Below are 60,948 nucleotides of genomic sequence, written 5' to 3' on the forward strand. Positions count from 1 at the left end.
AAGTTTGTCGATGACAGGAAGAGGAGGGAGAAGCGGAGGAGGAGGAGGAGGAGGAGGAGGAGCGGGGACACCGTGGGTCCCGCCGCAGCATCACCACGCACCAACTTTCTCCGCGTGTCCTCGTGGATCGCGTGATGCGCACAGACGCGTAAACTTTTTCCTCGCGCTTCGTGGTTTCCACGCGGAGGTCGCGCGCTCGTTCACTCACTCATTCATTCATTCAGTCGTTCGTTCACTCACTCACGCGCTCCCCGTGTGTCTCATTTCGTGGGAATATACCTTTAGAAAAGTATCTGCGCGTGCCGTTTCTCCTCCTCCTGTTTGTGGGATTTTATTTATTTATTTTTCTCTTTTTGTTGGTTTTAAAGTGGATTTTTCCGTGTTTTTTATTTTTTTATTTTTAAATTTTCTTTCCTGAGAGAAGACGAAGAAGAGGAAGAAGAAGAAGAAGAAAAAGTGGAGGTGAAGTGAAGACGAGGCTGAGGAGACAAGTGTGGGTGAGTGAGTGAGTGTTGACCATGTGCTGCTGCTGCTGCACAATAACAACCTTTATCTTCGTCTTTTAATTCTCTCCATCCTCTTTGACTCTTCATTCATCCACTGCACTCGTTTTCCGCGGGTCTTTTATTGTGAAAAGCGGCGAAAACGATGAGAAGAGTTTGTCAGTTTTGATGCTGCTGCTGCAGGAGGAATGTCAGGAATGTGCAACCTGATATTTCAGATGCTCAGTCAGGGAAAAGTTCACTAAAATAATAAAACAACTTTTAAAAGTGTCAATAAATAAATAGTAATTAGATAAATAAAGGTTTTGTGACGTGTGATGATAAAGTAAATAACAGCAGCAGCAGCAGAGATGGTCGCTTGTGTTTGATTAGCATGAGAAAAACTGTTTTTAGTGCGTTTGCCTTTGTGCAGGATGAGGAGTTGCAGCAGTCAGGGAGGGAGCACAGGGGGGGGGGGGGTTAGATGTGAAGAAATAATGGGGCCCCTCACATTATTCACCGTGACGGGGGGGGGTTCCCAAACCTGTGACACACTGATGTCACAGGTTTGATGCCGAGCACAACCAAAAAAAAAACCTCCACAGCGTTTCAACGTTTCCTCCTCGTTAATGATTAAAATCTGTGTTTTTTAAGAAGAAACGATGAACTGAAGAAACAGAGAGAGAGAAAGAAAGAAAGAAAGGAAGGAAGGAAGGAAGGAGTCTGTCATGCAGGGAGCGATAAATGTGAATTGGAAGTGAGTAAAAACGTCCTGCTGTGACGACTCAAAAGTCTCTTATCCCACAAAACAACAAGTCCACACCAATTACAGCGAGCGGCCTCGGGCACTTGTTCCTAACTCCACACAGAAGAAAAGACACACACACACACAGAGTTTATCAGTCACACACTCACACACTCACACTCACACACACATTCAGCTTCACGCTCAAGAAACAACCTGAGAAAAAGTGCAGAAACATAAAGAGGAACAAACGACATCAAACATAACCAGAGAACGTGAGAGAATAAAAAAACAATCAGCAGCTTAAATGTATTATTTACTCCTTTTCCTCACAATTTTACTGCTAAAGATTCTGTGAAATCTCTAGATTTCAAACATTATTGTGTGATTTTTCAGGCTTGAGGATCCCTGAATTCCCTTTTTCAAACGTCTAAATCCCAGTCAGTCACACACACACACACACACACACTTTGTGACTTCTCTTTATTCTAAAGAAACAACCTGAGAAAAAGTGAAACTGCTGAAACATAAAGACATCAAACACCACGTCGCTAAAGTGAGAATGTGAGAGAATAAATGTATTATTTACTTATTTTTCTAACAAATTCACTGCTAAAGATTCTCTGAAATCTCTAGATTTCTAGCACTAGGATCCTTGAATTCATGTTTTCAAACGTCTAAATCCCAGTTTATAGAGTAAGTCGCACTTTTCTCTTTATTCTGAAGAAACAACCTGAAAAACACTAAAGTGAGAATGTGAGAAAATAAAAAAAATCTAGTGCTAAAGTCACGATGTGAGAGAATAAATGTATTATTTACTTCTTTTCCTAACAAATTCACTGCTAAAGTTTCTGTGAAATCTCTCGATTTCAAACCTCAAATTCACTTTTTCAAACGTCTAAATCTCAGCTTTGTTTTTATTCTGGAGAAAAACCCTGAAACGTCGTGATTTACTGAAACATAAAGAGGTAAAATGTCATGAAACATGATTTCAAAGCTTAAATAAATGATTTAGTGTTGAAGATTCTCCAAATTCTTCTTTATTCTAAATAAACAACCTGAGAAAATGTGGATTTTTATGTTGATTTAGTGACAAATTAAGATCATAAACAACCTGAGGAAAGTCTCTTGGTGTAAAAAGCTGATTTGTGAGGATTAGAATTGTTTTAAAATGCATAAATAAATGAACGTTTGTATTTATTTGTCACTTTATTTGTTTTTAAGATGATTTTTACTAATTATGGGATTTTCTTGAACCTTTTAAAGACAGTTTTCTGTCTTAGTTGAAACACAAACCTCTCCATGTGAAAGAGGAGATTATATTGAGTTAGTTTTCCCTGATAAAAGTATTTTATTTCTACAGTAAAGATCTCTAAATTAAAGGAATTAAAAGATTTAAATCACACAATCTTCAAAAAAAAAAACGCATTAAATCCAAACGTTCAGTGTAAAAGTGCAGCTTTGTGATGATTTAAATATGTTTTGTTTATAATGTGAATTATTTATCACACATGGTGTGTTTTACAGGCTGTGAGAAGAACTTTAAAAAAAGATTTAAAACATGTTTACATTTCTGTTCATTTTAAATAAACCAGAGCTCACTTTATATTCTCTGATCTGTGCTTTCAAACAAACGCTGTGTTCAACAAACGTGGGGTTATTATTTTTTTAAATCCTGCGTGTGAACACTTCCCTGTTTAGTGGATTACAGCAGTTATGGATTATACGTGCGAGTGGATTACGGCGTTTGTGTTTGTCGCCGACCTCTGACCTCTGACCTCTGACCATCACCGGCAAACAAGTTCACGAGCGACGACGACTAGCGACTGACGTTAGCGTCGCGATAATTAAAGTTTCTGTGGAACTTTTTTAATGACACGAGGACACACGCACGCACACACACACACACACACACAGATAATCAAAGGTTGAGAAGCTGCTGGGACCTTCAGCTCTTCCTCTTCCTCTTCTGTGTGTGTCAGCTTTGATGCGTCTGTTAATTAACTCCTGAAGGGACCAGGGCAACGCACACGCGCGCGCGCACACACACACACACACACACACACACACACACACACACACACACACACACACACACACACAGGCACACTGTGACGATGACACTTTGACACTGTGTTGTCACTGATTCCAGATCAGTGTGGTGTTCTGACGCACGTTTATCGCAGCGTTCTCGCAGCGATCACCTCACGCAGCAGCAGCAGCGGTGGCGTCTGGATGAAGACGCCACCGCTGCTGCGTCTCCCGTCACGTGACAGGCGGTGAAAGTGAATCCGAGCTGAAGCCAAAACCACAGAAGCATCGAGAGACCAACATGTCGTCCCGTGGAGACATGTGGTTTTCTTTAGTAATCAACGCTCTGCACTTCGACTCCACCCTCTGCTCCATCATCAGAGCTGGAGGTCAGGAGCTCTCTGTGTCTGTCTGTGGTGTCAGGGGCCGGGGGACAGATTTCATCCTGGGGGCCCCCCCGGCCCCCGGCCCCCGGAGCTTCAGTGACACACTGTCAGTGCAGGTTTTCCACAGTGTCAGAGGAGATTATAGCTGTGAGGACACGGATTATTAAACTCACTTAAAGTTAAAAACACTCAGATTTACAATATCAGGTTAAGTTGTTGAAGGAGACGGAAGAAAAAGCTGATTTAAATAAAAAAATAAATCACTGATTGTGAGTTTTGAAAAATAACAAAGGTTAAAACACCAACTATACTCTGACTCGACTGCCTGAGCAAGGCACTAACGCAGTATTATTATAGTGCAGTAATCGAGTATTATAGTACAAGAGTGGGCTCCATCACAGTACTACTAGGTAGTTTTAATATTTACCAAGTACACACACACACACACACACCATAACCAGTTAATGACTAACTTTAACCAGAATTCCAATGTTAGTCCTGAACTTAACCAGTTCATCAGAAAAAAAGTTTAAAAAAAATAGACTAAAGAGGTGACAAATACAAAAACACACACACACACACACACACGTCATGTTGTTATAGTGTGATGTTGTTGTGTAAATAAATTAGAGTCCCTCCCTTATTTTATTGCTACAGAAACATGGACATTGCAGTCTTTAATGCAGTAACACTATAAACTTAGTGTTTGTGTAGTGTGTAGTGTGTGTGTGTGTGTGTGTGTGTGTGTGGACACACACAGGACAGGAAAGGACAGGAGAGGAAGTCCCTGGTGCAAACTGTGGCTGTAAAACAGCGAGAGGCCGCTGCTGTAGCCACACCATTTGGCCAGAGGTCAGAGGTCAAAGCGGTGGGTGAGGCAAGAGGGAGGTTCACACGTTTTTAAGACGGTGAGTTTGACGGGATTTGACAGCGAAGGGAATCAAACTAGCAACCGCCCAGCTTTAACCCCAACACATCAGACGTTGGACTCGAGTTGGGAACAGTCTCTGTATCATAATGCAGTGAGTTAAAGGGATAGTTCAGGTTTTTGAAAGTGTTGTTCATTAAGATACTGACTCATAGTCAGTGATGTGAGCGCCCCCTGCTGCTTAGAACCAGCCTGACATCAGTTTATGTCTATATCTCGCTGTTAGGCAGACTTTGACAACAGGAAACTCAAGTGTGCAAACCACTCACTCTCTCAAACACCAAAGTCCATAGAGAAAATCAGTGATTTTAGCTCACAGGGACACAGGAGCTTCTGGTCTACTGCTGCCTCGTGTGGTCGCTTTGTGTCACTGAGGTTAATCCAAACGTTTGTTTTCAAATGCCGAATTTAACAAAATAATAATAAAATTGTAAACTTAGTGATTGAGGCAGGAGTGGATCAACAACTCCTGTGAACTCCTGTGTGCTGTGATGTTAAAATCGATGATTTTCTCTATGGACTTTGGTGTGGGAGAGTGAGTGGTTTACAAACTTCAGCTTCCTGGAGGATCAGTCAGTCTAAGAGTCAGATAAAGACGTGAACATGACTCATTTAGTGACTCATGACATTCTAGACTTAAAATATATAGCTCACGGGGACACAGGAGCTGCTGGTCTACTGCTGCCTCGTGTGGTCACTTTGTGTCACTGAGGCTAATCCAAAGTAAGGATTTTAAAAGCCGAAGTGACAAAATCAGTCATTTAAAGTTAGTGATGGAGGCAGCAGTGGATCAACAACTCCTGTGAACTCCTGTGTGCTGTGATGTTAAAATCACTGGTTTTCTCAATGGGGTTTTGGTGCAGGGAGAGTGAGTGAGTTTAAAACTCCCTGAACTCTACATTAAAACATGTATAAAGTCAAAATGAGTGTGTGTGTGTGTCACTCACTGTTGTCACATCTGTTCCTTGTTGTCGAGGGTGGGTGGGGGGGGCTCAGCCACAGGATATTGAACATCCTCTCTCTCTCTCTCTCTCTCTCTCTGCTTTGAGTTTCAGTCGTGGGATTTTCTCGTCGTTTCCTCTGTGGTTCAGAGTTTGGGAAGTCAGTATAAATCCAAATGTCACTGTTAGCCCCTATTTGTGCATTCACCGCTCGCACTATAAACAACCCCTCGTTTTTCGGTCGGAGCCGCGTTCTATTTTCGACTCGCCACCGACCTGGGCTTCTTTTATAGGGTGGCCATTATTCAAAGGAGAATAGGTGCGGGGCCCGACCATAAATTCCAGCAAGTGGCCCTTGGAAAAAAGGAGTTTGCGGCGAGGAATTGACTGCACGCTCTGTGATTTTACTCTGCTACGCCGTGACCTTTTGAGCGCAGACAGAGTCGTTTGTTTGCTTGACAAGAGCGGCTCTAATAATTCAGGAGGACAGCGGCTGCCGTAATACGCCGTGATGAGCCAAACGCTGCTCCTGTACACCGGCTACACCTCTGCAGGCACAGGCATTTGTTTTCCTGACGCAGCGGGGTGGGGGGGGGGGGCGATGGGGGGGGCCCCTCTGACTGCCTGCACCACACGTTCACTTTGAGCTCCGTGAGTCGCAGAATAATATATTATATCCTGTGTGAGCGTTTGTGGGCCCTTAGTTAATTTACAGAGGGTCAGAGGTGTTTTCTCCTGGTGACTTACTCTGATGTTTGCGGGTCCGTCCGTCCCAGGAGGAAGTCAGTGTGGAGCCGCGGGAGCTTCACTGCAAACACAAGAAGAAGAAGAAGAAGAAGAAGAACAGTGTCAACTTTACACATAATAACACGTGGAAAAGTGTGTTTCACGTCTGTGGCAGAGTAAAAAGCAGTTCAGAGACAGTTTTCCGCATCAGATGCTTTCATAGCAGCAGTAGAAAGTTCAGAATATCCATTATTCTGAACATAATGTGGATTTGTGACCCAGGGAGAAGTTCTGGATTATTCCAGGAACACAGTCCAGACTTGAACACGTCGCTGAAAGCAGAGTTTGGGAGTTTGAAAATACAATTAATTCTGTTTTTGCTTGAAAACTTTAGTCTGGACAGACTGAAAGTAAGGCGCGCTACACTCAAACTGCTCCATTTTCATTGAGGAATGCATACAGTCTGATTCTGAAGCCTGAAATTTGAAAAATGCAAAAAAAACCTCTCTCACTTTTAGCTTCAGCTTGTCCACACACACACACACACACACACACACTTGTACTTGCTGCATACTGAGGACCAGCATTTCCACTTTATAAATCAACACAATTACAAGTATCTACTTCATGAATGACAACTACAGAGAGCTACTGGGTGCAGTACCATAAAATGTTTACAGGTGGCGCCCCAGAAAGAAAAGTGTGTGAATCCAACCGGGCCTGGAAAATTGAGGATATCTGATATAGTATAGTATATATGATATAGCATGTTTACAATCTAAGGAAGTGATTTCAGTGAAAACAAAGTGAGACCCGGCAAAAATGTCCTCACTTTGTAAAAATGACCTCACTTTGTTGGTTAAAAACCCCTCACTGGTCCTCAGTATGCCACAAATACAAGAACACACACACACACACAAGTCGTCCATGGCAACAGACAAACAAACAAACTCCATCTTTAATTGTTTTTATAGGGATAAAAAAAATAAAAATAAGACCACGTGTGTGTGTGTGTGCGCCTGAACAAACAGCAGAGAGTCCATGCTCTTCTCTGCATGAGTCGACAGAATAAACAGTCATTCATTTCACAACAATGACTCAACAGAAAAGCTGAGGAGGAGGAGGAGGAAGGAGAAGGAGGAGGAGGAGGTGGAGGGGGAGGAGGAGGAGGAGAAGGGGGGGGGGTTCCTCTGAAGTAGCCCCCTTAAATAACCTTATTGTAAGGATCTCTTTGTGGGCCATTATACTGAAATGAATCATTGTGTGGCCTTTGAGAGGAGCCTACTGTCAACAGAGGGAGGGGACGCTTAATTACACCACTAACTGAGCTATTGACTCACTAACCTGGTTATTAACAACCACCGCTGCAAGTCACTTCACTGCAGTTCACTCCTGAGTCAACGTTTCAACAGCACAATAATCCATCCCGCGGCCAGATTAACGGTCGCCGATGCAGAGATAAGATCAATACAGCACTTTAACAACAGCCAATGATCCAGTTACTCTACTTAACTGTGTCATTCAACGCATTTGAAGACGTAAATTAATCAAACACAGGCCGAAATCTACTGATTATTTACCGGAGATCATCTTCATTTTAATGAGACACTGAGGTTTTGACGCTAAAGGTCTTTGCACATCCACGATGACGTTAATAATTGGCAGGAAATTGCAAATAATTTCAAGCTGAATTTAGAAAAAGTGAACATTTGAAAACAAAATATATAACATAATATAACGACATATTATTAGTAATATAACTAGTTTGCATTAAAAAAACATGTCATGATACAGAGAACAGAAACTGAGGCTTTTATTTTGAAATCTGTGGAGGGAGAGGTTAGTGGGGACAAACACAAACTGTGGCTCTTATTTTGTAGGCTTTTAATCTTAAAAAAGTGCAGGGTTGTTTTTTATATGTTTTAATGACTAAGGCTTTTATTTTAGTTACATATACGAATAAAGAGAGTCTTTTATTTTGGTAACTGTTGGGTCGTGTTTAAGTGTGGACGAATAGAAACTGAGACAAAAAATTATGATTTTGACAATAAAGGTCCACATTGTGAACATTATTGTTTGTTTTATTTTGTAGAAAAGATGACCAACATTTAGTTTAAATAAAACTAAATATTAAATGGTGGATGATTACAAATGAAAGTTGACTTTGACGGAGATAATTGTGGACTAATTAAACCACAGTGTTTGCAGCAGACAAATGTGTGAACAGCAAATGTTGAGCCTGACTAATCATGATTTGTGAGGACAGATCAGAGACCTGTGAGCGTGAAAGACCACCATTATGTGCCTCATATATCACCTCAACTACAGGGGCTTCTGTGTGTGTGTGTGTGTGTGTGTGAGGTGAGGGACTTCCCATGAGGCTTCACTCTCCTGGCCTCTCACACCTGTTCCACTGATTCATCTGCAGCCATAAAGACACCAGGCCGAGCTGTCAGTCAGAGTCACAGCTTTGTTAAAGACGCACTAAAGTCATTGACTAACTCACGTGTGTGTGACCTACAACACAAACTTGTTACACACTCGCCGCGGAAAAACACGAGGCTGCAAATCTGACCCCTAAAAACACGACAGTGATCGCTCTAACAGCTGTTTACAAGGTCAGAAGAGTCTGCGCTGCTGCTTTTACACAAGACGGACACTGTCAGACACTCAGGCTTTTATTTTGGAATCTGTGAGGGGTGTTTCAGTGTGGACAAACACAAACGTTGGCTTTTATTTTAGTCTGTACGAACAAACTGAGACTTTTAATTTAGTGTGGACAAATAGAAACTGGGTCTTTTATTTTGTTAACTGCTGCATTGTTTTTCAGTGTGGACAAATAGAATGCAAGACTTTTATTTTGGAAACTGCAGGGTTGTGTTTTAGTGTGGACAAATAGAAACTGAGGCTTTTATTTTGTAAACTGCTTTGTGTTTTAGTGTGGACGAATAGAAACTGATACTTTTATTTTGTAAACTGCTTTGTGTTTTAGTGTGGACAAATAGAAACTGAGGCTTTTATTTTGTAAACTGCAGGGTTGTGTTTTAGTGTGGACGAACAGAAAGTGGGTCTTTTATTTTGTAAACTGCAGGGTTGTATTTTAGTGTGGATAAAAAAACTGATACTTTTATTTTGTAAACTGCTGGGTTGTGTTTTAGTGTGGACAAATAGAATGCAAGCCTTTTATTTTGAAAACTGCAGGGTTGTGTTTTAGTGTGGATGAATAGAAACTGAGTCTTTTATTTTGTAAACGGCAGGGTTGTGTTTCAGTGTGGACAAATAGAAACTGAGTCTTTTATTTTGTAAACTGCAGGGTTGTGTTTCAGTGTGGACAAATAGAATGCAAGCCTTTTATTTTGGAAACTGCAGGGTTGTGTTCTAGTGTGGATGAATAGAAACTGAGGCTTTTATTTTGTAAACTGCTGCATTGTGTTTTAGTGTGGACAAATAGAAACTGAGGCTTTTATTTTGTAAACTGCTGGGTTGTGTTTTAGTGTGGACAAATAGAAACTGAGGCTTTTATTTTGTAAACTGCAGGGTTGTATTTTAGTGTGGATAAAGAAACTGATACTTTTATTTTGTAAACTGCAGGGTTGTATTTTAGTGCGGACAAATAGAAAGTGAGTCTTTTATTTTGTAAACTGCTGTGTTGTGTTTTTGTGTGGACAAATAGAGTGAGTCTTTAATTTGTAAACTGCAGGGTTGTTTTAGTGTGGACGAATAGAAACTGAGTCTTTTATTTTGTAAACAGTGTGGACCTGAATGGTCATGTGACATGTTTTTTTGTGTGTGTGTTAGCATAGATAGATACATGTTAGCTAGCATAGAGGACTGTTTTTTAATTCCGAGTACTGGCGTTGGTTTGATTGATCTTGTGGTGTTTTAGTCTAAATGGCCGACGGTTAACCACAGATCTAACTCTGCTGCTCTTGGACTAAATCCAGTCAAAGCTTGTGGTTTAAAAGTATGGAGAGTGAAAACCAGATGTTCCCAGATGTTGGGCTTTCAGGTCTTTAGAGGAGAATGTGAGGAGCGTCGTGGATCCGGAGTGAAGAGAACTCTCCGCTGCTTTGAAGATAAAGTTGTATTGTTCCAACTGTTCGGCCCACAAAGCCCTCCTGAAAAGCTCTGGCAAAAAGGTCAATAGTCAAATAAACTTTGATGACATGCGAGCAAAGACCCCCGCCTCTTCATCCCCCTCCCCTTTAACCCCCTGAACCCCCCACCGACCCCCACAGCCTCGCTGCCAGAAAGCAAATTGAGTCGTGAAAGGCGGGGGTTCAACCGCCGCATGGAGAAAACCCTCCGACATGTTTGTCCCACGCTTCAGGATCAACTCACGGATAAACAACAGAGTGTGTTTTCTTCTTTAAAGGTGCATTATGTAATAAATCATAAAATCCTCCTAATATGTCACAGAGACTCAGGAATAATGTTCATATAACAAACTGAACTCACCAACAACAACTGTACAGATAAAATATTTGCATTAAAATAAATATTTTGCAGACTGCAAATCATGTTTATGTTTTGAAATCATGTTTGGGCATGTGGCGCCATCTACCGCCGTCTACCGAGCATTGCAGTCAGTAGAGTCTCAGCTGCCGAGCAACCACGGGTTGCCAGTCACGTCGGAAAACGAAACCCAAAAGACCTCTGTGTTTTGAATTTGAGTGTAGTAACTGTTTTTGGCCACATTCTTACATATGGTGCCTTTAAGTTTCATTTATCTCACTTACTTTAAAGTGAGTCAAATCATAAGATGCTGTTCAGAGCTTAAAGCGGACCTAGACCGTAAGTTCCAATTAAGGCTGTTTTTTTAGTGCGTATCTGAGTCATTACCTTGTTTAAGAAGCCCTGAAGGTTCTAAACAAACAGTTCAGCCACTGCTGAGAACGCTGTGTTTTATTGTAATCTCGGGCTCAGCGAGATCTCTGAAAAAACCCGGTCCGGTTACGTAAACAGCGGTTCTCCTGAACAGCAGATCCTCTTGCTCCGGGCACTAGTCCGGGCACATCCGGTTGCGTACGTTGAACCGCAGAAGAAGAATAACGTCCGTTGTGGAGGTGTTTCACGAGCGACAGTGTCTTCTAACTCTGGGTCTGACTCCGGGTCAAAGGTCGTCAAAGGGACTGCGGCGGGGAGTCGTGAAGAAGCTATTTTTGAACACTGTTAAAACAATGTTTTGATAATGAGGAGCAGTGCATCCACCGTTCCAGAGGGGGGAGCTGCTGTGTTTCTGAGAGCTGGTGTGCTGATATGTCACTTCCGGGTACTGGCCAATCACAACACACTCCGTCTTCTGGGTGAGAGAGTTGAGTCTGAAATATCGCAGCTGGCAAACAGCGTCAGAAAAGAGGATTTCTATGGGCTCGTTTACAGCAACTAGGAGGTTTTTTTAGCATAAAAACAAGTTAATGTATGTAAGAAGACCTCCATAACTAACATATATGTGCAACAGGACCACTCTATGTGACCTTTAAAGTAAAGCTAATAAATGCTAACATTAAACATCACTCTGAGGAGAATCCACGAAGCCTTTTGCTTGATAAATGATCGGATTTGTGTTAAAATAACGCGTTTTCTTTCATTTGTCTTCCAGAGACACGCTGGCCATGGACACGTCGGCGTCCAGGGCCAACGAGAAAAAGGACAAAATGGACGGGAACGCTTTCGGAGAGCTGGCAAAGAAACCCTCACCGTTGGAGACGAGAGGTAAGGCGTTTGGTTCTCTAGATGTAGAAGTCTCTGAGGAGCTGAGCCACGGGGCGGAGAGGTCGGGACCGAGCGCAGCGCTGATGAAATATGCATTTCAAAGACGCAGCGCTGTGGCTGCGGTGGCGTGAGCCGCCGACTCTCGTGGCTCTCCTCAGGCCTGATCAGGTGTGAGCTGCAGTCAGAGGTGACTTACACTGGATTTCTGACAGGAATCCTAAAAGAGCATCATTAATGTGGATGGAGAGCAGGAGGAGGAGGAGGAGGGGGGTGGCAGCAGCGTTTAAACGCTGATGAACAGGTGACATGACACGAGAGCGAGGGGGAGAAGGAGTGTTTGTGTTGTTGAACTAAATGAAGAGTAGCACTGATCCTCGCTCGCTGGGGAGAGAATCCATGTTTTAAAGATGTCAGCCAACGTGTGATGAAAGCTCAGCATAATCAGCCTCAAAGACCTCGTTCTTACCTCCAGAGCATAAAGAAATAAAGAAATAAAAGAAAAAGGGCCAGGACGACACGGTGCAGCTTCAGAGGCTGACAAAGATGCAGAGTGATGGGGCCGCCCTTGAAATGGAAATTAAATGTGTGATTTAGTGACATTTTTACTGGTTAATGAAGGACTTGGTGGCCTGCCATTAGAAAGAAACACTCATTAATCCATAAAGAAGGAACAAACGCAGGCGGCGAGCCAGAAAAACGCGTTCCCGGGAACAAAATGTGGCGTCGCCGCTCTTTTAATGAAGAACTCGGGGGGGGGCTCGACGTGAGGAAGAAATCCAGAACATCAATGTAGGACGTTTCTTTACACAGACGTCTTCAATATTTGAACAAAGCTCAGAGACACATGTACAGTTCCCATGATGCCTCAGTGGTCACAGCAGAATATAAGAAATAGAAAACGTCATTTAAGTGCCAATATTGAAAGGATTCGAGGCCCCGCCTCCTTCAGAAGCACAGAACAATCCGCTGGTTAGAGATCCTCAGGACTTTAGAAACACACACTTTGATCACATGACTCTGGTTCAGTCTTAACACTGTGATGCAGATGATGATGAATGAAGCCACAGTTTTGAGCGAAGCAGCGAGAGATTTCCAGAAACTCAATCCCGGTTTTCCATGAATCTCGTTACTTTGACCCTAAACTCAACCTGGTGGCGTGTTTATTATATTTTGTATATTTAGGCTAACAAACCGCAAAAGTGGTCGTTGCGTTCCCACTTTTTATTCCGTGTTTAGACGAGCGTCTTTGGGTGGAAATCTGCGCGCACACGGTGACGCAAAAGTGTGTGAAATTTGATGTAGTATGCATGCCAGGTGGCTAGGTGGCACTGTGAACACCAGGAGAACAGGAAGGCGTTGAAACTTCCTTCTACTTCTCTCTCTTAGCGCGAAGTAGCAGCTGAGGCGATTTGAATGTCCGACTGATGGATTATAATCCCACATTTTTGCTGTTGTTTGTCTGTACTGCACATGGATCTGACGTCGTACAGGAGGATAGCCAGCGTGAGCAGCTCAGAGCGCACTTTTACGTTTTCAACCCTTTAGACGGGAACGCCTTTTTTTTGCTGTTGTTTTTAAGCCCCAAAACCGCCGTCGCCATCTAAACGAAAGGCACATCTGATCAAATATTTTGTCAGGTTTCACCCGGGATCGTTGTCGTGTAAAGCCAGACTTAAGCCCAATGTATACTCCTGCGTAAAGTGCTCTACGTAGATTACACAGAGCCTGTCGCAGAGCATCTGCGTCGTCTCCGACTGCACATTTTTAAAGTGTCCGTCACTCCGTCAAGGGACAACAGAGACGGCGAGGGCTGCGATTGGTCGTCAGGACAGGCCGAGCTAACGCTGCTCTGAGCATCCACAGAGGCGGAGCTGATCACCGCCGACAACGTCGCTGCCAAACTGTAAATACGTCAAATCTTAACACACACAGCACATGTTTAGACTCTAAATGGCTAATTTCTCGCCTGAAATTATCTTAAAACTGCGTTCCGTGAGACAGAAAAGAAAAAACATCAACAGTCTTTTTCTCTCGGATGCCATTGCTCACTGTAACCAAAAGCACAACGACCTTGCGTAGCGACCCCTACTGATCGGGCGGGGAATTGCAGTGCGTATTGAGGCTCTAGGGGTCTCCGTGGTTACGCAGTCGGATAAGTATAATGTGGCCTTTATACACGCGGCAGCTGTGGAAATCTTCATCTTCTCTTACCTTAAATAACAATAATAATAATAATAATAACTCTTCCTCCCTATCAGCCTCAGTATTTTAATCTTTTTTATTTTAAAAACAATTACCTGCTCCCCGTCTTTTACCAATCAGATATCAGCACGTGCTAAAAAAGAGCCACAGTCGTGGTGCCAGTGAGCGGCGACAGAGCAATTACTTATCACAGTAATATGCATTATTATTCCAGTGTCCGGCTCCTGATAAGTGAATATGCAGCTGTAGAGGAGGAGGAGGAGGAGGAGGAGGAGGAGGAGGAGGAGGAGGAGACGACGAGGTCCTTGAACCTGAGCGGGAGAAGCAGACGATGCTAATATATCGCCGCCGCCACCGCCGCGTTTACTGCGTGTGAATGGTTTACTGTCGGCGTCAGAATCCCTGTCACCTAAGTCATGCCCACCTCTGAGCCGTACCAACAGCCCGCCCTGTTTTATATTCCCGTCCCGCGTTATTTATTTACAACAATTTCCTCTCTATCAAAGGACATGGCTAATGCCGAGTTTTAATATGTTATTTACACATAAAAAAAAAAAAAAACAAGCTATTTACAGCAGGGTGTGTGTGTGTGTGTGTGCGCGCAGAAGGGAGGGAAAATGAATGGGCCCCCGCGCCCCTCTCTCCGATCTGTTATATCACAGTTTAACAATCTGGATTGCTAATAGAACCATTTATCATGGAGCGGTCATTTATTTTGTGCGAGCGGCCCAGGTCCTGTTCCCAGAGGCCTATGGAAATGGGGTGCGAGCGTGTAATGAAGCTCAAGCGAGAGTCACTTTGTTTAAAAAGTGGGATACGACGCCGCTCGCGCTCAATTAGAACGGACGCAGGTGCTGCAGACGCCGCCGACGCCTCAGACGACGCTATCTGACCATCAAACCTCCTTCCTGCTCCGCTTTGGCTCCAGAGGAAGAAAATGAACGTCTGGCGTTTGCGACTCTTGGACTTGTTTAGCGAGACCTGGCTCAGACCTGGTTCAGACCTGGCTCAGGTTTCTCCTCCCTCTGGCCGAGCCCGAGGCTCCGCTGCCCGGCTAATAGATTCAAACGAGCGGCTGTATTTCCTGTGACAGCTCACATCTGTCTGCTCGCACAGGGCCGAGCGCACGGCGCTCAGATTTACACCGGCCCCGGGACCTTTGTCATTCCACATCCACGCCGCCTAATAACCATAAGAAGGCATTTAGAGAGAAAATATTAGCGATGGAGAGATGACGCGGTGAAGAACGCGTTGAGAATCGGCCGTTTGTCATCAGAGACGATCGGTTAAATGCAGAGTTATGGCCTTTGCAGATTCTTTTTATTAAAGGTAAAAGTGGAGAGGCGTGTGTGGAACATAAAGGTGACGGGGGCGGAGCTTAGGTTGTCTCTTTATGCAAATTTGCTGATGGAAGTGAGTAGGGGTGGAGGAAAAAAAAAATCACGATTATAATCAATTCATAAACTTCAAAAATCGATAAAAAAAAAATAATTTCTATTTTGAAAAACCACACAAAACACTGGTTTGTGTTATTTGTGTACAGATTATTTTTATAACTTCTGGGAGAAAAAGACAGCTAAGCTTTTATTTATGCTAAACTTATTGTTTTGTACAGTTAGTTTGTATTTGTTTTGAATAAATAAATGTTAACTTTTGTCTTAAGTTTGCCTTTGTGTGATCACATTATCACATTATCTTATACAAACTGAACACACTATGCATTGTATCAATTTGTGAATCAAGAATCGTATGAATCGAATCGAGAATTGATTTTAAATCGAATCGTGAGCCACCCAAAGATTCACATCCCTATAAGTGAGTTTTGTAGTAAATTAGAAACGCGTCAAGTTTTATCGCAGATTAACTGGATTCACGACCTCACATCGCTCTCTTAATTTAATCTAATTAGGACTCTTTTGTGGATTAAAAACTGGATTAATAGAAGATTTCCAGTCACAGATCCACAGGATCTTCACGAGGCTTCACACACACACACACACACACACACACACACGTGTACGTGAACTTCAAGGACTTGAACGTACATGTTGGCTCAGAGGTCGAGGGTCAAAGGTCGCTCTGTGACCCGAGGAGAAAAAAAAAAAAGCTCATGTCACATGATCTTCTGCGGGTTCCGAGGTCATGGATGAACGCTGAAGCTTAGATTATAGAGCAGAATAAGTCACGTGATCTTCCCTTTGGTTTATAGCAGATTTCAAAATGAATTTGTGATATTCGAACACGCCGAGGTTTATTCTTAGGCCTGATTTGAAAACCAAATGATGGAATGTGAAAAATGTGTGGACTTTACACGTGTCACTGATGCAGATTTTCTTTTAGTGAATATTTTAGTGGGAGCAGCAGCAGCAGCAGTGAGTCTCTCTCTCTCTCTCTCCGTCAGTGTCTGTAAACTAGGCCAGGGGAAACGACCGGGTGCTGCTAATGATTTGATTAACTGGCTTTGGTGGCTCCTGACATACATCTTGCTGAGAGTGAGTTTGTCATGTGCGAGGGAGATTGATGTGCGGAGCTCAGTGCGTATACACCACCACCCCCCACACACCTCCTCACCCAACAACGCCCCCACACTCCCTCCCTCCCTCGCCGGGTTCCTCCCTCCATCCCTCCCAGGTCTTTCTGCTGAGTCTGGCTGGTCCGCAGGGAGGGAGTCTAAGTACTTAGCGCCTCCTAGGTTGCCCCAGGACACAGTGGGTGGAGGGGGTGGGGGCTGAAGGGGCGGCAGACCTAAACAGGCTCAGTATTCCCCAGTTTACCGCTCTCGAGGTGGAAAACAAAACATTTTTCAGGAAAAGTGAAGATTATCGCTCTCTAAAACGCTAGATCTGTTACCGGGTTTGTCGAGTTACGGTTTAGTTTGTTGAGAAAAATCATCGCACTTTTGATTTTAATATGTGTTTTTTTTTTATTCTGATGTTTAACCCATTAACCCTAGAACACCGTTGCCGGGTGGTTTTCACCTGAGCAAATACATTTATGTGATTTTCATGAAAACCAAGTTTCATCTTCATTATAATTTTTTTTTTTTTGAAATTTTTTGTTCCCAAATCCCTTATTTTCCAGCAATTTTGGAGCATTTTTATATTCGTCCCCTCATGATGCTTTTCTTTCATTTTGTTATACATGACACAGTTTAAAATAAGAACACTACTCAGTATTTCAGAGCTTACACCCGTGGCCTTCCAGGGAAATTGAGTTGAGTTTTATTCTCAATTAAAAACACAGTAAGAAAATAAAGTAATATCAACTTGTGTCAGTGCCTTGATTTAGTCCTGATGGACTGTGAAGAACATCGAACAGCATCGAACTGAACCGTCGATTTCTTCAGCGCGTTCAAAGTCAGCGACAGTGTCATCGAAGCCTAGAAACTCCTCAAAATCCCTGGCTTCAGGAATCTCTCCGCTGTCAAAGAAATTTCAAAACAATGTCGAGAGGAATCCTTATACCCTCCCCGAAAATTGACGTATCCACTTTACCATCTATGGTAGAATTACATAGCCGTGCTCCTGGCTTTAATGGTAGAAATTAGGGGTGGGGAAAAAATCGATTCACATAGGAATCGCGATTCTAATCATCCACGATTCTGAATCGATTCATAAACTTCAAAAATCGATTTTTGAGGGAAAAAACATTATTATTATTATTTTTTTAAGTTTCTATTTTGAAAAACCACTCAAAATACCAGTTTGTGTTATTTGTGTACAGTTTATTTTTGTAACTTCTGGGAGAAAAAGGCAGCTCGTCTAAGCTCTTGTTTATGCAAGTTTTGTGTGATCACATTATCACATTATCTTATACAAACTGTATTGTTTTGATGCCATAATTTGCCTTAACACACTACGATTGTATCTATTTTTGAATCGAGAATCGATTTTGAATCGAATCGTGACCCTAAGAATCGGAATCTAATCGAATCTTTAGCCACCCAAAGATTCACATCCCTAATAGAAACGGGCAAAGCGTCAGTGGGTTAATAAAAACACCTTTTTGTGGTTATTGTGTTGCTATGAAGGGACATTTTTGGTCTAAACCCTTTAAGATGAAGCTGCAGTTATTGGTTGTTCAGGCTTCAGGTTCAGTGTGAACACACTGATCATTTCCCGTGTATTTCCCAGGCTTCAGCTGCAGACTGTGGTGGTTCTTGGTGAAACAGTGTGTGTTGGTGCTGTCTTGTCCCTGAGCTGAGCCTCATTTAAACAGCACAGAGGCTGAAGAAGAAGAAGAAAGAATGAGAGAAAAGAGCTGCTGCTGCTGCTGCTGCTGCTGCTGCTGCTGCTGCTGCTGCTGCTGCTGCTCCCCCTCCCTTCATCTTCCTCTTCTCAGGAAGATTAGTGGCCGTCCTCTCGGAGTAGGATGTGGACCCTGAGCCTTTTTTCGGACACATTTTTCTCTGCCAGCGGGCCTGACCCCCTGAGTGCTCCCTGTGCAGCTCGCTGCTGTTTGCGACGGGGAGCCTTCGCACGCAGCCGGCATCAATTACTCACTGTCCACTGCCCCCACTTTAGCCGCCTGATAAAGGAATCTGTTCTTATCACAAAGCCACCTCTTTTAAAATACTATTTACACAGCCGGGCCCGTCTTCATTCATCTAACGGAGGAGGAGGAGGAGGAGGCCTTTGTCACGGCGCTCACATAAATCCCATTGTTTTCTAACGGGGCAGCTCGGCCCACAGCTCCGCTCTGACTCATGAGACCGTCGTATGTTATTATTTTCATCGAAAGAAACTGAGGCTACGTTTACACTTGCTGGATATTAAAAAAAAACCCAGATATTTTCTTCCCTCCGTTTTCCAAAATAAGTTTGTGCACTCGTCATCGTTTTCAAAAAAGCATAAATATGCTGTCCAGAGCCATCATAACTACGCCAAGCCTGTAGGCGGCAGTGTAGGAAGAAGGAGAAAGCCATACGAGCCGATCAGAATCCTCATCGACAACAACAACAACAACAACGACTGACCTCTGAGCCTCGATGTACAGACGTAACTATACAAGTGACAGAGTGACAGCAGTGATGATCGCAACATCCTAAAATTCTCACGCCAATCCTCAGACAATAACAATAACCTCAGATTTCTGATTGTTTCAGCTTCTTAAATGTGAATATTTTCTTGGTTTCTTTGCTCCACATAAAGAAAAATCATTCAAACTGAACCATTTGGTTTATGGACAAAAACAAAAACATTCGAGAACATCATCATTTCCAGGTTTGACAAACACTGATCGAAGTTTTTTAACATTTTCTGACATTTTATGGACCAAACGGTTCATCGATTAATCGAGAAAATAATCGATAGATAAATCGATTACGAAAATAATCGTTAGTTGCAGCTCTAATCATATCCAAATGTAAAAAGGTCGCATTTTTGGAGCGTAGATTGCCTAAAACTCTCCGTTTACATACAAACGCAAAAACTTTTTTTTGGAAAGAATCGTTTTCAGAGGCGAAATCGCCGTTTGTGTGTAAAGGAAAGGCACAAACGCAGGGGAAAGTCTCCGTTTAAAAAAAATACCCGTGCTAATGTAAACGTAGCCTTAAAGATTTAACATTTATAACAACACCTGACTTCAGGAGACTCATACGTGGTTTACAGCAGAATGAGTGGATATCGCTGCTGGTCGTCGCACTGGCTTTTCAACGCGTTAAACGTTGTAAACAAATAAACCACAGCTCATTTCAGTTTGCAGTGTGGTGTAGTAGAGTCCACACACACACACTAACGCTCCTCTTTACAAACAATCAGCTTGATGACTTTCCAAGATGCCCTTGCCTTGACTTTTATCTGAAGTTTGAAGTTTCAGTCAGGAGAGAGGCTGGCGGAAGAAACCTCCAGATTAGATAAAAAAGAAGAAAGAAAAAAGAAGTTGTTGTTTTTTTTCTTTCCTTACAGTATAATTTAATCTACTTAAAAGACGACTGGATAAAATCAGCCTCCTTCTGCACTCAGCACTTGAGGAGCGTGATTACGGGAAGACTTAAAAACATGGCCTACATATCCAACATCAACCAGAGTTCCACTCTCTCTCTCTCTGCTCTCTCCACATAAAGAAGTCACCACAAAGACACACTGAGGCAGCTCGTGTTGAGTTATAACGAATACAAACATTGACGTGAAAGTGACAGGAGAAAGTGATGCTCGCTTCAGTCCGTTGTGGTAAACATGGAGAGAGAGAGGGGGGGGGGCCTTTGGTTCTCTCTCTCTTTAAGTATTGCCGGTTGACTGAAGATATCCCAGCGCTGAAATATGCCACCGCCAGCTCGAGGCGACGTCTCCAGACATCAATCTCTCGCAGCCGTTAAGGTTTGCCTGCGCTGATTCCAAAAACAACAGGCTACATTCCTGCAGATTTACAGCTGTGGGGAGGGAGCGAGCGCTCGGGCCGCGATATATGGATGTTTTAGAGGATTAAGCCAAAACTCCCCCACCTCTTTTGACTCTGGATCCCCTCTGCTTTCCTGGACTGCAAATGAGTTCTCCTCCACCCCCCCACCCCCCCGGAGCTTTGGCCTCTGAGGTTTGAGGGCAGGTCCCCAGTTTGTCTGGTTTTAACACCAGGAACAGACGCCGCAGTGTCACCGTCAAACACACCAGTGTAAGACCTGAGCGTTTGTGGACGCGTGAATCATCTACGCCTGGGTTTCATTCAAAACAGTGTTCTTAAAACAGTGTTTAAGAATGAAAATGCATCCAGATGTTTCAGAAAATACAACTGACAACGAGGCGATGGTGGAGTCGTCACAACTGAGGCTACATCCGCACCACTGCATCGTCTTTTTTCATTCATATTTTACAATCTGCATCCACTCTAACTAACTGCAGTTTTCACAAAGTTAAACTCATGAGAATCCACACTTCTCTATTTTCATTAAAGCTCCCATAGAGTGGTCCTGTTGCACATATATGTTAGTTATGGAGGTCTACTTACATACATTAACTTGTTTTTATCCTCAAAAACCTAGTTTTTGAGCCCAGAGAGAACAGCAGTTTGTTTAGAAACTTCAGGGCTTCATAAACAAGGTAATGACGCAGATACACACTAAAAAACAGCCTTAATAGGAACTTCCGGTCTAGGTCCGCTTTAAAAAAACAGAGAAATCCTGGTGTTTTCAAGAGCTGCTCGCTCGGTTTTGTGCTGCATTTTTGGTATTTTTTAGTTTAGTCGACGACGACTTGGAGCGTTCCAATCTTAGCTGCCGGGCTACTGCGTACGGCAGGTGTAACCGTAGCAACAAGCGATGCATTTTCAAACAAAAACAGTGTGGACGCAGCGGATGACTCTTCAGCAGGAGGGTTAAACGCTGTGAAAATCGCTCTGAACCTTTACTGTGAGTTCAGCGTCTGAACGCACCCTTAAATATAATAAACACAGAGAGGCGGGGGGGGGGGGGGCGGGGGGGACAACGGTCTGCAGCGCTTTATATAAACAGCTGGTTACGACTGACGTGGTTTTGGTGTTAGCCCAGACGACTGTGCACGAGTCAGAATGAAAACACCGCACATGTGGAGATGCTGTGTGTGTGTGTGTGTGTGTTAGTTTAACTTGTGACCCGCTAAACAAACACAGGGATCAGTGTGTGTGTGTGTGTGTGTGTGTCACCGTGGAGGCCGTGTTGTAATGAGCTCATAGATCAGTGTGTTAAATAAACTCACACAAACACTGCAGCTTTGCACTTGAATAATTACGTAAACGTGGGATCAAACGGCGCTGAGCTTTAAGTCGTTTGTTTTAGAGCTGACCGACGCGTGTCGAAAAGTTGACGTTTCGATCCGGATTATTTTGGTTTGAATATAAAAACAGTGCAGGGTCACTAAATACTGGTTAAATACAAATGATGGCATTTAAACTGTAAGAATATGTTCAAAGATGTATCACACCAAAGCCCATAGAGAAAATCAGTTTAGCTCACAGGGACACAGGAGCTGCTGGTCTACTGCTGCCTCGTGTGGTCACTTTGTGTCACTTAAGTTAAGTCTAAATGAAATATTTCAAATGCCGAATTCCAAAAAATAAGACATTTGAACTTAATGATGGAGGCAGCAGTGGATCAACAACTCTTGTGTGCTGTGATGTTAAAATCTTTCAGTTTCTCTATGGACTTTGGTGTGTGAGAGTGAGTGGTTTACAAACTTCAGTTTCCTGTTGTAAAAATCTGTCTAACAGTGAAATAAAGACGTGAACATGCTCTTAAGAGTTGAGATGATGAAGAAGTCTTTTGCAGTTTTTCAGTCTAAAAGGAAAATGTGACTTCGTCTAAATTAGGATCAACGATCATTAGCTGTTGACGGTACAGTGATGTAGTTTGTTGAAGGTCAGTTAGTGGGTGTTTAGTCGGTTGTACTCGTGTGGCGTTGTCACAGTGTGAGGCTGTGACAGGCCCGCGGCCTCAGAGCTGCAGCGCTTCAGAGACGTTCCAGTGAAATGAGAAGAGGCGGACTAATTGCCTTGTAAGTACTGCAGAAAGCAGCTGGAGATTAGCAATAACAGGCTAATTAGCCGGGGCTACAGTGGAAATCAAAGCTCACACGTGAGGATAAACACACGGTGCGTGTGTTTGTCTGCCTGTTGTAAATCTTTTTACGAAGCGGCGGGCTCGTCACGTTCGGGGGATTTTAAAGGCTCCGGTCTGAGAGGCGGCGCGGAGTGTTGCGTTTCCCACTAAACGCCAAAAAGAACAGCGTCTGCACCGCCACTGGCCCATAGCAACCGTTAAAACACCGCAACATATGACTTAGCTCGTTTTACTAATTCAACTCCGAGGAATATTTTCCCTCATAAATGGAGCTGGGGTAAGTGGTTTCCCCTGTTAGCGAGGCCTCGTGTTCAACACTCACTCACTGCAATGAAAGTGATTAGAGGGTCAATAAAAGACGTGGAAACCAGCTCTGACACGCTGGAAACATGAGGAGGAGGAGGAGGAGGAGGAAGAGGAGGAGGAGGAAGGTTTCATGTGAACACGCAGAGGTAACTCATCACCTGTTCACCGTGTCGTGAAAATGAAGCTCAACTGTGTTCTTAAAGCAAAAATCACAAGTTATAAGTTCACTGACAGTGAAGTGAAGCTGAGACAACTGAGTTTTTTTAAAGAAGAAGTTGAATTTTCTTGGATTTTAAAGGTGCATTATGTAATAAATCATAAAATCCTCCTAATATGTCATAGAGACTCAGGAATAATTTTCATATAACAAACTGAACTCACCAACAACAACAGCACAGACAAAATATTTACATTAAAAATAATTTTGCAGACTGCAAATCGTGTTTATGCATGTGGCGCCACCTACCGCCGTCTACCAATCATTGCAGTCGGTAGAGTCTCAGCTGCCGAGCAACCACGGGTTGCCAGTTACGTCAGAAAACGAAACCTAAAAGACCTCGGTGTTTTGAATTTGAGTGTAGTAACCGTTTTTGGCCACATTCTTACATATGGCGCCTTTACATTTTGAATGTTTCGGGTGGTGTTTAAATCCCGACTGTAGTCACGTTTTCTGCAGGGCGTCAAAACCGCGATTACGTCCGTATCCAGAGGACCAGTCGTGACGTCACTGAACGTCCTGCTCGCTGCCCGGTGCATGCTGGGAAAGACTGTGACATCGTTAACGCGCCCACGCCGAGTCATGACTACTTTTCCCTTATTTTTATTTCCTGTCGTGAAACTCGTCCTGCTCTTTAGACGCCTGTGGTTGCCGTGGCGACCGGCCTCCTCCCTCCCCCTCGTCTCCTCCCTCCTTCCCCCTCGTCTCCTCCCTCTCTGTCCGACTGATGGACTCCGTCTTTGTACTTTTTCAAAGGAGGGTGGAGATGAGACATTCCCATCGTCTGAGCTCTGTGCCACACGGGGCAAAGGATTCTGGGAAAAGTGTCAAATCCTAAAGAGCAACGTGAAGGCTTTAATGAACGTTTTAAAAACGTTGGAAACACTGACTTAATTGTTAGAAAATGATTATGAGAGGAAGCAGAGTCAACGACGTGTGACCGGTGATTGTTTTCCAGCTGTTTGGATCACGGCGTTGATTAAACGCAGACGTTTATGAGCGCGGTCAAACACGCTTTTACCATTCGACTGTTTTTAATGAGGATGTCGGTCGATCTGTGACCTTATAAAGTTTGATCTGCACAGAACACTCTCGTTCACAATCAAATCTGCGTCCTCCCACGGTTACCTCACCGCCGCGGCGTGGGCGTAACGACGTGATCGCCGCTGTCGGGGAAACGCGATCGCGGCCGACGCGACGGACCTCAGCGGGTGTCGTCAGACTCCAAACCCCTGAGCTGAGCTCTCGTTTCCTGATCTGGAGGAGGCTTCGCATGCTGAGGGATTACAACCACCAACAGACTAAATTAACTTGATTTGTCGCGTGTTATCGAGTTTGGCCTCTCAATCTAAACGCGTTTGCAGTTGAGTTTTGTTTGTTTCACCACAGGAAAGGAGAAGAAAACACTGTTTTACTGTGATTATTTTTGTAATTGTGATCAATGGTTACGTATTTACAGGAGTTGTGTGTCACATTTACGACTTAACTTTGTGATTTAACAACAGTTTCTTAATGATAAGGATTCTGGTGCAATGAAAAATCTACAATAACGATGCAACTAATCACTATTTTATCATAGTTATTATAGAAAATGTCTATCAGTGTTGCATCACAGGTCAATTCTCTGATGTAGATTTTCTGAATTATCTCTAGTTGAAGACGATTATCTGATTGTGAGTCTTTTTAAACTTTGAATTTAAAAGGCAGATATGTTGAAGGTGCTGATTTGCTAACGGCTAACGGCTCCTTTAGACTAATTGTCGAGGCCGCGTGCTTCGTCTTGTGGCCGTCGTTGGCGTTTGTGCGAGCTAATTAGACAGAAACGAGGTCAGGAAAAAACGTAGCGTTTGTTATCGCCGCTCCCGTTCAACACCGGCTCTTTCTCAATAATTCGAGAAGGAACTCGTTAGACGCTACGTTTAGAATTAATCACCGTAATGATGTTTGGTGTGTTTTTTTTTTTTTTTTTTTTAATGTTCATTATTATGTAGAGTGTAGGTTCATATTTAATGTTTCCTTCTATTTCAGGAGATTAGATTTTTCCTCGGGAAAGCTTTTGTCGCGCTTCGCCGAGACGAGGCTGAGGTGCGAGTCAGCGTTTAATTGTGCGCCGTGCTCTCATTGTGTGAGGCGGCGGCCTCCTCCTCCTCCTCCTCCTCCTCCTCCTCCTCTTTTTTGTGCCTCTACTACTCAACACTTTATCATGACACACTGCCGGTGTTTACCGCATTCTGTGGCCCTCACCGTCCCTATTCAGCCGGTGAACTGTGGGGGTCAGAGGTCACCCGATGGAGGGGAGAGGAACGGGGCCTAAAAGTTAGACTTTTAGTTCAAAAGCAGGGAGCTACGTGTTCTGTGACCAGGAAAACCAGGGGAAAAAAAATATTTTAGCCGTTTAACAAAAGACTTGCCTCATAGAATCTACGTCAAGTTAAGTCTATGATTTCTAAAAAATATGCTCACTCTCCCACACCAAAGCCCATAGAGAAAACCAGTGATTTTAACATCACAGCACACAGGAGTTCACAGGAGTTGTTGATCCACTGCTGCCTCCATCACTAACTTACAATGTCTTATTTTGTAAAATTCTGCTTTAAAAATCCTGCATTTTGATTTACTTCGATGACCACACGAGGCAGCAGTAGACAAGCAGCTCCTAAAATCACTGATTTTCTCTATGGGCTTTGGTGTGGGAGAGTGAGTGGTTTAAAAACGTCAGTTTCCCGTTGTTAAAGTCTGTCTAACAGTGAAGATAAAGACGTATTCTTAACTTTAAGGCAGTTGGAGACGCATGTGTCATAAAACCCTGACTCAGAGCTCGTAGCCTCTCTCTCTCTCAGGGTGTAATCACATCATCATCGTCGTTCCCCCTTTTCCTTCCCTTTGAACGTCAGCGGTGAAGTTTGTGTTTATGAAACACTTCACCGGCCTCCGCTCAATTACAAGCCGGCTAAATCAAACTGGAGCTAAGTGCCTGTTTATGGGACAGTGTTTGAGGACAGAAACGGCAGCGGCAAACAGACGTCCAAACAAACGATCGTCCAGGTCTTCTCATTTTAAAGTTTTTTTTTTTCTATCTAAAGCTGCGAGATAATGTGGATGGATTTAGTTTTTGCTTTTCTTCTCCTTTCATGGAGCAGATTAAAGGGATGATTCACCGTCACTCTCTCAAACACCAAAGCCCATAGAGAAAACCAGTGATTTTAGCTCACAGGGACACAGGAGCTGCTGGTCCTCTGCTGCCTCGTGTGGTCACTTTGTGTCACTGAGTTAAGTCTAAATGAAATATTTTAAAACCGGAATTCAAAAAAATCCGTCATTATAACGTAGTGATGGAGGCAGCAGTGGATCAACAACTCCTGGGAACTCCTGTGTGCCGTGATGTTAAAATCACTGGTTTTCTCTATGGGCTTTGGTGTGGGAGAGTGAGTGGTTTACAAACTTCAGTTTCATGTTGTAAAAGTGTGCTCTGTATGACCAAAAATAGCAGTAGCACGTCGTTGAGACGCACTGACCTACGCTCATGTCTCCTCAGCAGTGGGAAAGTGCTGATCAGGATTAGAAAGTCAATTCTCTTTAGGTTTGTCTCCTTTTCTCTATTGTTTTCCTCTCAAGCCGTCGCCCACAAGCTTCTCTCCTGAGCAGAGAAAGGAAGAAGGAGAGCAGCATTGTTGAGGGGAGGTCATTCTGAAGTGTGTGAGAAGAGGGCTTTTGTGCAGCGTCCACAGCGTGAAGACAAAGGCAGGAGGGAGGGTTAGGGAGTGAGGGAGGGAGGGAGGGGCGGCGTTCTGACCACACCATCGTTCCTCTGTGGACACTGAACGTTTGAGGAGAACTCTAAAGAATGTGACAAAAACATACTTTAAATTAAAGGTTTTCAGATGATTCTCTGTGGGAAATTTTACGTCGGGCATCGAGCAGACAGAATTCCCATCAGTGGAATAGTTGTGAAATAGGGAATAATCATTAGAATTTAACTTGAAAGACTTGAAAATAAAGTTTAAACTCACAAACATACAGTTATTTTACCACATTAATAGTAGTGGGTGGGGGGCGAGTCTAATCATCCACAATTCTGGATCAATTCATAAACTTCAAATATCGTTGTTGTAATTTTTCTCTTTTGAAAAACCACACAAAACACCAGTTTGTGTTATTTGTGTACAGTTTGTTTGTGTAACTTCTGGGAGAAAAAGGCAGCTCGTCTAAGCTTTTATTTATGCTAAGTTATTGTTTTGTACAATAAGTTAGTTTTTATTTGTTTTGAATGAATAAATGTTCACTTTGTGTGATCACATTATCACATTATCTTATACAAACTGGATTGTTTTGATGCCATAATTTGCCTTAACACACTATGCATTGTATACATTTGTGAATCGAGTATCGATTTTGAATCGACCCTAAGAATTGGAATCGAATTGAATCGTGACACCTAAAGATTCACATCCCTAATTAATAATGTAATTATATTGCAATAATAACACATTTTGGACAACTTTAACACGTATGAAAACACATTAATTCACATTCTTAATTCAGAAATTTACGCTTTGAGTGTTTTTTAACTTCAGCATTGATTGATTGAATTTTATTTGAAAGGGACCATGTGCAATTAAAACATAAATGTCGCCATTTGATGTATTGCACCAGTTAGCCTTAGGCTAATTTACATCTGCAGTCCCAACCTTAAAATAAAGCATGGCATAATATTACTATAGTCATCCTGTTTATTTGAGCTATTTTGGATTGTGTGGACAGTTTTGTGGCATTTTTGTCCAGACAAACTTCAGTCAGTCACCTAAATAAATAAATAACGGGGTTATTATTGAGAGAAATAAAACGCTGCACAGCTGTGGCGTCTCCTCCGTGTGTTTTGACTTCCTGCTGCAGCTTCTCTCTGCAGAGAAGTGAAGGAAGCGGTGGAGGGAGAGCGGCGCTCCATCATGTCAAACAAACGTGTCCGACAGCAAAGTGAAGCTGGTTAGCGGAGCAGAGCTCGGGGAGCAGCGAGGGTCAGAAAACAGAGACACTCCTGCTTCAGCAGATCGCAGCCGGGCGAGCAGCCGAGTGTTTATCGACACGGGAGGCGAACGAGTGCTGACGCCACAGCGCCGCGGACCTCCATCTATTTCGGTAGATCCAAGCGGAGGTCCGGGCCCCCGCACGCACAAGCAGGAAGAGACGTCTGCTGCTTCCACCTGCGACGCATTCATCACGCGGAAGGCGCATCACTCAAAAGATTCCCCAGTGTTCGTCGTCTCTGGTTGTTTTCCTCTCTGCGCCAACATCTGTATGTGTGGAGGCCTCCGCCTCATTAAGACTCCACAACAAGCACCTTACGCTGAGCTAATGTGTGCTCAGGTGTTATTCTTAGCTCAGGTTCTCACCCTCCTTCCTCATTTTGGAGAAGAACTAGGTCTTTGTTTAATTTACAGATGGCCCATCGGAGTAATTTCCCACTCAGCTGCTGGAGTAGAGCGGGGCGAGGCATAATCCCAGGCGCCCCCCTGGAAAGGGTGCCAGCGGGGTAATATGGATGTTAGCTGCGGAGCATGGTGACAGCCCCAGAAGCGACAATTTAATTCATTGTATTTTAATTATCGCTCTCATTCACCAGCTACGAGGCCTTTCTTTGGTTCGCCGCGACAGCGAACCTTTATCACCGGCGCGTCGCCGAAAGATAATAAACTTTTGCTTTAAGGTAATTACTTAATCTGGACAAACCTGTGTGTTAAGCAGTGCTATTAAGCGAGGGGGTGATAAATCAGGCGTGCGGTGGAGGTGGCTGATTACTCGACGGTGCAATCAGTCTTTGAACCCTCGCCGTCTTTTAAGTACCTAAATTACACAAACAGCGTGCTAACAACGTGCCGCCGGTGACACGGGCGGCGAGCGGAGGAGGCTCGTCTAGCCCAGCGCTGCCGCCTGCCTCGCTCTGGTTAATGCCAACCGCCGCGCGTTCACCTTCAGCCCAGTGATGCATGGAGGTTATTAAAACGTGGCCCGAGCCCAGCTGTCGACAGCTGATAAGTACAGTGACTCAGAGGCCACACAGCCGTTCACGCTGGACGCATGGATGGATGGATGGATGGGAAACAGGAAAATGAGACAACGTCTGATTTCTCCTCTTAAATTTCCTTACGATAAAAACTTTGAGTCTTTTCAAATAACAGACATCTCTCTGTGATGAATCTGAAGGGTCAAATGTTGGAATTATCACTGAAATTACCACCAAAAAAATCATTTTAAGTCAACTGTACTGAAGTTTGTAAACCACTCACTCTCCCACACCAAAGTCCATAGAGAAAACCAGTTATTGTAGCTCACAGGGACACAGGAGCTGCTGGTCTACTGCTGCCTCGTGTGGTCACTTTGTGTCACTGAGGTTAATCTGAACAAAGGGTTTTAAACACTGAATTGACAAAATAAGACATTTGAACTTAGTGATGGAGGCAGCAGTGGATCAACAACAAACAACTCCTGTGTGCTGTGATGTTAAAATCCCTGATATTCTCTATGGGCTTTGGTGTGGGAGAGTGAGCGGTTTACAAACGAGTTTATCCTGATAGAAAAGTCTGTCTCACAGTGAGATAAAGACATGAACATATTGTATTCCTGAAATATCATAGACTTGAGCTGATTATTTTGCGTCTTTTGTTAAGCGGCTAAAACCAGTTTTTCCTGCGTCACTTTACCTCGCACCAACATTTAAAAAAAAAAAAGTGAAAAGTAGGAAAAGTAAATGCAGAACTTATAAAACATGCACACTTCGTCCTTAGACTTTCCATTCACACTCTTTCTTTGGCCTCGGTGAACTCACTAAACTTAAGATAACGCGCTGCAGTAAACAGGGTTTGTGCTGTCCGCATACAGGAGGGGGGGGAGGGGTCTGTGACTTTGAAAAAGTGTGGTCGGCCGACTGCAGCGCTTCCAGCAGACGCTAAAACAAATGTTATCAAGCAAAGACTAATAGATGGCTGGAGCCTAAGCGGGGGCACGGCGGTGCTGCACTGATGCAGCGTACGCCCAGGGGGGATCGAGGCCCAGTGAATCAGGTAAATGTGCCTCTTGAACTCTCACGAGCGCTCGCCTTTTGTTCCTGCTCTGGCAACAGAACAATGGGCGCTGTCTCGGTGATGGAATAAGCCTGCCTGGTCAATCCCACCGGCCACGACGCAGAGGCCGAGCTGACCCGCAGAGGAAACCTCAGCCTGGAGCCTGGAGCCTGGATCTTTAACCCTGATGCCTGGAGGCTGAAAACTGGAGCCTGAAGCCTGATACCTGGAGCCGCCTGTAACCTGGAGTCTGGAACCTCCAGTAACCTGGAGCCTGAAACCTGGAACCTAAAACCTGAAGCCTGAAACCTGGAGCCTGAAACCTGCAGCCTAAAACCTGAAGCCTGAAACCTGGAGCCTGAAACCTGGAGCCTGAAACCTGGAGCCTGAAAACTTGGAGCCTAAAACCTGAAGCCTGAAACCTGGAGCCTGAAACCTGCAGCCTAAAACCTAAAGCCTGAAACCTGAAGCCTGAAACCTGGAGCCTGAAACCAGCAGCCTAAAACCTGGAGCCTGGAGCATGAAGCCTGAAGCCTGAAGCCTGGAGTCTGAATCCAAAATCTGGAGCCTGGAGTCTGAAGTCTAGAGCCTGGAGCATGAAACCTGGAGTTGCCTGTAACCTGGAGCCTGGAGTCTGAACCCAAAACCTGGAGCCTGTGGTGTCACGACCTTTACTTGAAGGATTTAAAGACATCGTCCTCCCTTCCGTCATGTTGTGGTGACCCACACTTAGCTGCACCCCCCCCCCTTTATAACTGTAATGAATGGTGCATTAACTCAAGCTGCTCATTGAATGGGGCCTTTTAGTTCTCACACACTCACACACACACACTCACACACACAACACACAGACTCTTAACTACACAGAGACCTACACAGTGTACAGAGTCACACACGGGCTAATTACACCAGACTGAGCCAAATTACAATGCAGAAGGTCTGGGGCACAGAGGGCAGTCGTTTAGGCCACAGCAAAGGAAGGAAGGAAGCAAGGGAAGAAAGAAGGAAGGGATTCATTAACAGTGAAATAATCAAAAATAAATAAAGATTGAAAATAGAGCTTGAAGTAATATATTATTCAGCTGTAATTTAATGATAAGCTCGAGTCTGGATCTTTAACCCTGGAGACCGGAGTCTGAAATGTAGGGCCTGGAGCTTAAAACCTGGAGTCGGAAGCCTGAAACCTGGAGGCTAAACCCAAAACCTGGAGCCTGAAACCTGGAGGCTAAAACCTGGAGTCTAAAGCCAAAACCTGAAGCCTGGAGCATGAAACCTGGAGCCTGGACTCTGAAGCCTGGACTCTGAAGCCTGTAACCTGGAGTCTGGACCCTGAAGCCTGTAACCTGGAGCCTGTAAACTGGAGTCTGGACTCTGAAGCCTGTAACCTGGAGTCTGGACTCTGCAGCCCGAACCTGGAGTCTGGACTCTGAAGCCTGTAACCTGGAGTCTGGACTCTGAAGCCTGTAACCTGGAGTCTGGACTTTGAAGCCTGTAACCTGGAGCCTGTAACCTGGAGTCTGAAGCCTGGAGCCTATTTTGTCATTTCTGTAACTGCAGCATTGTGCGAGCTGCAGAAAATCAGTGGGTTCATCTCTGTTTAACACTTTTAAACTGCAGATTCTATAAGATGTCAGTGAATATTTGATTGTTGTCCTCTGCCGTCGCCTTGAAACATCTCTCAGTTTTTAAATCTCAATGGAACTTTTTCTTGGTGAAATTAAAAAGATGTTCATCTTATTCCTTCCTGAATTCACATCATATATATATAGATGTATCCACACAGAGAGCGGTGGTGTGACTGTTCCTCATGTCAGTGGAGCTGAGGAGACACAGGCAGCAGTGGATCCAGTCCGCTCCCTCTGGAGCTAACCCTGAAGCAGAGTGGGTTATTTCTGTGGTGCTGAGGGACCGGCTCTGTCCGTCACGCTGTCAGTGAGCAGAGTGAGAGGAATGGGACCGGAATGCTGACTCACTCTGGTACCGAGGCCCCCGGGAGCCCAGGAGGCCCCGCTAACCTCCGCTACCCCCCCCCCTCTGCTCGCTCAGCCTGGAGCAGATAATGATCCATAGCTGTGACCCCCCCCGCCCCCCCCCCCCTGCTGCAAAACTCCCAGGTCACCGCGCCACCAGATTCCCAGCGTGTGTGTGTGTGTGTGTGTGTGTGTGTGTGTGTGTGTGAGAGACTCAGGAAGAATGTTAATGCAGTCCAGAGATCAGGTGGCTCACCTCTCTTTTTTTATCCGCCTTGTCTTGGTTCATCCGGCCGCTCGCAGACGTGACACACCGGGTTGTAATTACGTGGACGCGAACGCTGCGGCGAGGGCGAGCGAGGCAAAGGTAGAGAGAGAAAGAGAGAGAGAGAGAGAGAGTGAGCCATGCCAAAATAAAAAAAAATAAAAAAACCTTAAGTAGAAACATAACTCTATAAAAACTTGTTTTATACGCTGGTAAAACAAAACAAAAACTACAGGCACGACATCTTCCCTGGATTTGTGTTATCAACGCAACGGCTAATTAGTTTGTTTAGATGCTTTTGGGGGAAAACTTTGCACGTCTGAGAAGAATTAATGAAAGGAAAAGAGAATGTAAAAAGACATTAAACAGAGCTCGTTAAAGTCAGAGCAGAACATGGACTTTGTCGACGCAATCTCACTCTGTCATGAAGCTCCGCAGACGGGAATTTAAAGTCTATTAATGAGTCTATTAATGAAAGCTTTGTTTGTTTGTTTGTTAGTTTGGGAACAGAATGACTTTCATCAAACGTTTTTTGGAGAAAAATGAGTTCAACTGTGATGCAGAGAGTTGGATTAGCTGTAGGTAAAATATCGTGATATCTTATCGTCATTCATGGGTCACATGACTCTGGAAGAGACACAGGTTTTTACTCATACTATGACTTTTTGATGCGGTGAGCTAAAGTCATTAGGTTTGAAAGAGGAACTGATGTGAAAATAGTTATAAAAGAGTACACTGCAAAAATTAGAATAGTAGAATAAGCCTCACTTCTGGGTTTTTCACTAGAAAATGATCCCATTTTAAGAAATATAAGATATTACAGCTTACTTTGAGGTTTAACTACTTGTAAAATGTGTTAAATTCACTGTCGCAAAGCTACAAATGGAAGACTCATTTTAAGTCTTCTTAAACGGCAGAATGTCCTTCCTAACTTTTGGTCAGTTTCAGTCTATTTTTGCCTGTTTTTACTCATTTTAAGACACATTACAGTGTGAAAGAGGCTCCATTCACAAGCTCGTTTAAAGTATGATAGTCAAGCAATTATGCATAAGAGTCTTTTTCTTAAATCAAAACGTAACGGTAACGATGGTTTCGTGTCTTGTCCAGACCCATATAATAACAGTACGAGGTTTTCCTGGTTAAATAAAGCTCATGAGAACAATGTACACATTAAATCTGGTATAAAACAGATGTATAAGGCATTTTTAAGAAAGAAAATGGTGACAAAGTTTGAATGACATTGCAGAAAATGCAGATGCTCTGGTTTTTCAGGATGCTGTCGCTCAGTTTGAACTCAAGATAAGTGAAAATCTTTCTTCTCTCACCTCGTCGGATCAATCAGATGAAGGTCAGCGACTCTGCACGGGTTTCTCCTTCTCTAAAATAAAGAAGACATGACATGAGAAGGAGAGGAGAGTAACTATAAGTGCTGCAGACAGACGTGTTTACAGTGGACACAGGTGTACGACAGTGTGTGGACAGTGTGTGGATCAGCAGCAGCAGCAGCAGGAGTCTGTCTTTTCCCAGCGCTGTCAGCCGCGGTTTGAGCGCAGGCCGCAGCTTTCCATCATCCCGTCTGCTTCAAAGAGCGCGGAGCTGCAGGTCTTTGTCAAAAAGCCCGGTTGGACATCTTTTATGTTGGAGATGTAGGATTTCTCGGGGACGACTTTGATTATTTATTTAGCCCACTTCTCCTTGTGTGATAGTGCCAATATTCTTACACGAAAGTGCTCAGCTCACTGTGAAATTCATGTTGCCTCATTGTAGCCCCCCTGTTTTGCCTTTGAAAGTTGCCTCTCTCTCATCCCCTCACATCTAACCCTCTCTCCTCTCTTCCTGCAGCCCCCCACCACATGTTCCCCACCTTCCACACGCCAATTCCAATTGACATGCGTCATCACGAGGGACGTTACCACTACGAGCCTCACGCTCTGCACACCATGCACGGGTAGGTCTCCTCCTCCTCCTCCTCCTCCTTCTTCTTCTTCTGTGTAAATTACATCTGTCTACATGTGATTCCTCGCTGACTGGAGTCGTCAGATCTTCTTGATGCAAATGTTTATTTCATATTCGGTTACACGGCTTGTTTTTCGGGGAGTGGAGTGTGCGTTCGCGGGGCCCGCTGATGAGAGCTGAACGTTTGCCAAGTTCACTATCAAAAGCAGATGACGACAACACGCCGACTTCCAAAGTGAATAATCAATGCTGGGTCTGGATTTACCCTTCACACGCTGCTCGTTTGTCCGATAGGGTTTGATTATGTGGCCTCACTCTCTTCAGCCGCGACCATCTGGAGATAAAAACAACACAAACTGTTTCAATAAAGACCTCCTCTGTAAAGGCTGAGGAGCCAGTGAGCAAGGCATTTCACTGAAACACCAGACACATGTAGGAGAAGGGTCTATCGTCGTTATTTATGTCATAGTTTGTTATTTTATGAAAGCTAAACGGTCTTTTGTTGCAAGTTTAAAAAATCTGGACTGAATGGATTCAGTTTCGTTTCTCACACCAAAGTCCATAGAGAAAATCAGTGATTTTAACATCACAGCACACAGGAGTTCACAGGAGTTGTTGATCCACTGCTACCTCCATCACTAAGTTAAAATGACTTATTCTGCACAATTCGGCTTTGAAAAATTTAATTTAGACTTAACTCAGTGACACAAAGTGACCACACGAGGCAGCAGTAGACCAGCAGCTCCTGTGTCCCTGTGAGCTAAAATCACTGGTTTTCTCTATGGGGTTTGGTGTGGGAGAGTGAGTGGTTTACAAACTTCAGTTTCCTGTTCTTAAAGTCTGTCTAACAGTCAGATAAAAACGTGAACATGTTCTAAAGACATCATAGACTTATTCTGGCACAGATTTTATGAGTTAAGTGGCTAAAATCAGTTTGAGATTTTAAAAAATGTGCAAAGTCGCTTTCAACTTTTCTGTCTGTGTGTAAATAAGAATAAAAGTGTTGAGGTTGACTGGTACCAATCTGTGGCAGACTCCATTAGCGACGCCGAGCAGGGTCGGATCCATCACCGATGACATCATACAGCCAGCACCTCTTTATTTCCATTAATGGCTTGTTGTGTGGACTTAATCTGTGCGGTGCAGGCCACGCTGCCCCCGAGCCAGCGCTGTAATTAAACCCTCGCTGTATAGAGGTCAGAGTGGCGCTGAGCCCCACTTCCACGCTGCTGCTGCTGCTGCTGCTGCTGCTGTGGGTTCAATAAGACACACAATCCCATTTATTTTCCTGAGGGAAATTCTCTTTGTAAAGAAAATAGAGTGCGTTATAAACAAGAGTCAACCTCACAGGTTTGTCATTCCAGGCATCAACCTTTTTTTTTTTACTCTTATTTAAATTATTTTGCTTGAAATTTACCAGTTTCACTTCACATTTATTAATAATAATAATGTGATTGAAAAAGTATATCTCACAGCTTTTTTTATGAAGCTTTTCTGTATCATAACATGATTTTCCTCAGGTTTTGGACAATGAGTCGTGAAAAACAGAATAAAATCTATGTCAGCTTAAGACTATGATATATTAAGAACATGTTCACGTCTTTATTTCACTGTTAAACAGACTTTAACAACAGGAAACTGGCGTTTGTAAACCACTCACTCTCCCACACCAAAGCCCATGGAGAAAATCAGTGATTTTAGCTCACAGGGACACAGGAGCTGCTGGTCTACTGCTGCCTCGTGTGGTCACTTTGTGCCACTTAAATAAACTTAAATTAAGATTTTCAAATGCCGAATTCACAAAAATAAGACATTGTAAGTTGGTGATGGAGGCAGCAGTGGATCAACAACTGTGAACTCCTGTGTGCTGTGATGTTAAAATCACTGGTTTTCTCTATGGGCTTTGGTGTGGGAGAGTGAGTGGTTTACAAACTTCAGTTTTCTCCAAGTATAATTTTATTTAACATTATAAAAGTTGCATTTTCTTTCGTGGTCCTGCAGCTGGGAGTAATAAAGACTCATTAGGGCAGCGTGTTGTGATGCATTTGAGGACCAGTCAGAGATTTGAGTCTTGTGTTTCACAGAATGTTTGACTCATTCACATTCAGAGAAACTTTTTAAATCAATCAAAAAGAGACTTTCCAGACGTTAGATTCAGACGCGTCTGTGAGCCGTGGAGAGCGTCTGAGTCCGTGGCACACTTTGAAAACCAGAGAACGAGGTTCCTGCAGGAGCTTAAAGTTACTTTATCACTGCAGAAAAAAAAAAGAAAAAGTGGCGTCCGCACACACACACACAAAAAAAAAGTCAATAGAATTCTCCAAATAGTACTCTTACATTTAAATTCACAGATTTGATGGTGATGCATACTTCCCGCCTGGCGGAAGCAGGGCTATTCATCACGGCGGCTGGGAGAGTGCGGGGCGGGGGAGGCTGTCCGCGGACTCGGCCACCTTGATTAATGTGATTTGATCTTGACAGTGGACCCCTAATTCATCAAGACCTTGATCTGGCTGTCGCTCCCCTCTGCCTGTGCCAAATTCACCTAATTACAGGAACATTGCGCAGCAAATTAAGTGCGGTGTCATTTGTCGCCTGGTGCAGCACTTTATTATCGGCTCGTGGCAGCGTGTCAGAGGTCCGCTCCTTGATTGTCTAACATGACATCCCCGCGCCGTCCTCTTTATCATTGTTTGCATATGCCGTAATGAGAGGCCTGGTTATTTTGTCAAGCCTGTCATAAAAAAACCAGCCGAGGGGGAAGCCTCTTTTTTCTTCCTTCTTCCGCCGCCGCCGCCGTTTTTTTTCTTTTCCTCGCCGTCGCCGGCAAGTTGACAGTGAGGCGAGGAAGTTCTCAGGAAGAGGAACAACTTCCTCCCCACTGTGACGCCGCAGAGACGGGATAATACACTCATCATCTGCTGTTTACTCTGTGGCTTTATTACATTCTTCAACGTACACTTTTACTCCTGCTGAAAAAAACAGGAGGGGAAGATTTTTTTTTTTTACTCCAGTTCTTCTTTCTATTAAAGTTCTGGATTAAATGTAAAACTGTGGGGGTTTTGAACCAACAAGGACTCGTCTAAGTACGCCATATACTGTAAATAATCATAATGAGGAATAAAAAAGACATATTCTGGAGTTTAAATTCAACCGTTCTCAGGTGTAGGATGTAGAAACAGGAGGAGAAACATGTAAAACAACTGTATTGGACTGATATGGGTCATGTTAAATCCTTAAGACAGTGATATTGGCATCAGTAGCACTGGGTCGTCCTTATTCAGTTGCATGTACAGATTAAACATCGATGTAGGACTACAAACAGCTTCAGAGTCTCATCTCCCTGCACTGAAGTTGAAAAACACTGGTGAAACACCTCGTCTAACATAAGCGACGTTCTAAACCATTTATTTCCATGTCCGCAGATATCCATATCCAACCACTTACATGACGAAATGAGGGAACAATCAGCAAAACTATTGTCTGTCAGGAAAAACAATTCCTTGGAAAGATTAATGGAGGATAGAGTTAATTTGAAGAGGATTATTGCACTTTTACTTTGACTACGCTGCAAAGAAACCCAAGAAAAGGCCTGAAAAAGAGTTGAATACATGCGTCATTTAATCAAAAGGAGCCCAGAACAAAGAGATCTTACCTTAAAAAGGTCATATTTTAACTTAACTGAATGTAATATATTTAATTACAGATCACTGCCTCAGTAAAAGTTGTGTGTTTGGACGTTTCTTTTACATGTGAAGAGAGTTTCTTTTTGTTTGTGCTGCTGCTCGAGTGTTTGTGTGTGTATGAATATATGTGTGTGTGTGTGTGTGTGTGTGTGTGATGAATTACAGTGTGACAGTGACTCTCGTCTCCGGTGTCGGGGCTCAGGGAGCGCTCTGATTTAGATAAATCACGCCGTCCAGCGAGCGGCTGAATAAACTCCCACTGTAGGTTTATGAGTCTGCCGCGTGAAGCGGACGCGCCTCAAACTTAACAGGCAACCCCCGAACGCCTCGCGTGGAGGAGGAAATGACCTACATACAAACAAACAGATCGCGGCGCTGCAAATCACGGCCTCCTTAAAAAGTCATTTCATCATCCAGTTTCCTGTCCGCCACGACAGATCGAGACTTTCTTATCAAAGCTGTTGTCAAAACTCATTAAAATGAGGCTGTTTTTTGTGTGAGTTCAAATAATCTATATAACAATAAGTCTGTGATATCTTAAGAACATGTTCACGTCTTTATCTTCACTGTTAGACAGATTTTGCCAACAGGAAACTGAAGTTTGTAAACCACTCACTCTCCCGCACCAAAGTCCATAGAGAAAACCAGTGATTTTAACATCACATACACACAGGAGTTCACAGGAGTTGTTGATCCACTGCTGCCTCCATCACTAAGTTCACATGTCTTATTTTGTTAAATTCGGCATTTGAAATTCCTCATTTAGCTTTAAATCAGCGACACAAAGTGACCACACGAGGCAGCAGTAGACCAGCAGCCCCCGTGTCTCTGTGAGCTAAAATCACTGATTTTCACTATGGGCTTTGGTGTGGAAACATGGAAAAATATTTTCCCCATTTCATTAAAGTTTAGAATAAAATCTACATCATTTTAAGTCTATAATGTCATAAGAACGTGTTCACGTCTTTATCTCACTGTTAGAGAGATTTTTCCAACAGGAAACTGAAGTTTGTAAACCGCTCACTCTCCCATACCAAAGCCCATAGAGAAAATCAGTGACTTTAACATCACTAGAAGTTCAAAGGAGTTGTTGATCCACTGCTGCCTCCATCACTAAGTCTTATTTTGTTAAATTCTGCATTTGAAATTCCTCATTAAGCTTGAAATCAGTGACACAAAATGACCACACGAGGCAGCAGTAGACCAGCAGCTCCTGTGTCCCTGTGAGCTAAAATCACTGGTTTTCTCAATGGGCTTTGGTGTGGGAGAGTGAGTGGTTTACAAACTTCAGTTTCCTGTTGTTAAAGACTGTCTCGCAGTGAAGATAAAGAAGCTAGCACTGAGCCTCAGGCTGGTTCTCAGCAGCAGGGGGCGCTCACGGTGCACAAGCACACTTAGCCACGCTTGTGTTGAACCATTTCTACTCCCCTCTATTACACGAGGAGGTGATGTTGGTCATGGTCGTGACCTCCTCACTTGTGTGTGACAGACCTTTAATGAGCCGTGAGGACGGACGCAGTAACGTGAGAAAAACAACTTCCTGACTTCAGACAAAAGGGCGACAGCCGCGCGAGCGCCGACGACAGCTCCCTCCCGTTTCGGCCCGCTGCCCGGCGCCGCACCGCGATACGCTCCATCGGTCAGTTATTGTGTTCGCTCAGCGACCACGCAAACGCCGAGAAACGCTCGCGCAGATCCCAGACGCCTGCCGCCTCCGGTTTTCTGAATATTACACGACCCGTTTCCAGCACGATCACTCCTGGAGAGCGGCGTCTCGAGGTTCTTCACGAGGTTCAGACGCTGGTAAACGCATCAGCTCGACCTGCAGCCTGAACTTTAATTATTATTAAAAGTGACTGTTGTTTCAGGAGGAAAAACAACGTCTTCATCTTCTGCACTGAGAAAGACAAATGAGAACTTTCAATTTCAAGAAGCAGCCAGGGCACAAAGATGTGCAGATTAAAACCGAGTACACTAACTCTAAATGGAAGCCTCGTTGTAACACAATCATACTGAAGTATGACGTCTTTGGACCGTCTCATCTTTAGTCTCCTTTCTAAAGTCGACAAACGACACCGACGATCCCCCGCGGCTACGGGGGCTTCCCTTGCTCTGCGTCTGCTGGTTTTCCGTGACCCGGCGCTCACCTCGTCCTCTGATGAAAAGATCCTCAGACAGACGTGAGCTCACACTCGACGCCGTCCGAGGATCGGGTTTTTTGCAGACGGATTACTCGACGTTTGTGGAGAGCGACGGCGCCTCAGGTGGATCGTGGCGGATCAATCCAGTGTCATCAGCAAACTGTTTTACTGTTTTTTTTTTGACCGCATAACTCATGTTTCACCTTTCTTCTTCTTCCTCTTCTCCTCCTGCAGTCCAGCGGGTTTGACCGGCGGCCCCGTCATCTCCGACATCTCCCTGATCCGCCTCTCGCCTGCCGCCGTACCGACGGGCGACTCACCGTTCAGCCCGCCTCACCCGTACGTCAACCCTCACATGGAGCACTACCTGCGCTCGGTGCACGGCAGCCCCACGCTGTCCATGATCTCTGCAGCCAGAGGACTCAGCCCCGCCGACCGTAAGTCCACCCACCGGCCACTTCTGCAAAACTCAAGTAAAGCTTGAGGAAACGGTGGAAAACCAGTGTGTAATTCCTCAGATTTACACTGGAATCACATTAATCCACTGAAGTAGTGTATTATTTGATAAATGGGCAGAGAAATCAGGTGATGATTAAAAGTGAAAAATCAATAATTTGAGTCTGATTGTTACGTTTAATCTATTCTGACCTGAAATAAGGTTTTTAAAAAGGTGGAAAACAACTTTGTCATCTGTAGAAGCTCAAGACAAAATAGTTCATATTTTATCAGGAAATCAAAGAATCAAGTCCCTTAAATCATTGTGTAACCTCTCAGATTTATATGATTGGAATCAATCAAATGTTGATTAAAAGGGAAAAAACATCTCTTTGATCCACAAACTACAAAGTTGTGGCTCAGTTCTGGTTTTAATTTGAAAATTAGAGCTGGAAAAACGTCCAATTTCACGTTTGATCATTTGTTTCAAATGGTAAAAAGAAAAAAGAAAACTTAAGAACATAGAGCTGTATTCTGGGAAAAAGGTCTCGTAGCAGATGAAGTCTGTAGTTTAAAGACGTCCAGGAGGGAGTTAAATGAAGTGGTTTGCCGTCACACGACTCGACCTCTCCGTGGAAAAACCTTGACCTCCCAGGTGCTTCAATGCCGAGAAGAGATCCTTTAAAAGAATCTGTGGAAATTGATAAAAGAGAGAGGAAAAAAAATCCGAAATGTACCAGGACGCGATGACAACTCTTTCTCCAGCGGTGAATTACAATAACAGATTGGAGCGCCGCAGCGGGACCTGGTATAAATCTTCTTTTACAGTCTGTCAGTGGTAATGTGGCGATGCTTTTAAGCTCAAATCAGCGAGCGCGCTCCAGATCTGGCCGTGATAACGCTGTGTGAAAGCAGAAAGGATGGGGAGGACTGGGAGAGCACAAATGGCTCGTTGAAAGACGAGAACTCCGGTTCAGAGATGGAGGTCGTGGGGTTTTATGTGTTCCAGGTGACCCTGAAGACAGGACGCCATCCCACCATCAGCTGAGGTCGTTTTTTGAAGCAGCACAGAGCTGAAACTTCTGCAGGGCTTTTTTTTTTTTTTTTAAAGGTGGAAATATGATCCTGTAAGCAAGACGTCGGGGCCACGAAGTCAGCGCGAGTGCGGCGTATGTTTTGTTTAACGTCCACAGCCCTAATGTCGTCTGAAACATCGCAGAGAAAAGGGGGGGAGAAGTTTGTTCTGCATCTTGAACAAAGACGTGAAAGTGAACTGGAGGCTCATTAGCGGACATTTTTCAACGGTTTGGTGCCAAATCCTTGATTTTAGAGAATTAAGCCCAATTTATACTGCGTAAAGTGCTCTACGTCGGTTATGGCGACCCCTCTACATCACCGGAGAGCCTCTGCGTCGTCTCCGACTGCATGAAATATTGTGTCCGTCACTCCGTCAAGGGACAACGGAGACGGCGAGGGTTGTGATTGGTCCTCAGGACAGGCCGAGATATCGCTGCTCTGTGCCGGCCACAGTGCGCACCGAGCGCCCACAGAGGCGGAGCTGATCACCACCGACAACGTCGCTGCCAAACTATAAATACGTCAGATCTTAATACACACATCACATGTTTAGACTCTAAATGGCCAATTTCTCACCTCAAATGATCTTAAAACTGCGTTCAGGGACAGAAAAATACTTATTTCAGGTGAGAAACGGCCACTGTTTCAATGTTATTCAGCTGCAGCAACAACAACAACAGTCTTTCTCTCTAAGACACCGTTGCTCACGGTAGCCAGGAGCACAACAACCTTGTTAGCGACCCCTACTGATCGGGCGGGAAATTGCAGTGCGTATCCGGCACCACGATGGAGAACTATGAAGGCTGGAGGGGTCTCCGTGGTTACGCAGTTGGATAACCCATTACGCAGTTGTAGAAGTAAAATGTGGCCCTTATTCACACTCCAGACGTTCTGAGAGGCTCTGTGTGAGAACATAAAAGTTGTGCGTCATACTTTCCACAAGGTTTTCTGCTCGGTATTTAGGGTCGAGCGCCATTCACTTTGAAATCGATTACCATCACCACACAGGCCGTTGCACATCACTGGGCCCCTCCCCCTGCCAGGCCCTCAGTCCATTCAAAGATTTTCCACGGTGTGAGGTGGGACACAGCAGGGATCCAACCCCCCCAGTCCCTTTAATTATTCCCGGCTTCCTTCTTTCCTTCTAAACCTTCCTAAATTCCTTCTCCTTCCTCCCTCGTTCCAGTGGCCCACGAGCATTTGAAAGAACGCGGTCTGTTCGGACTTCCTCCTCCTCCGCCCGGAGCCAGTCCGGCCGAGTATTACCACCTGATGGCGAGTCACCGCAGCCCTTACGGCGAGCTGCTCATGCAAGGGGGCGGAGCCACAGCGGGGGCCCACCTGTCCGACTACATCACCCCCATCGATGGTGAGTATTTGAACGATTTCATTTAAAGCGGACCTAGACCCGAAGTTCTAATTAAGGCTGTGTTTTTTAGTGTGTATCTGCGTCATTACCTTGTTTAAGAAGCCCTGAATGTTCAAAACAAACAGTTCAGCCACTGCTGAGAACGCTGTGTTTTATTGTAATCTCGGGCTCAGCGAGATCTCTGAAAAAACCCGGTCCGGTTACGTAAACAGCGGTTCTCCTGAAAAAGCAGATCGTCCTGCTCCGGGCACTAGTCCAGGCACATCCGGTTGCGTACGTTGAACCACAGAAGAAGAATAACATCCGTTGTGGAGGTGTTTCAAGAGCGACAGTGTCTTCTGACTCTGGGTCAAAGGTCGTCAAAGGGACTGCGGCGGGAAGTCGTGAAGAAGCTATTTTTAAACATTGTTAAAACAATGTTTTGATAATGAGTAGCAGTGCATCCACCGTTCCAGAGGGGGGAGCTGTGCTTCTGAGAGCGGGTGTGCTGATTATGTCACTTCCGGGTACTGGCCAATCACAACACAGTTGGGAAGGCTCTATGCTGGCTGGCCAATCACAACACACTCTGTCTTCTGGGGGTGAGCTTTATGTCTGAAATATCGCGGCTGACGAGAGAAAGAGAAAAAGACAGATTTCTATTGGCTTGTTAACAGCAACTAGGAGGTTTTTGAGCATAAAAACAAGTTAATGTATGTAAGTAGACCTCCATAACTAACATATATGTGCAGCAGGACCACTCTATGGGAGCTTGTCATTTAAAAAAAGGTTTGAGCTCATTTTAGGTTCAAAAAATAATTTAAATGATCGATTAATCTCACAATTAAACATATTTCAGGGTAGTTTACCGTGCAGACGCTGCAGTAAAGGACAGTGAACACGGGGTCATGCCTTTAAACTCCGCGCTGCTTTGACGCTGATTAAGGAGAATGAAATTCCGATCGGGGCGTCGGGTGCAGGTGGATGATGAAACAGAGATCACAGGAGGAGGTGTATAAATAAAAAAAAAGCCTTGTATACATTTTTTATGTCAAACAACTTCAAACAGTGGAGGGCCTTCAGGTGCCGGCCGCTGCACCGCGCTCTGTAATAATTCTCCCCGAGCCTCTGCCAGCACCTTTCCATAAACACGCAGGACTCATTGTGTCACCGTGACATTTCCAGTTCATGCCATCGCCGGGCAGACGAGGTCGCAGCAGGTATATTTAATGTAATGAATGCCTACTTTGATCCGCTGCTTTACCCCGGCGCCCTTAAAAGGGAAGCGAGAGAGCGAGGGAGCGAGAGTGATGTCGGAGGGGAAGTGGTGATGATGAACACCAGAGAGAGTCGCGTCATCAGTCTGAGTGTCCGCAACACGGCAGCTTCTCCCTGTGTTTCCTGTTTGTATAAATCAACACCTCACAGATATTCCTGGATGTTTGGCTGCACAACATTATTCTTCTCTGTGTCATCCAGCAGCAGCAGCAGCAGCAGCAGAGTTATATCGTCTCTGTCCAACTTAATCCACTCGGTTCTGCTCGTCCTCATCAGATTAAATCCATTTCAGCTTCTCAAACTAATTATTTTTGAACATTTTTGCATGGATGACCCTGGAGTTTGTGTTGATTGACCACTGAGTGTCTAGTTTGGTCAGTAAGGGGCCGGTGAAGTCAAAAAAAGGCCAACTTTCTGAGAAAAAGACAATATTTATGATGATATTTCAAATAATTTCACATTAAAAGTGATTATTTTGATATGGAACAAAAAACAGTTGCCAATATAAACATATTTATGACAGAAATAACTAATTTAGAGCGGCAACTAATGATTATTTTCGTAATCGAATAATCTGTTGATTATTTTCTCGATTATTCGATGAATCGCTTGGTTCATAAAATGTCAGAAAATGTAAAAAAAACAAAACGTTGATCAGTGTTTGTCAAACCTGGATATTATGATCCTGAAACCGAAATTATTCAGTTTTAATGATTATGTTTTATTTGGAGCAAAGAAACCAAGAAAATATTCACATTTAAGAAGCTAAAACAATCAGAAATCTTGTTTTAATCATTAAATAGTTCACTATTAATTTAGTAATCGATTAATTATCGATTAATCGATGAATGGTTTCAGCTCTAAACTCGAAATAAGTTGATAAAAAAGTTGATTAATTGGTGGGCCACATGCAATTGATTTGGGGGTCGCATGTTTGAGACCCCTGCTGTTGAGGGTTGATATTTATGATTCTTGGACCTAATACTAGTAACAGTAATTATATCAAACGAGTCAGGACAATGACTTATTGCTGTATCAATATTTGTCCACGGGTAAATCAAAACGAGCCCTGAACGGCGTTGAAGCAGCATTGAGTCGGGGGTCAAATCCTCTCCTGCAGCTTCAGCTCAGCTCTTGTGAATGAACCCGCTGTGTTATGGTGTCAGAGGCCAAACTGGTGCCGCTGAGAGCGGTGGCCGGCTGCCCACGCCGTCGACTAAAACTGTCACTGCCTCCGTTTCCAGCCGCAACCAAAACACTGTGCAGGCGCCCGCACCAAAACAAACACACACGGGGCCACAGTTGGACGGGTTTTTGTCTCTCCCAAAATGCCACTGTCGAGTTATTTACAGAGACTAAATGTTTACACACAGAAAACAGACACTAGAAAACATCAGACATCAGATTTTCCCTGATAGATTTTAGTAGAATTTAAGACATTTTAAGGCCTTAAATTCAAATTATTGGATTTAAGACTTTTTAAGACTTTTTAAGACCCCAGGGATTCCCTGTAAACCTTCAAAAAAGTTGCTTGCCAGTTTTACAGTTTTGTCGTCGTAAATCACTGGTAGTTTGTCAGTTACGTTGAACCTCGTACCTGGGCCTGCGCGCACGTGACGGAGAGAGAACGGCGGCGTGGCCCTTTAAAGGCCTTCAGCTGCAGAGAATCTGTGTTTGTAAAAAAAAAAAAAGCAGCTGTGGCATCGTTTGAACCTGAAACCTTACACACACACACACACACACACACACACTGTCCAGATCACACGCACACTCTCTTCCACCTCCCAGTGGCGTCTGCTGCCATAAATTACAATAGGGAAAGGATGAGGGGGTGTGGGGGTGAACTGAGGCTTTTCCATTGGTCCATTTATCAGGGGAAGTGGCACATTAATAAACACGTCTCCCTCGAGGTGAGAGGAGGTAACGGAGATGAATACGACTGCCAGTCGACGACGGCTTCATCCAATCATCAGATATATAAAAAAAACACACACATCTGATCATTTACATATGCCCCGCCCCCCTCCCCCCTCCCCCACCGCCATCAACCTGAGCTGCGTCTCACCTTCAGCTGGCTAAACGTATAAATTAGCGTCCCATGACAAACATCCCCAGAGCTGAGACGTCGCAGTGATGTTTTTCCTCGTCTGTGTTTTTTTTTTTCTCCATCATCATTCAAATTCCATATGGACTGGGATAAAGACACACACACCCCCCCTACACACACACTTAAAGTCCCACAGCAGCAGTTTGTACAGAGATAACACATGTTAGAGATTTGTACTGTAGACACACTTCCAGAAGAAGAAGAAGAAGAGGGTCGTAACACTAACTGTCGTTAAACACCAGTGAAAGAAGAAGAAGAAGAAGAAGAAGAAGAATGAGACTCTGGGAGCAAACAAAGGCTCGAGAAGATCAACGTCAGAGCAGAGAGGCTGCGTCAGGAAGCGACGGTTTGATCCACGCCAGATGTGCCCGACATGTCTTAAAGATAAAGTTCAGGTTCTTGAAGGGGTGCCGAGTGCGACTGTGCTGTGAGCGCCCCCTGTGTCTACAACAAGATCTCTCACACTGAAACTAACACTTTAATGTCACCTCTTGTTGGTCAATAAGTTCATTTTAATTTTAATTTTAGACTTTTCTTGGGAGGGAAGGGAACATCCATCCATGAATAAAGTATTTTCGAGGAAAGATTTAAAACAAAAATAGCAGCAGGAAAATGTCGGCGTCTAAATTGATACCTGGTGATAAATGCAGATCCTGATCTCAGCTGAAAGTCTCCCGACACTCGGTCCAAACAAATGATTCCTCATATCTAAACGGTCAGTCCTCCTCCTCCCATCAGCATCGCTCTATATCAGTATCAGGGACGTTAAAGCGTCGAGGGCTCCGTCCGGGACCTTCCGTGATTGATGCCGCGGCGGTCTGGCGGCGACGCGCGAACCCCACGGACACAGGACAACCCTATCAATAAGCTCTGGAGACGGATTCTCGGTGAATACAGTAAAGCATTTATCCAGCGTGATGGAAACGGAGGCTGGCAGACGATGTTATTAAACACAGCGAAGAGTCACAGAAGCGTGTTTCAGGCCTAGCAGCAGCTGTCCCACTGACACACATTTACACACCAGGAAGAATGAGGCCTGAAAACCTCCATTTATTTTAATCACCCAAAAGACAAAGTCCTCCGCTGCAGTAAATATAATGAAATCTGCTTCTATTAGTCGACAATTAGTGTCAGAAATATTCCAGAGACGTATTAACGCGAGGATTAATAGCTTAACTTAACACACACACCAGAAACGTTACAGAAAACAGCCTCTTTTTTTAAAAGAAAAAGTCAATATCGCTGCATCCACGAGCTGCTAGTTTGACTTTGTAATATAAAAATAAAATGTACTATGCTCACTCGTCAAAGAAGACCATGTCCTTAACCTTATTTTTATGCCCCACCCTCCATTAAATGTCAAGTTATTTCCCAAATAACTGCACAGATAGATTATCAAACTGGATTAATTTGGATGAAGATGGACAAACAGGGAAACCTGCACTTTTAAAATGTGTAATTTTTTGTTTTTTTGTTAGAATGCATTTTCTTGACCAGACATTAAATCAGGTCCCTGCATTAGAGCAGAGAAAAATAAAACCTGCGAGTTAGAGAATAAACAAGTGGAAAAAACAAATAAGTCCCTTAAATAAGCATCATCCTCGTACATGGTGCCCTTGAGCAAGGCGATGCTCTAACCCCCCTCTGCTGCAGCCGCTCATCAGTAGTTTTTATAAATCCCGGTGTAAAGTATCTGCGTGGAAAACCAGCGGAGCTGCGAGCGGCCGACATCTGCCCACATGTGGCGACCCCATTAAGACTCAGACATAACTAATCAATCTCCCCGCAATAATTCCCCCGTAATTACTTCAGATAAACATCAGCCGCTCCGGGTTGTACTTCACCATGTTAAATGAGGGCAATTTACTGAGAATTGATTTCAGCGGCCGAGGAAATGTATGCAGAGCGATGCGATCGATCCTCGGCTCTGAGATGTAAATTTAAACCCGTCGAGGAGCCGCTGGAATTATACCACGGAAAGCCTCCAAACTCCATGTGTGTTTCAACTCATTTCAATTGTTTTAGTAAACATAGGCACAAGTAAGTTTTTCCAGAGTCCACAAAAGACTACTCTAGGGCCGCAAATATTGATTGTTTAGTGCTGATCTTTTACTTTTGTATTGATTTGACATGATTTGTTTTCATTTAATAGTTGTGGTTACTATGTAATTAAAGGTTTCAGGGAGATATATTGTTCAAAATGACACCGATGACAATGTTTTCATTGATGTAAAATGAACAAAAACTAAGAAGTGTCCTCCTTCACACGGTCCACCAAGTTGCTACGGTAACCCAGAGTGGACAAACCAAACTGAGGCTCTACACACTGTTTTAAATATAGATACATTTAAATCTGAACCAAGGCTTTCAAACATGGAAGACACAAAATAAGACATTGTAAGTTAGTGATGGAGGCAGCAGTGGATCAACAACTCCTGTGAACTCCTGTGTGCTGTGATGTTAAATCATCAATTTTCTCTATGGGCTTTGGTATGGGATAGTGAGTGGTTTACAAACTTCAGTTTCCTGTTGGAAAAGTCTGTCTAACAGCGGGATAAAGACGTATGACGTGTGATGCATTCAGTGACCCACCTGTGTGTCCACAGTGTCCCGGTTCTCCAGTCCCAGACTGACGCCCCGGCTGAGCAGGAAACGAGCTCTGTCCATCTCGCCGCTGTCCGACGCCAGCATCGACCTCCAGACGATGATCCGCACCTCGCCGAACTCGCTGGTGGCTTACATCAACAACTCGCGCTCCAGCTCTGCAGCCAGCAGCTCGTACGGACACCTGTCGGTGGGAGGACTCAGGTAAGTCACCTGGAGACGCAGTCAGAGAACACATACTGTCAAACAAACACCATCCTGTGTCCTTATTTTCTTTCACTACGTCCTCGTTTGCTTTCCTTAGCTGCCTCCTCGTTTTTAAATTATCTTTGCCACCTCTTTCTCCAGCCCGTCCTTCCCCTTCCCTCACCCCATCAACCCCATGGCGTACCAGCAGCTCCTCTCGCAGCAGCGGGGCCTCAGCGCCTTCGGTCACACGCCGCCACTCATCCAGGCTCCGCCAACCGCCTTCTCCAGCCGCCAGCCGGGCCTCGGCCTCTCGTCCCTGACCTCCAACAGCGACCTAACCCCAAAGGTGAAGACAAGGAAGCACAGAAGAGTCTAGTGTTTATTCAGTGTAGTTCACTCCAGCCTGAAACGCTCTTTTCTTCTTCTTCTTCTTCTTCTCCTGTCCTCAGAACCTGAGCAGCGACTCGGCTGTCAGCAGCACAGTTGACCCCATGATCACCAAAAGGTCAAAGGTCAAGAGTGAAGTAGAGGGACTGAGGCCTTTATCCCCGTGTTCACCGGTAAGACAAATAAAAATTTGTGCTATGCAAAAGGTTAACGCGCGCTAACGCACGTCCAGGCACCGTTTACCAGTTAGCTCCGTTAGCTGCATTAGCTCCGTTTAGTGCCGTTAGCGTGCCTACAGTGGAACTGGAGCGATCTGTTTATTAAAGGAAAAGAGCAGCGCTACAAAAAACGTTAGCGTACCTGTGTACTGCGTATGTGTGTCTCTGTTTTTAAAGTTTAGCGTTACTTTAGAGACTCATTTTAACAATCGGGGAGTCACGTAAACATGACGTCACGTGCGTCTGGGTTAGGGTTGACACCGTTAAACGCCGTTGACACGTTAACGTTTGACAGCACTAATAAAAATCTATTTCAAATAAAAAAAATTTGAAAGGTTTCTTCGAAGTTTAACACTGTGTTCTTTTTATTCAGGAAAAATAAACACATTTCTGTAAGAAATATGCAAATAAAAGTATTTGTAGAGACAGAAATCATTTGTTGTTTTGGATAATGAGGCAACTTTTTTTCCAGGAAAAGAGGATGTTTCTTAAAAATGAGGAGCTTTTAAAAGAGTCGGGACATTTCTTCAAACTTTTGGACGCATTATCTGAGATGAAAATAAAAAAATGATAGAGTGAGAAGAGTAACGTGAGGACATTATTTGAATTGCAAATGGGAAACTTTTTGATAATGGAGGCATGTGGTAGAATTTGGAGTGATGAGCGCCGGCGGTGTGTGTGTGTGTGCGTTGTTGAGTGTGTGTGTGTGTGTTGTTGAGTGTGTGTCCTGCTGTACACTGTGGTGTGTGGACTCTCAGCCCCAGGGAGCCTCAGCCCCCTCCTGACCCCCTTGTAAAATATGTCTCAGATAAAGAAAAACTCCACATGATAAGAGGTTTGCATCCATTTATTTGGTCGCTCCTGCTCCTCCCCCTTCCTTTCCTCCCTCCCTCCTTCACCTCCCCTTCCCCCCCTCCTCTTTTTCTCTCTCTCGCTCTCCCTCGCCACTGTAAACTGTGCCAGAGCACTTCATTTTCATGAAATATTGGCCGGGCTTTATTGTCATCTGAGGAGCCTTTTTTTTTTTTTCTTTCTTTTGACAAATTTGCGGCCCGCTCTCCGATAGCGAGGCAGGTTTGGTTTTGATGCATGGGGACGGCGGTGTGCGCAGTCGTCTTGGGGCCACCAGAATTGATGAAGATAGTGTGCGTGGGGCAGAGACAAACATGCTGCAGTCAGCATGTTGTGTGCTCGTGTGCTCGTGTGTGTGTGTGTGTGTGTGTGTGTGTGTGTGTGTGTGTGTGTGTGTGTGCGTGGATGAGTACGGGAAGCCGGGGTGGGACATACCATGTGTCAGTTTCTGTCCTCAAACACGCACAGACACAATCGTCCAATCGTCTTTGTTTCTCTGTCATCGTAAAAAAAAGAGACAATTTTGGACTTTTCAGAAAGTTATAAAATGAGGAACTTTAGAAAAATAAATAATATTCTATACATTTGGAAAACTGTTGCAAACAAGACTTTTTGAAAAGTTGGAATAACCTTTAAAATGTGGAAATGCTCATTTTTAAGGTGAGGAAATGTATACAAGCAAATTTTTAAATGTGCACAGTCATTTTTTTTTAAAGTTAACATAAGTTTTTGGGGAAAGGGATAAAGTTTTGGATGTTTTTTTTTTTTTTTTTAAAGTGAGGACATTCTTGGAAAACCTTGAAAAGCTCGAAACACCTTTTTGGAAACTAAGAGACTTTTTGGGGGAAACATTCTTGTATTTTTAGATGTTAGATGTAAAACTGTTGCCACCTGTTGAGAGGAGAGCTCCCCCTGCAGGCTGACCTCTCTCATCGTCCAAAAACCAAAGTTCACTTTGTGGTCTTTGCGCTTTTGCTCGGTTTAAATTCACGCCGCCTAACGACGAGCACGAGGCCCGAGCCGTAAACTCCAGTCACCTGTGTGTGTGTGTGTGTGTGTGTGTGTGTGTGTGTATTTGCGGTGGAAGTCGTCAAAACAAAACCCGGGCACCGTCCTATAACTGTGGCGAAGGCGTGATGGAGTGTGTGTGCAGCGGAATCTGTAATTTAGTGTCTCTGGTGTTCACAGGAGGTAAAACATACGAACAAACAGCTGACGATGATTCCTAACAGCTGGATGTGAGCCTGTAAACTCTTCCACATGCGCTCGGAGAACAAACGCGTCCTGCGAGGATGAAAACTATATGCAAATCAGAAGCAAAGGAGAATTAATGGGACAAATTAAGGGAACTGTCAGGGTTTTTTTGATCTGTGTAACGTACGCTCTCTCTCTCTCTCTCCACAGAACCACCATGGCAGCTTGTTGGACCTGAAGGACGACGCGGACCGGGACGAGTGCAAACAGGAGCCCGAGGCCGTTTACGAGACCAACTGCCACTGGGAAGGCTGCAGCAAAGAGTACGACACGCAGGACCAGCTGGTGCATGTAAGACGAATCAAAACAGCATTTTCACTAAGGCAAACAAACATATGGTCATCTGGAGGAATTACAGACAATAATCTGTCTCTAACTGGCCACAATGAAACACACTGTACATGCCTGGACGTTTTTAAAACAAGATTATTCTCATGGTATTTAGTAATCAGGTGTCTGATCACATGACACTAGGATAACACTAAGGAGACGACCTCTGAATTCTCTGCTTATATTCAACCCTTGCAGATACAGGTTTTGAGGTTCCACAGTCTGTTTTAAGCTTCACGATCGGACCTCACAGCCATCATTAGTTAGCTTTTTCTTTCCACTCATCACAACAAGCAGAGTCTTGGTTAAAAGGTTCTCAGGAATTCCTGGCTTCCACTGGAGCACAGAGAGAAAAGAAGGAGCAGGGCGAGGGGGGATTAGCCAGGGTCTGGGGGGGGGGATCGGGTTTTGGAGGGGGTTCTGCTGTCCATCATTCATTAGAGTCTGATTCTTCTTTGCATCTGAAGAAAAGTTCACATGGAGCATCTCGCGGCCGCCGCTTCACCTCTGCCCGTGTTTACAGTCTTCTTGAGCAGCTATGTGTGGCATTTGTAAACCACGGCGCTTCATCGCCGACGTACTTCTGATGCTTTGAAGTGATTCCTGTAAACAAACCAGGCTGCGGTCCAGATAATTGTGAGCAGTGTTGTTACAGCGCTATTGTTTTCTACAAATTAAAGCCACGTTTTCCCATAAACTCCATCACTTCCTGGCAGAACACCGCTGCCTTTTTTTTCCCCCTCGTAGATTTAAATAAACATCTACAGGAACAACGCCATCTCGTTTTTCTCTCTGTTCGGCCATTTCTTTAAGTGTTTTCCCTCCATTTCCAGTCTTTATGCCAAAATAAGCTCAAAACAAATCAAGTCCGTTTGCTTCATTTGTATTAAATATAAGATTGTCCAAGCTGGAAAAGAAAGCTGCTCAACATATTTAAATAAAAAAATCTGGACTCGTTTTTATTTAGTGTGGAGAGAAATGTTTGTTCTGGGTGATTATTTTAAGCTACTTTAATTTAATCTAGCATTTTATTTTATTTACATGCATTTGTGAGTGATTTGTTAATCATTAATGCTTTGCACAAAAGGCCCGGCATAAATAAATTCTGATTTTATTTGAAATTGTGATAATCAGCTTCTAAAAACTGTATTTTTATAATAATTATGGCAAGTTAATTGACTGTACATTCCTTTATATGTACGAGCAAAAAAAGAAAAGTGCATGTAGATGATTGTGTTTAGATCTAAAACATATATTCTTATAGTACTGGCAGATTTATCACTTTGAGACAATAAAACTTTCAGAAAAACTAATTAAAAGTGATATTTTTTACTTTGTGGGGGACTTTTTTTGATTTCCCTCTCTTCGTTTGGACTATGTAAAGAAAATCCGGCGTCCTAATTAGTCGGACTGTAACGCTTTCCTCTGCTGCAGCCGCTCCTCGGAGATTTCCTCTGATAAGATGGATTTCTACAGAAAAATCCAGCTGAGAGCAACATGAGAGCCTCTTAGTGGACAACTCTCCCCACAAACACACTCATTTCTCTCTGCACATGTGTGTGTGTGTCCCACAGCACATCAATAATGACCACATCCACGGAGAGAAGAAGGAGTTTGTGTGCCGCTGGGAGGAGTGTTCGCGGGAGCAGAAGCCCTTCAAAGCTCAGTACATGCTGGTGGTTCACATGCGCCGGCACACGGGAGAGAAACCACACAAGTGCACGGTGGGTAACGGATGGCCTCGCCGCCGCCGCCACGGGCCCCGCGGCGGGCTCCTGGGAGGGCGGCGGTTCACACTCTCTAAACACTGCACGCGTTTGTACACAACCGTACACAAAATAGTGTCGGTGAAACACACAAAGACACACCCTGGAGGATTTCGTTCTCCTCTAACGCATGCAATTTGATGTATAGTTCACATTTACAACCTCCAAAGTGTTAAAAGTATATGTATTTAACTAAATTCTGTTATCAAATCAAAATACTTGAAAGAGTATCCATAGATTTACTGTTTTTGTTCATAAAGTTTAGAGTGAAATAAGCACATGACATACTACCATTCAAAAGCTGCAGTAAAAGAAAAGCCCTTTTTTTCAATGAATATAATTAATATTAATTAATAATTAATCAGAAATACACTCTATACTATACATTGTTAATGTGGTAAATGACTATACTAGCTGCAAACTTTTGAATAAAAATCATCATTTCTAATCTTGTCAATGTCTTGACTATATTTTCTATTCATTTTGCAACTCTTTTGATGAATAAAAGTGTAACTTTTAATGGAAAACACACAGATTTATGTTTATATGATTTGCTCAGACAAATGCAGCTTTACTGGACTTGGTTATAAAAAATATGAAAACCATCAGTTTGAATTCACCTGCTGTGAGTTAAGTTTGCGCGTCACAAATAGACCACACATTAGAAACTCTTTGAAAACAAACTGGTTCATCTCAAGGGGTTTACCCTCATAAATAAACCTGTTGTAAACTTGTTGCTTGTGATTCAATGCATCAGCTCTGAATAATAATAACCTGAATAATGACAATAGAGTCAAACTTTCTGTAAAAACGTCCTGTTTTCACATCTCAGACCACCGTTTTCTTTTTTCTCTTCTGATCCTCTGCAGTTCGAGGGCTGCGCCAAGGCCTACTCCCGGCTGGAGAATCTAAAAACCCATCTGCGCTCACACACCGGCGAGAAACCGTACGTCTGCGAACATGAAGGATGCAACAAAGCCTTCTCCAACGCCTCAGACCGAGCCAAACACCAGAACCGGACCCACTCCAACGAGGTATGCAGACGCGGTCCTTCCTGAAAACCTCGCACAGACTCACACAGAGACGTTTTCCCAGATGACAAATGACAGAGCGACAGCAGTTCGCCCTGGTCTGCGGTGAGCGGTGGCCCAAATTTCCTTTACACAGATAATTAGACGTTATGTGGCCCTGCCTCTGCACAGGTGTCGACCATAGCGTTAGCGTGTCGTTTCATTGCTCTCGTGTGTGTCTGCTTAGACGCTCATGAGTAAATAATGAGGTGTAGACATAATGAGCACAGCGGCCCACAATGCAAACCCCCCCCACCTCCCCGGCCCACAGAGGGGGACCACCTGCGGATGGCGAATGGAAAAATGAAACCTGGAAGCGTTTCAGAAACCTCGCCGCTTATCCATCAGTGTGGGAATTCACCGCCGCGGCGAGAACGGATGAAGAACGGCCACGTTCTCATACCACACACCAACATTCACCGTGACTGTGTCTCTTTACGCCCGCAGAAACCCTATGTGTGCAAGATCCCGGGCTGCACCAAGCGCTACACTGATCCCAGCTCGCTCAGGAAGCACGTCAAAACCGTCCACGGTCCCGAAGCGCACGTCACCAAGAAGCAGCGCAGCGACCTGCCGCCCAGGCCGCCGGCGCCCAGGGAGAACGGCGAGAACGAGACGGGGCCCAGAGAGAGAATGCAGCGAGAGGACAAAATGGCAGACAACGGCTCCCCCAGAGGCATGGAAGACTACCTGCACGTCAAATCCATCAAGACGGAAAACTCAATGGTAAGTAAGACGGGAAGCTGGATGAGGTTTACACTAACAGCTGGAACATAGTTCATCTCTGTCTCCTAACCTTGTCTTTTGCTTGACCGTCTTCATTTCTCTCCCTTTTTCTGACTTCTCTCATGGACAGACGTTACTGAGGTGAGCTCACCTGTGGCTTATTATTCCTTCTTCCACCATCTTTCACCATCTTTACTTCATCAAAATAGTCATTTTCACTCCAAATGAGAATTCAAATGAAGGAAAAGGAGAATAAAAAACATGAGAACTCTGAAGTCCTTTTTGTAGTTTCTGCGTCCGCAGAGCGTTACGAATGTGTTATGCATGTACATCAGTCTGACATACCATTCTGGGATGTTGTACCTGTAGAATGAGCAGTGGACATGCACGGTCTATGTCGACGAAGCAATGGTAACGTAATTATCGTAGAAGAAGAACTTTTTAACCTGCGGTACGTGCTCAGGTAAAACCAGCTACAGCAGGACTTTGTTACAGTCCAACCTTTTCATGTTAGTTGTGATATAAACAAGATTTGTTTGGTGGTGATAGTGTGTTACTCTACTGACTGAAGAACCAGGGATCTACTGGCCAACATCTATCACAAAGACCCCAGAGACCATGTACGTCACTTTTCCTGTACGCAGGCAGTTTAAACCTACAGTGGAGACCAATCAAACAGCCGTCAGAGAGCCTGAACATGATAAAAGCCACTCCAGGATTAATATTCAAACACTGGGAATTGGCTCTGCTGCTCTGTGCAAACAGGGCTGGCTATCAAGCTGTGATCAAGACAGCTTTTTAGCGGTGAATATATTATAGAGGGAGAGAGGAAACTGAAGCTGGGCAGAGTGGATTCCAACAGGATTCACACTGTAGCAGCACTATTGTGCTTTAACACAAGAAATGCATGGAGAAATGCCAGAGTAACATACATTTACAAAATGTTGTGCAATCTGTAGAAATAAACACTGTGAAGGCTATGGACGGAAAGTCTTACAAATCCAAATCAAGAGTGCAAAGCAAAGCTTCACACACACACCTCAATGTTGACAAAGCCTCCGCCCTCAGAGTTGAGGTTTTTGGTAGAAGAAACGTGATCACATCTCGTGATGATTGGCCTGGCACTCTGGCTCGGGCTCAAGGAGTCTTTCATCCTGCCCATTTCAAATTCACAGACAGACTAAGGCAGTCTGTAATCTGTGCTGCACCCCCCACCTCTTCACCCCATCCTCAAAAAACACACACTCATTATTTACAATTAAGCTGGGGGAGGATAAAAGACTGAGTGATTCACTGTTCTTCATGCCATGTTAACCACTGCTCCACTTTTGTTCTGTTAAAGAAACAAACTGTTGTTTTATCTTCTTTTCTCACACACGTTCATATTCCTCATATTCCTTTTTTCCTTATATTTCTCCGTTCAGATGTATCAGTCCAGCCCTGGCGGTCAGTCATCATGTAGCAGCGAACCATCACCACTTGGCAGTGCCACCAACAATGACAGTGGAGTAGAAATGGCGGGACTCAGTGGGGGAAGCCTGGGGGACCTCAGCACCCTGGATGAGCTGCCCTTCGTGGAGTCCTTGAGCTTTGAAGATTCCACCGGCGGAGTCGCGGTGGTGGGTCTGCAATTTCGAAAGCAGCTCGGCACCAGCCAGCTCCTGGAGCATCTGAAGAAAGAGAGGCTGAAGACAGTGAGGGACTCGTGCCGGTGGACCAACAACCCAACACCTCTGGTCCTCGGCACCAAGCTCCCACCCATACCAGCAAGCGGTAAGATGTTTATGATGCTAGATTAAAGAGGGTTCTTGTGGGGAACCCACATGTTGAGTTGTTGCAGTTGTTGAGAAATCATTGTCATTATCTGTTCATTCACAGGGTCCCTCCTGGAGAGTCCAAGTCTGGGTGGTGGTCCGGTGTCCTTCCCTGGTTCAGGCTTGGGTAAGCTGAGCTCTGGTAAATCAACTTTGCTAGAAAACCTCTCCGAGCGCCGTGACAGCACCTCCAGCACCCTGAGCTCAGTTTACACCCTCAGCCGCCGCTCCTCGGGCATCTCCCCCTGCTACTCCAGTCGACGCTCAAGCCAGTCCTCGCAGTTTGGTGCCAACCGCCCCAGCAATATCAGCTCCGCCGATTCCTACGACCCAATCTCTGCAGACATCTCGCGGCGCTCCAGTCAGACCAGCTATTGCGGGGGAACCAGTGGAGCAGGAGGGTTCAGATCAGGGGGAATACCTAGTCCCCTCAGCCTGACACCAGCCCAGCACTACCACCTCAAGGTCAAATACGCAGCTGCTACTGGTGGTGCACCACCCACACCTCTTCCATACATGGACCAAATGTGTCAGAATACCCACATAGGCCCACACGGAGACCCTTCTACCATGAGAGTCCTGCCATCCAGGCAGTATAGCAACTACAACACAAGGAGCTTGATGCCCCATGAAGTCCCGTCTTACATCCCCCGCCGAGCCAGTGACCCTGTGAGACGGGTGACAACAGATTCTCTCAGCCACTCACAAATGCAGCGCTACAACAGCATAGGAGCGCTGTACGGAGGGGCGACCATGCAGCCCCGCCCACCTCCTGCATCAGAAAGACAAAATTTATCCCTGCGCCCAGATGGTCTTCACCACCACCCTTTTATTGTGCGACCACCCAGAATTACTGAGAATGTCACTATGGAGGCAATAACAGGCAACATACCTGAGGAGGAAGCAATGATGCCTGAATTCAACACCAATCAACAAGAGTTCCAAGGAAATCCCAATATCCAGCAGCTGCCAGTGAGACGCAGGGCTGCAGTGAATTCCAACATCAACCTGCTGACTCCTAACATGAGTCCAGGACAGCAACAGCAGCATTGTTCATCTTCACCGCGGGACAATAGGACAAACTGCTCCAACTCTTTGGGACTAATGGATGTTGATGGGCAGAGTTCCAGGGTACAGGTCAGAGGGAACCTTACAGTCCTCCAGCAAAACCAGAACTTTGGATCCTTGTACAACTACCTTGGCTCCAACCAGCAGATGATTCAAAACTTGGTCAACACAGCACAGCAGAGCAAACCGCGGAATTCCGAACCAGGACCCAACTGCTTCCAGCAGTCGTCAAATCTCAACGAAGCTACGAGCGCTCCATGTCAGTTCAATGGAGGTGTCAGTTCATATGATAAGAACGGTAACACCTATCCAACTTGTAGCATTAACATTAGCATGCTAAGCCCCACCTGCAAACAGGAACCAGTTGACATGTACTTCGCTGATGCAGGATTTCAGCCCATGCAAGTAAAAATTGAGGACTGTGATAGATCCATCATGATTTCAAATCAGCAGAATTGCAATATGACCTCCCAGAATTCTTTGAAAACTAACAATGAGAGCCACCTGCAGCCAAAGCCCCCAACAAAGCCCAAATCTCTCAACAGGCACCATTCAGGGCCAACGTTGATGGAGCAAAGGAGATGCCAAAATAATGCTAACCCAGGACTTCACTGTGGCGACAACTCCAATGACAATGTTATGTTCTACACAGGACAGATTCAAGTGTTTGAGCCGAACAGTAACTTAAACCATCGTGTTTCTCCTGTTGCAAACGTGCCTCCTTTTGAAAACGACAAAGTGTCGGATGACAACCAAGCATCCAAGACTGTAGACTGTAACGCAGAGCTGGAACAAGCACAGATAGACTTTGATAGCATGCTTGATGACGGGGATCACTCCAGCCTGATGTCAGGAACCTTGAGTCCAGGCCTGCTCATGTCCCGGAGCTCCTCTCGCCTGACAACACCCAGGAACTCGGTTACATTGCCCTCGGTGCCAGCGGGAACAGGAAACATGGCCATAGGGGACATGGGTTCACTGCTGAGTGCTTTGGCAGAGGAGAGCAAGTTCTTCAACTTGATGTCTTAGCCACATGTCGCAGAAACAGCTTTGGATAGGACAGTATTTGCAGATGTCCATATGCACAATAAACATTCAGCCACAGACTAAAAGTGAAGAGACAATGTGCCAAAAAAAAACCTCTGCAGAGTGTGACTCCTGTTTTCTTGTACAGTCTCAATTGTTAATTATTTAAAACGGCAATTTTTCTATCTTTTTCAGAAGCCCTATCTTTGTTTTGTTTCTGCCTTGTATGTAAAGAACACAATTCAGTTGTACAGACCTGCAGTAAGATCAAGTGCCTCGCTCAGCCGAAATGTTGTCGTCATTAAGTCGTCTTCATTACTACATTTAAAGGGATAGTTCAGTTTTGTATTTTTAGTGCGTGACTGGACTGAGAACCAGCCTGAGGTTTGCTCTCCATGAAAACCTGGCTGCTTAATCTATGTGAGTTTAAGTCTATGATATATTAAGAATATGTTCACGTCTTTATCTCACTGTTAGACAGACTGAAGTGTGTAAACCACTCACTCTCCCACACCAAAGTCCATAAAGAAAATCAGTGATTTCACGTCAGGAGTTGTTGATCCACTGCTGCCTCCATCACTATCTTCAAATGTATTATTTTGTGATTTTTTTCGTGTGTGTTTGAAATCCTTTATTTGAATTCACCTCAGTGACACTAAGTGACCACACAAAGCAGCAGCTCCCGTGTCCCCATCAGCTGAAATCACAGAATTTTCTGTTGGAAACTAATAGCAAGATAAACATTGAACATATTCTTCAGACATGACAGACTTTTGCTGACTGTTAAGTGGCTAAAATCCATCACTGTTGGCAGATTTGTTTTCAAGGAGACCAAAAAATTCAATGAAATGAAATATCCCTCTTTAATATGTAATTGCCACAATATAATTGCCTTACACGCACATTATTTGGAATGTATCACCATGGCCCACTTGTTTGAGACGTTCCACACTGTAAATGACTTGAGCTCAGCTTCATTTGGTCACGGCGCTCACTTCTGCTGGAGGAGAAAACGGTTTAATCACAACCTTTTCTCTCTCCATCAGCTCAGCATTTCAAGTTTACAGTCATTATCTGATGGCTGCTGAGATTAACTGTGACATCTCAGTGTCAGGCA

General features: G+C 44.3%; 1 protein-coding gene across 1 annotated transcript; it reads left to right on the forward strand.

Annotated features, from left to right (window-relative positions):
- Positions 1–11,854: 11,854 nt before the first annotated feature.
- LOC310943366 (zinc finger protein GLI2-like) lies at positions 11,855–59,834 on the forward strand (the record flags this gene model as incomplete). Its single annotated transcript, XM_083908915.1, has 13 exons — positions 11,855–11,954; positions 34,342–34,447; positions 40,517–40,719; positions 42,981–43,163; positions 49,134–49,335; positions 49,480–49,666; positions 49,770–49,880; positions 52,182–52,322; positions 53,936–54,085; positions 54,997–55,161; positions 55,645–55,923; positions 57,348–57,696; positions 57,802–59,834. The coding sequence occupies 13 exons, from the start codon at positions 11,855–11,857 to the stop codon at positions 59,832–59,834; spliced, it is 4,209 nt and encodes a 1,402-aa protein (XP_083765041.1).
- Between the last annotated feature and the right edge of the window lie 1,114 nt (positions 59,835–60,948).

This window comes from Microchirus variegatus, assembly GCF_963457635.1.
Source record: "Microchirus variegatus genome assembly, chromosome: 22".
NCBI lineage: Eukaryota > Metazoa > Chordata > Actinopteri > Pleuronectiformes > Soleidae > Microchirus > Microchirus variegatus.